Raw genomic sequence first — 72,089 nt, forward strand, 5'->3', positions numbered from 1 at the left:
AATTCCTCACTGATGACTAACTTACAGCGGAAACAGTAAAGGATCAGAAGTGCAAAGTTTCACAACAGCAGTTTTTCAGAGTGAAGAATGTGAAAACAGATTGCACAGTTAGCAGGCACGCAGAATTCAGATGAGGATTAACTGACGTGAAGAATTTGGGGTTGAGGAAATTCAGAGAAAGTCTTCAGCAAATTCTTCAAACAGTCACAGTGAAAATCAGCAACACATAATACCGGGAAAGTAAGGAGTTGAAGACAGTGAAGACAGTCATTGATGACCCAGTTCCAACTGCTGTGACAGTCGTACATCTAGTTTGGAGCGGCTTGGTATTGAAACCAAAGGACACACAGTCCCTACCGTATTCTCCTTGAGCTAAGGACACACAGTCCTCGCCCAACACTCGTGGTAAGTCTTCAGGGCAGACTTCCAAACCCTCACAAACTTGGTCACCCGGCGATCCACAATTGACTGCTGGAAAGCTCTAGGCCATGACGCCTAACCGTTTGGAGGATGCACAGTCCTCAAAGGTAAAAGGCTTCAGTCCCACACAGGAACAACTTCTTCAGTGATGCTCAATCACTAGGTTTGGTTTGTGGTTTCGGTGGATGGTGTATTTCCTCACTGATGAATTACTCTCGAAGGTTCTGAGGAATTGGGTTGCTCTTATGACAAGTGTCAGTTTCTAACGGAGCAGCCAACCAGCTAGTGGTTGTGGGGTGGCTATTTATAGCCTGGGAGCATCCCGACATTATTTGACACTAATGCCCTTAAGTAATATGACCGTTGGAGTGGATAAGACCAGTGACTTGGCGTGGCTATCGAAACGGTCGGAACCCTCAACTGTGAGAGTCCTCATGTCACTCATATTCCTCACTTGAGGCTTTTGGTAGGATTAGGCTTGGGTTGAGCATCATGAGGAAATTCATTTCATAGTGTAACTTCGACCCCCTTTAACAGTACGGTGTTCCTATTACTCGAATGCGAAGAAAGTAAAACAGAAAGTGTAAATCTTCATGCTTCAATTCTTCAGAGTGATTTTCTTCAGGAACCACCGGACTGCTCAATATCAGTATCTTCATGAGGAATATCAATTTCATCGCAGATTCCTCGCGATTCATTTCTTTAGCTTCAGACCAATTTCTTCAACTGAAGACATATATTTTTAGGGGTCGATATTCTTCAAATATCTCAAACTCCTCAATGACTTATAGATCCTGTGTAAACTCACAAACACATTAGATACTTAACCTATAAGTCTTCAAACCACCAAAATCACTAAGGGGCTCTAGATGCACTTACAATCTCCCCCTTTTTGGTGGTTGATGACAATTAGGTTAAGTCTTCAACAGGGATCAAAAATATGAAGTGTAAATGCTCATTTGAGGAATTCGAAATTAAGATTCAGAGATACTCCCCCTGAAGATGTGCATATCTTGAGGATTTTGCTTTTTACAGCAAATGCACATTGATGATTTATATCATGGAGATCTCCCCCTGATTCTTGTAAATCATGCATACATGTAACATATCATATGAAGAAAATGAAGATGCATGATGACAAATGGTATCTGACGAATTCCAGCATGCGTGCATTAAAACTTGAGGAATAAGCATGCGAAGCAAAACGTTCAAAAGCGTCAGAGTACCATCGGGCTTAAGTTACAACTCATTACATAAAAACTTCAGAAGAGCCAAGAGTTTGTAACTTAAATATAGTTCATAAGCCCCAAAAATATCCCGCTTGAAGACTAACTCTCAAGTTTCTCCCCCTTTGTCATCAAGTGACAAAAAGGGACAAACTGAGGACTAACGCCCGTGAAGACTTCACTTCTTGGCGGTTGAGGAAGAGCCGTGATGCTTCTTGGGAGTAGTCTTCTTCCTTGGACCGGTAGCAGTGTCGAGCTGGTCTTCATCAGTTTCAGCAGTGCGGAATGAAGAAAAGGAGCTGTCTTCAAGGTCTAGCACTGGAATAGGCCTGAACTTCTTCTTGGGAGGCCACGACCATTCAAAGTCTCGCTCAAAGTCCATTTCTTCAAGCTCAGTCTGAGTCTTCAGATGTGCAAGTGTAGCCCAGGTGCGATCGAAAACCTCATGCAGATAGTGATGGTTGAGCTTCACAGAGTTCTATGTTTCAGTGAGGGTTTTCACAATGGCACCAAACTGGCGTTTGACCCATTTGTGGTTGTGATCCACCTTCTGGTGAAGACTGAGGAGGAGCTCTCTGGTATTCATCACGCGAGGAGGAACGGGGCTTGTCGGACGAGTCTCAGTATCATCCCATGAAGAATAAGCTTCTGGCTCTCTGAACTCGCCATCAAGGGGCCTACTGCCTTCTTCAATCACAGATTTGCCTTTTCCTTCAATGGACCCGAAAGTCTTCTTGTTGACCTGGATAGGAGGCATATAACCCATATGGTTCTGGAAATCAGCGTGGAAGTTGATGCCTGTCCTTGTCCTGATGAATCTCATGATCCATGGAGCATATATCTTGTGATCAAAAGGACACATAGCATTGTCGGCCAAAGTCCTCAAGAAGAAATCATGGATGTTGATAGGAATACCATGAATGATGTTGAATAGGATATTCTTCATGAGGCCTACAACATCTTCTTCATCATCATGGCCTTTGATCGGCGCGAGCACATTGCATAGGATTCTGTAGACAGACCTGGGTGTGTACTTGAGCTCGTGGACGAGGAAGGTTGTTCTCGAAGATTTTCCTTCAGCCAAAGGCTTCATGAGGACTTCCATCATTCCATTTGGCAGCTCACGCTCACCATAAAGCTTCACAGCCTCATCTGAGGGAATTGGTACGAGCAGTTCTCTGAGGAGTTCAGTAGCAGGAGCCTTGTAGTGAGTGTTTTGTGACATCCAGTCAAACACCCAAGTGTTAATGTCTTCAGGGTTGCCAGATATGTGAAGAGTGGCATAGAACTGAAGAATTAACTCGTTGTTCCAGTCAGATATGTCGGAGCACATTGGGAGTAAACCTGCATCATGGAGTACACTGAGGACTGGCTCCAGGCACGGTATTGCTTCAAGTTCAACATGAGGAATATGCCTGTGCTGGAATATATTGTTTCGTCCACATAGCACAAAGGCATAGTAATTCATATGAGTCCTAGTCCAAAACTTTAGATGCCTCATTTGAGGCTTGTCATAGGGGTTCTCTCCAATGAAGTACATGCGTTCTTCAAAGAAATTTTCCTTTTGAAACTTAGGACGCTTGGAGAATGGCTGACACTGAACTAGCTTTAGATTTTGCTGAGGAACAGGAGGGGAGACAACAATGGCAGTCTCTGGGTTGAGCACGATGAATGCATTGTCTTGGTTCGGTGCATTTTCCTCAGCATTTTCCTGAGGGTGAGGAATTTCAGCAGCTGGTACTTCAAGCTGAGGAGATGGTGCTTGCTGGGCGTCAGGCTGAGGGGCTTGCTCTGGCTGTGCTTCAGGCTAAGGAATTGCTTCTTCTTGCTCAGTTGGAGGAGTTGGATCAGCCTGCTCCTCACCTTGAGGATTCTGCTCAGAGCGTTGAATTTCATCAGCTTGAGGATTTTCAGTTTGTTCTTCCTCAGCTGGCTTGGTGGCAGAGGCAGTTTCATCAGCTGGTGCAGCTGATGCTTGAACATTGTCTTTCTGAGGAATGAAAGGCTGAGGACTGTCGTCTATATGAATTTCCTCGTCAGTGTGTTCCTCAGAGGTGGCATCTTTCATTTCCTGATCTGCCTTTTTTGTTGGATCATCAATGATGACCATTTCATAGGAAGGAGCGACATTCAGGGGCACAGGGTCCAGAGGAGCAGTTTCTTCAAGTGCTTTGAGGCGCTTTGCCTTTGTTTCTTCTTCTGCTGAGGAGGCCTTTCTCTTTTGGCTTCCTTTTCAGCAGCCCTGGTTTTCTTCACGTCTGATGCATACGGAGTCATCTTCTTCACCGTTGAAGCTTTTGGTGAAGGGGTTCTCTTGACAGATTCTTCAGCTGGTATTGAGGAACCAGCTGGAACAGAGTCATCAGCCTGCTTTGGCGAAGCAGCTCGGTCAGGGACAGTCTCATCAGCGGCAGCAAATTCATCAGCTGGAGTTTCCATGATGATTTCTTCAATAGCCGGTTCATCAACACGGCGCTCTTGGTGTACTTCCTCAGCTTGAGGAGTTTCCTGATCATGAGGAGATTCATCTGTTGGCTCCTCAATCAAGGGCTGAGGAGTAGGTTCTGGGGGTGCGGCCTTCTTGTTGTAGTCATCAACAGCACTAGTGGCCAGCTTGATGAAATTGCTCTTGAGGCTTTTACGATCTAACAGCTTGGCGTACTTGTCAGTCAATTTCTTCATCTCTGCCTGTGTTGTCACCAGTGCATCAGGAGTCAATTTGAGGAGATTCTGCTTGAGGAATTTCTCCGTTTTAATCTTTGCAACTTTGGCCTGCCTGGCCTGCTGTTCTTTCCACTTGGCTTCATTGATGAATGTGGTCACCATGTGGCTTATGCCAGGCGGAAGCTTCAAATCATCAACTGGAGTGTTTGGGTCCTCATACCAGATGTTGATGTAGTCAAGGAGGACCTTGGGGTCCATGGCCAGAGGAATGGCACTGCCTGATGCTTGAGCTACTCTTTCCTGCTTGTTTCTAATGATGGCTTGCAGGGTTTCATCATCAAATTCATCACTTCCCTCTGATGCAGACGGAACGGTGATGATTTTGCTGGGGCTGGGCAGAGCTGCACTTCAGCAGTTACCAAAGTCTTCGCAGGAGTTGTTGAAGACTTTGCCTCCGAGCTGGTTGCAGCTGGGAGTGAGGAGCTGGAGCTGGCGGTCATAGGCTTCATGACTTGCTTCTGTACTAGTTTCTCTTGAGGCTTTGGAGGTGGAGCTGAGTATTTTGGAGCTGAGGAGATTGGTACTGAGGGCTTTGGCACTGATGGTTTTGGTGTTCAAGGTTTTGGTGTTGAAGGTTTTGTGACTGAAGCCTGAGCAGACTTCTCTTGAGGCTTTGGAGCCCTTGGCTTTGATGGCACAGACTGCATTTGAGGAATTTCTGAGCCAGAGGTTTCTGCGGCAGAGGAAGTAGCAGCAGCTGAGGATTCATTGAATTTCCTCACTGCAGCTTCTGCCTGCTTTTTGAGCTTAGCCAGATGCTTTTCCTTCTCATCTGGATAGTCATCAATAGTCATGAGGCTTGAGCGATGTGCTACTTGATGATCCTCAAGTGGGGCCCTTCTGCCACGGGGCTTCAGAGCGAATTTCTTCGCATATTTGGGAGTCACAAACCTGTACTCCTTCCATTCCTTCGCCCATCGGCGTTCTATCTTCTGCAGCCATATCTTTCTCTTGGCCATTGACTCATTTTCATCACGCATGCAATAGTCCAAGTAAATATCCTCAGGGATATCCACAGCTGTGTTTTGCTCAAGTTTCTTTCCTCCCTTCTCTTTTATGTCTTCCTCCATTTTCTTCAGTTGAGGATTTTGCTGATGAGATTGAACTCTTGAGGATTCTGATGAGACTTGAAGAGTTTCTTCCAGAAACGTTGCAAATGAGTTAATGTGATGAGAACCGAGAGATTCATCAGCTGACATGTGTGTACCTGTGAACAGAGTATAGTTGCGAGGAATTTGGAGAGGTCATATGCGTTCTCAGATTTTAAGAAAATGAAAAAGTTTGACAGTTTGAGGAATATAACTAGTGGTTGAGGATTTTGCCTAAGCATACTGTTCTTGGGTTCCAGAGTTGTACAGATCCGAAAATTCGCACAATTAAGGAATCTCGTGAAAATCATAGATGCTTAGCATAGTTCATCAATGATATGGTGATAGGCAGTGTTTGAGGAATCAAGTGCTTATCGTTTCTTGAGGAAAAACAGATTTCTCGTAGAAGATGTAAAATTTTAGATCTAACTTGCTATAAAAATGGGATATATTTACCCTGGAAGGTGTGTACGAAGAACACAGAAAGGTGTGTGTGGAGAAGCTCTTCGGTCGCGTGTCCAATGCACCCTAACCCGGCAACAGAGGACGTCTACGGCGGCGGCGGACGAAGATGGTCCGACTCCGGCGTGGTTCCGGCGACGGAGAAGTCGAGGCAGTGAAGCTCTTCCTCACCGACGACGAGACTACCAGCGATGGCGCTAGGGTTCGGTGGTGTGTGCTGTGGCCGGAGAGCAATGGAGCGAAGAAGAGTATGCCGAGGGGGATAAGGACATATTTATAGACAAAAGTTACTGTTGGCGCGAGAATTTCGGACCAAACAGCCCCTGCCTCTACGTCTCCGCGGGACACGTGTAGCTCCCGTACGATGCGATGGAGATAGTGGAGATCGTGGTTATCCAATCGTGGGAAGTGGGGTTCAGTTATTATGTCTTAAAGAAACAATTTTTGAAGATTTGAGGATTTTCGTTACAAAATCATCAGCTGACAAGGACGCGGTGAGGATTTTGAACAAAGTTTCAAGTAGAACGCATATGAAGAATTGAATAGACTGGATAAGTATAGCATAGAGGGAAAGTAGGGTCCGATCACGTTCACTTAGCATAAATATCAACTTGAAGAAATAGCAATAAGTGAATGTTGTTGAGGACTTGAAACCACAGTCTATCTTGTCAAAAAGAAAGTCATCAAGTGTTTTTGAGGATTTTGTAATAAATCATCACAATGAAGAACAGTTGTTCTGAAGAAAAACACATTTTGAGGAAATAGAACATTTGAAGAAAATCAACTTGAGGAATTTCACATTGGGCGGTGGCATGACCCACCATATAAGAATGTTGATTACAGACGCCGCGTACAATTGTCGTAGGGCCCTGAGAATCAATTTCTTCGTTAATTTCTTCACATTCAGAGTGACATTCTTCATTGCTTGAAGAAAATCGATTCATCATGTGTTGCACATCTAAGTCATCAACTTTGCGTAAGTGTTAGGATCTGTGCATGTTTTTACAAAACATTTGAAGATTCTAAGATATTTAGCTCACACCGCAACTTGCAAAACCCTTTCTCATCCAAGGGCTTAGTGAAGATATCTGCCAGTTGATCATCAGTCTTCACATGGTCGATGAGGATATTGCCCTTGAGGACATGGTCCTGAAGAAAATGATGACGAATCTGGATGTGCTTGGTCTTCGAGTGTTGTACTGGGTTGTATGCAATCTTGATAGCACTCTCATTGTCGCAGTAGAGAGGCACATTCTTCATATTGATGCCGTAGTCCTTGAGGGTTTCCTTCATCCATAGCAATTGATCACAGCAAGAACCAGCAGCAATGTACTCAGCTTCGGCAGTGGAGAGTGATACGCAGTTCTGCTTCTTTGAGGACCAGCAAACTAGTGATCTTCCGAGGAAATGGCATGTTCCAGACGTTGACTTGCGATCCACACGGTCACCAGCATAGTCAAAATCAGAATACCCTACCGGATGAAGATTGGAGCCCTTGGGATACCATAATCCTAGTGTTGGTGTGTGAGCTAAGTATCGAAGAATATGTTTCACAGCCTTATGGTGTGATTCCTTCGGTTTTGCTTGAAAATGTGCACACATGCAAACACTAAGCATTATATATGGCCTAGATGCACATAGATACAATAAAGAGCCAATCATAGAGCGATATACCTGCTGATCGAAGTCTTTACCATTTTCGTGAGTGCCGAGGTGGCCGTTGGAAGGCATTGGAGTCTTGGCACCTTTGCATTCATGCATGTCGAATTTCCTCAGAACATCCTTGAGGTATTTCTCCTGTGATATGAAGATTCCATCGCTTTGTTGACGAATTTGAAGACCTAAGAAGAATTTCAGCTCCCCCATCATGGACATCTGATATTCTTCACTCATCATGTAGGCAAATTCATCACTGTATCGTTTGTCAGTACAGCCAAATATGATATCATCGACATATATTTGACATACAAATAGCTCATTATCAAAGGATTTTGTGAAAAGAGTTGGATCGAGTGAACCAGGTTTGAAGCCTTTCTTCATGAGGAATTCCTTCAATGTATCGTATCATGCCCGAGGGGCTTGCTTGAGACCATAAAGAGCCTTTTTGAGTCTGAAGACTTTGTCTGGATTCTTTGGATCCTCAAAACCTAGGGGCTGAGCAACATATACTTCTTCCTCAAGCTTACCATTGAGGAATGCACTTTTCACATCCATTTGATATAAGATGATGTTATGATGATTAGCATAAGCAAGTAGTATTCGAATAGCTTCAAGTCTAGCAACAGGTGCAAAAGTTTCATCGAAATCTATTCCTTCAACCTGGGTGTAGCCTTGGCCTACAAGTCGTGCCTTGTTCCTCACCACTTGACCGTCCTCATCTTGCTTGTTCCGGAAAATCCACTTGGTGCCGATGATGTTGTGCTTGTGAGGATCTGGTCGTTTGACGAGCTCCCATACGTCATTTAGCTTGAATTGAAGAAGTTCGTCTTGCATAGCTTGGATCCACTCTGGTTCCAGAAAAGCCTCAGCAACTTTTGAGGGTTCTGTGATGGATACAAAGGAAAAATGCCCACAAAAGTTAACTAAGTGTGAAGCTTTTGAGCGAGTGAGAGGACCTCACGCGTTGATGTCGTTGAGGATTTTGTCAAGTTCTACTTCGTTTGCAATCCTTGGATGAGCTGGTTGAGGATTTTGTCTAGGCTGAGGAACTGGTGCTGGTGCAATTTCCTCAGGAACATCTTCTTGATTTTTATCAGTGATGGGGATCGTTTCTTCACCAATTTCCTCAGTTGGGACAATGTCTTCAGTAGGCTTGAGCTTTATTGCTTCCTCAGGAGACAGCTTATCTGGATCAGAAGGCAATTGCTCTCTTTGCGAGCCATTAGTTTCATCAAACCGCACATCTACAGTCTCAACAACTTTGTTGTGATAGTTGTTGAAGACTCTATAAGTGTGTGAGTCCTTTCCATAACCGAGCATAAAACCTTCATGTGCCTTAGGTGCAAATTTTGAGCTATGGTGAGGATCTCTAATCCAGCATTTTGCACTGGATACTTTGAAATAACTTACATTGGGTTTCTTGTCAGTGAGGAGTTCATATGAGGTTTTCTTAAGGAATTTGTGAATATATACCCTGTTGATGATATGGCATGCAGTGTTGATTGCTTCAGGCCAAAAGCGACGAGGAGTCTGATATTCTTCAAGCATAGTTCTTGCCATTTCAACCAGAGTCCTGTTCTTCCTTTCGACGACACCATTCTGCTGAGGAGTATAAGGAGCAGATAATTGATGAGTAATACCAAGTTCATCAAGATAATCATCAAGACCAGTGTTTTTGAACTCAGTTCCGCTATCACTCCTGATATGTTTGATCTTGATGCCAAAATTTGTCGAGGCCCTTGAAGAAAATCGTTTGAAGATTTCCTGCACTTCAGTTTTATACACTATGATATGCACCCAAGTATATCTGGAATAATCATCAACTATGACGAAGCCATATAAAGATGTTGCATTGGTTAGTGTGGCATAGTGAGTAGGTCCAAATAAATCCATATGAAGCAATTCGAATGGACGTGTAGTGGACACGATAGTCTTAGAGGGATGCTTGGATCTGGTCATTTTCCCAGATTCACAAGCAACGCAGAGATGATCCTTTAGGAATTTGACCGATTCGATGCCGATGACATGCTTCTTCTTCGCGAGCGTGTGCAAATTCCTCCTGCCTGCATGACCTAGTCTTCGGTGCCACAACCATCCTTCTGAGGTTTTTGCTAGTAAGTAAGTGGCTGGTTGAGGACCTGTAGAGAAATCAACAATGTACAAATCCCCTCTTCTTACACCTACGAAGACTTTGGATCTGTCAGATTCCATGATGACTACACATCTATATCTTCCAAAGATAACAATCATATAAAGATCACAAAGCATCGAGACTGACATAAGGTTAAAACCAAGGGATTCAACATGCATCACTTTGTCCATATGCCTATCCTTGGAAATAGCCAGTTTGCCAAGTCCCAATACCTTGCTTTTACCTTTGTCAGCATATGTGATTTGCTTCAGAGGTGATGGAGTTAGTGGCATATTCATCAGTAAGCTTTTATCACCAGTCATGTGATGTGTGCAGCCAATATCAAGAACCCACTCAGTATTCTTGGGTTTGTCATCCTGCAGACGAATTAGTACACCTTACCATCTCATATGCTTCAGATTTGAAGAATATGATAATAATTTCATCACATGAGTAATTTCATCATAACCGAAATGTAAGGACGTGTGAAATATTTCTATTTCATCAATCATTAGCTTGCGTCCTCTCAAGCATTTCCTCAGGTCTCCAGCAAATTCTTCAGATGATGATTTTCATCTGGAGACGTGACCTGCAGAAGTGATTAGTTTGATTTGTTCACCACCCACATGTGAAGGGGTGGCAAAGCATTCATCATCCTGCGAGCACCATATGAGAAAGGTGGCATTGAAGCCAATGCACTTATCTTAACAGTAGGGGGATTATAGTACTCATATGAATATGCAGAGAACTGGTTTGAGGATTTATGAACATAATGATTTGAGGAGTAACGCTCATATTCATATTCCTTGTAGTTTCCCTGCATGTTAGACGCATTAGCACGGGTACGAGCATAGTTTTGACCAGTTGAGGATTTTGATCTTCTTGAAGACTTTTGTCCTCCTGAGGAATTTGATCTGGGGTTCAGATTCTTCAGTGGTGGTGTCATGAGGACATTCACCTCAAGATTTTCAAGACAGCTTTTGGGAACCCAGATTTTCCTCAAAGGAGGGCCATTCCTGCAGTTAGTTCCAACATATCGAGCAAATACTTCACCAGATTGATTTTTGAACAGTTTATAGTTGGAGTCAAATGACTCATCTGAGGAATAGGATAATTTACATCAAAAGCCAGTTAGATTAGATGGATCAAAAGGAGGCCCAATAGCAGCAACCCATGAGGTTTTGGGATACTGCTCAGGTTTCCAACAAGATCCATCAGCATTTAATTTCCTCTCAAAGGCAATTCCTTCTTTCCTCGGGTTCCTGTTCAAAATCTGCTTTTTGAGCACATCACAAAGGGTTTGATGTCCTTTGAGGATTTTGTACATGCCTGTCACGTACAATTCCTTCAACCCTGCATTTTCATCAGTAACATTTGTGTTTTCCTCAAGTGAGGAAATAGACACAACAGGTGCAGGTGAAGAATTTGTAGCAATGGTAGCATTTGATGATTCTGGTGAGGAATTAGCAGTTTTGCGTTCAATGCATTTAAGACATGGAGGAATAAATTCAACTTGACCAACGCTGATCTATTGTGCTAGTAATGAATCATTTTCCATACGAAGATCATCATGAGACATCCTCAGCTTCTCAAGATCAAGCTTCCTTTGAAGAAATTCATAGGAAAGCTTCTCATGATCAGTGGGGAGTGTATCATAATGATCCTGAAGATTATCAAATCTAGACTGGAGATTTTTCACGTCATCGGTGAGGATTTGGGTAAGGTTCATTTCATCATTCAACATATCATCACTTTTATCTAGCAGTTTCTGAAGCTTTTCCAGAGCAGTTTGTTGTTTAGTGGCAATGATAGCAAGTTTACTGTAACTGGGTTTCTTATAATCATTAGGTTCACAGTCACTTGAATCAGAGGAGGAGGCATTATTTGGTACCTTCGAACCCTTTGCCATGAAGCAATAGGTTGGAGCGAAGTCATCAGCATAGTCATCGGTATGGATGGTGCAATCATTTTCTTCAAGATTGAAGATTGACTTGCTGACGAAAGTGGTTGCTAGTGCAAGACTAGCCTGTCCGGATTCTGAGTCTTCTTCAGAACCCTCTTCTTCATCACATTCCTCTGATTCTGCCTCGGAGTCCATTTCCTTGCCAATAAGTGCCCGAGCCTTTCTGAAACTAGTATTCTTGTGTGATGAGGGCTTTGAAGATGAAGATTTTGAAGATTACTTCTTCTTCTTCGAGTCATCAGAACTGTCATCCTTGTATTTCTTCTTCTTTGATTCCTTTCCCCAACGGGGACAATCAGCAATGTAATGACCTGATTTCTTGCACTTGTGACAGGTTCGTTTCTTGTAGTCCTCAGATGAAGATTCTGATTTCCTCATGTCTCTTCTTGAAGATTTACCGAACTGGCCACATCGTGTAAATATCTGGAATTTCCTCACGAGCATTGCAAGCTCCTCTCCAAATTCTTCAGGGTCACATATGCTGTCATCTGTGTCTTCTTCTTCGGATGAGGAAATTGCTCTAGCCTTCAGTGCACGTGGTCTGGAATAGCTTGGTCCATATAGATCTCTCTTTTCTTCTAGCTGGAATTCATGAGTATTTAGCCTTTCAAGTATATGAGCTGGATCAAGCATCTTGTAGTCTGGTCTTTCTTGAATCATTAGAACTAAAGTATCAAATGAAGAATCCAAAGATCTCAGCAGTTTCTTCACAACTTCGTGATCAGTGATGTCTCGAGCTCCCAGTGCTTGCAGTTCATTTGATATGTCAGTGAGGCGATCAAAGGTGTCTTGGCAGCTTTCATTGTCATGTCTCTTGAAGCGATTGAAGAGATTGCGAAGAATATCAACACGAGAGTCACGCTGGGTTGATACTCCTTCATTTACCTTGCACAGTCTCTCCCAGATCAGTGTTGTAGAGCCCAAAGCACTTACTCTTCCAAACTGGCCTGGGCTCAGATGGCCACAGATGATGTTCTTCGCTTGAGAATCGAGTTGCTTGAATTTTTTCACATCAGCCGCAGTGATACTGGCAGAGATGATGGGTACGCCATTTTCGACAATATACCAGAGATCATTATCAATAGCTTGTAGATGCATTTGCGTTTTGTTCTTCCAGAAGGGAAAGTTCTTTCCTTCGTAGGTAGGACATGCTGCAGTCACCTTAAACATGCTTGTAGTCGACATAACTAAACCTCCAGGTGGTTAAACCAAAATCACACAGAACAAGGGAGTACCTTGCTCTGATACCAATTGAAAGTGCGTTATATCGACTAGAGGGGGGGTGAATAGGAGATTTTAGAATTTAATCACTGAGGAAATTCCTTTTGAGGAAATTCATCACTGATGACTAACTTACAGCGGAAACAGTAAAGGATCAGAAGTGCAAAGTTTCACAACAACAGTTTTTCGGAGTGAAGAATGTGAAAACAGATTGCACAGTGAGCAGGCACGCAGAATTCAGATGAGGATTAACTGAAGTGAAGAATTTGGGGTTGATGAAATTCAGAGAAATTCTTCAGCAAATTCTTCAAACAGTCACAGTGAAAATCATCAACACATAATACCGGGAAAGTAAGGAGTTGAGGAATTAGAACCCGTTTCTCAGTGAAGACAGTCGTTGATGGCCCAGTTCAAACTGTTGTGACAGTCGTACATCTGGTTTGGAGAGGCTTGGTATTGAAACCAAAGGACACCCAGTCCCAGGACACACAGTCCCTACCGTATTCTCCTTGAGCTAAGGACACACAGTCCTCGCCCAACACTCGTGGTAAGTCTTCAGGGCAGACTTCCAAACCCTCACAAACTCGGTCACCCGGCGATCCACAATTGACTGCTGGAAAGCTCTAGACCATGACGCCTAACCGTCTGGGGGATGCGTAGTCCTCAAAGGTAAAAGGCTTCAGTCCCACACAGGAACAACTTCTTCAGTGATGCTCAATCACTAGGTTTTGTTTGTGGTTTCGGTGGATGGTGTATTTCCTCACTGATGAATTACTCTCGAAGGTTCTGAGGAATTGGGTTGCACTTATGACAAGTGTCAGTTTCTAATGGAGCAGCCAACCAGCTAGTGGTTGTGGGGGTGGCTATTTATAGCCTGGGAGCATCCCGACATTATTTGACACTAATGCCCTTAAGTAATATGACCGTTGGAGTGGATAAGACCAGTGACTTGGCGTGGCTATCGAAACGGTCGGAACCCTCAACTGTGAGAGTCCTCATGTCACTCATATTCCTCACTTGTGGCTTTTGGTAGGATTAAGCTTGGGTTGAGCATCATGAGGAAATTCATTCCATAGTGTAACTTCAACCCCCTTTAACAGTTCGGTGTTCCTATTACTCGAATGCGAAGAAAGTAAAACAGAAAGTGTAAATCGTCATGCTTCAATTCTTCAGAGTGATTTTCTTCAGGAACCACCGGACTTCTCAATATCAGTATCTTCATGAGGAATATCAATTTCATCGCAGATTCCTCGCAATTCATTTCTTCAGCTTCATACCAATTTCTTCAACTGAAGACATATATTTTTAGGGGTCGATATTCTTCAAATATCTCAAACTCCTCAATGACTTATAGATCCTGTGTACACTCACAAACACATTAGATACTTAACCTCTAAGTCTTCAAACCACCAAAATCACTAAGGGGCACTAGATGCACTTACAGTCATCGACATATATCTGGCACACAAATAGCTCATTATCATAGGATTTAGTGAAAAGAGTTGGATCGAGTGAACCAGGTTTGAAGCGTTTCTTCATGAGGAATTCCTTCAATGTATCATACCAAGCCCGAGGGGCTTTTTTGAGACCATAGAGCGCCTTTTTGAGTCTGAAGACTTTGTCTCGGTTCTTTGGATCCTCAAAACCTGGGGGCTGAGCAACTAAAAGGACGTGGATGTCGCCTAGAGGGGGGGTGAATAGGCGCTTTAAAATAATTAAGGTTTAGGCTTGAACAAATGCGGAATAAAACTAACGTTTAATATGTCAAGCACAAAACCTACAAACAACTAGGCTCACCTATGTGCACCAACAACTTATGCTAAGCAAGATAAACAACTAAGTGATAGCAAGATATATTACAATAAACAATATGTCTATCACAAAGTAAAGTGCATAAGTAAAGGGTTCGGGTAAGAGATAACCGAGGCACAGGGAGGCGATGATGTATCCCGAAGTTCACACCCTTGCGGATGCTAATCTCCGTTAGAGCGGTGTGGAGGAACAATGCTCCCCAAGATGCCACTAAGGCCACCGTAATCTCCTCACACCCTCGCACAATGCAAGATGTTGTGATTCCACTAAGGGACCCTTGAGGGCGGTCACCGAACCCGTACAAATGGCAACCCTTGGGGGCGGTCACCGAACTCGTACACGTGGCAACCCTTGGGGCGGTTACCGGTACCCGTACAAATTGCTCGGGGCAATCTCCACAACCTAATTGGAGACCCGACGCTTCCCGGAGCTTCACACCACAATGATTGAGCTCCGAGACACCACCAAGCTTCTAGGATGCCAAAGCATCCACGAAGAACAATATCAAGGGTACTAAGTTCCAAAGGTAGTAAGCTTCTCAACTTCTCACTTCCACGTATCACCATGGAGAACTCAAACCGATGCAACTAATGCAATGGCAAGAACACACGAAGTGGTCAAGTCCCTCAAACTCAAATCCCTCCACAACAACAAAAGCTATGGAGAAATATGAGAGGAAGAACAAGGAGCTCACAAAGAACTCCAAGATCAAGATCCAAGGGGTTCCCCTCACATAGAGGAGAAAGTGATTGGTGGAGATGTGGATCTAGATCTCCTCTCTCTTTTCCCTCAAGAACAAGCAAGAATCATTGGAGGGATAGAGAGTAATCAAGCTCTAAGAATGTCAACAACGGAGGTAGAACAAGAGCTCAACGGATGGATAAGACCAAGGGGGAAGAAGACCCCCTTTATATAGTGGGGGAAGGAATCAGACCGTTACCCCCACTTTCTGCCCGAGCTCTAGCGGTACTACCGCTCGCTGCAGCGGTACTACCGCTGGCACTCCAGCGGTACTACCGCCAGCTAGCGGTACTACCGCTGGCACTCCAGCTGTACTACCGCTGGCCCCAGCGGTACTACCGTTGGGCCCCTGGTAGTGCAACGGCACTACCACCGCCAAGAAAGTCTTCGCAAAAAGGTCCGTCCACGAACAACCGCTAGGCAGGTGGTACTAAGCTCCTGGAGCGGTACTACCGCTGACCAGGGGCGGTACTACCGCCAGCCAGCGGTACTACCGCCAACTCCAGCGGTACTACCACTAGGTCCAGCGGTACTACCGCTCGCCACTGAAACAGCCATAACTTTCGCATACGAGCTCCGAATCGAGCAAACCCAAGCTTGTTGGATTCAGGAAGACAAGGGCTATCCAAACAGCGATATGAATATGCCAATGATATAAAGATGCCAATGATATAAAGATGTGAGTCCTCTAAGAATGAAGAACCGACAAAAACTCCAACATCGAAAACATCATAGTAGTTGCATATGGACTCCGTTTTCGATGAACTCGAGCTTGTCATGAAGATGACCATAAGCTCTAAAACTCACAAAGAGAAACACCAAATAAGAACCAAGAAGTATGATGCAAGGATGCAAATGGTTTGAGATCTCAACGAACGATACGATCAAGCTACTCACTTGAGAGCCCCCCATTGATAGTACATCAATCTATCCTAAACAGAAAACCTATCAGGGGCAAACCTATACCTTGCACCTCGTCCTCTTGAGCTAGATGATGATGATCTTGGCTTCCTCAAGATGGACCACCTTTCTTGATTGCGTTGGCTTGACGAAGACTAGTTGATTGCTCCCCCATACTCACTATGGGTGAGCCACTCTTCAGCATATCTTCACAAGTCCATTGCCACCACAATGAACAGCAAGCTTCAAGCAAGATATCTTCGTGTTGATCCACTTGAACTTGCACACCGCCATCTTGATGACGATCACCACTTGACGTCATCCTTCATGGGTTGTATGAGATCTTCCTCTAGACGCAAGCCCATGGAAACACACCTAACCCCCACATAGAACTCTCACAAAGACCATGGGTTAGTACACAAACACGTAATGGACAATGCTTACCATACCATGGGATCACTTGATCCCTCTCGGTACATCTTGTACGCTTTGTGTGTTGATCATCTTGATTTACTCTTTGTCTGAGATCTTGATCAACCATTGATGATGATCACAACTTGACGTCATACTCCATGGGTTGTATGAGATCTTCCCTTTGACGCAAGACCATGTAAACACACCTAACCCCCACATAGAACTCTCACGAAGACCATGGGTTAGTACACAAACACGTAATGGACAATGCTTACCATACCATGGGATCACTTGATCCCTCTCGGTACATCTTGTACGCTTTGTGTGTTGATCATCTTGATTTACTCTTTGTCTGAGATCTTGATCAACCATGTGTCTCTATGACCATTCTTTGGATAATACCTTGAATACCATCTTGGTCATCATATAAACTCCTTGAACCCAACAGATGGACTTCAAGAAGTGCCTACGGACAAATCCTATAAATGTAACTTAAGGCAACCATTAGTCCATAGGAATTGTCATCAAGTACCAAAACCACATATGGAGATATATGCTCCAACAGCAACATATACTTCTTCCTCAAACTTACCATTGAGGAATGCACTTTTCACATCCATTTGATATAAGATGATGTTATGATGATTAGCATAAGCAAGTAGTATTCGAATAGATTCAAGTCTAGCAATAGGTGCAAAATTTTCATCGAAATCTATTCCTTCAACCTATGTGTAGCCTTGGGCTACAAGTCATACCTTATTCCTCACCACTTGACCATCCTCATCTTGCTTGTTTCGGAAAATCCACTTGGTTCCGATGATGTTGTGCTTGCGAGGATCTGGTCGTTTGACGAGCTCCCATACGTCATTCAGCTTGAATTGAAGAAGTTCATCTTGCATAGCTTGGATCCACTACGGTTCCAGGAAAGCCTCGGCAACTTTTGATGGTTCTGTGATAGATACAAGGGAGAAATGCCCACAAAAGTTAACTAAGTGTGAAGCTTTTGAGCGAGTGAGAGGACCTCGCGCATTGATATCATTGAGGATTTTGTCAAGTTCCACTTCATTTGCAATCCTCGGATGAGCTGGTTGAGGATTTCGTCTGGGCTGAGGAATTGGTTCTGGAGCAATTTCCTCACGAGCATCTTCTTGTTTTTCATCAGTGATGGGAATGATTTCTTCATCAATTTTCTCGGTGGGAACAATGTCTTCAGTAGCTTTGAGCTTTATTGCTTCCTCAGGAGACAACTTATTATGTTGATGATATGGCATGCAATGTTGATTGCTTCAGGCCAAAAGCGACGAGGAGTCTGATATTCTTCAAGCATGGTTCTTGCCATCTCGACCAGAGTCTTGTTCTTCCTTTCAACGACACCATTCTGTTGAGGAGTATAAGGAGCAGACAATTCGTGAGTAATACCAAGTTCATCAACATAATTATCAAGACCAGTGTTTTTGAACTCTGTTCCATTATCACTCCTGATGTGTTTGATCTTGATGCCGAAGTTCGTCGAGGCCCTTGAAGAAAATCGTTTGAAGACTTCCTGCTAGTTTTATATAAGATGATATGCACCCATGTATATCTGGAATGATCATCAACTATGACGAAGCCATATAAAGATGTTGCATTTGTTAGTGTGGCATAATGAGTAGGTCCAAAAATATCCATGTGAAGCAGTTCAAATGGACGAGTAGTGGCATGATAGTCTTCGAGGGGTGCTTGGATCTGGTCATTTTTTCCAGATTCACAAGCACTGCAGAGGTGATCCTTGAGGAATTTGACTGATTCGATGCCGATGACATGCTTCTTCTTCGCGAGCGTGTGCAAATTCCTCATGCCTGCATGACCGAGTCTTCAATGCCACAGCCACCCTTCTGAGGTTTTTGCTAGTAAGTAAGTGGCTGGTTGAGGACCTGTAGAGAAATCAACAATGTACAAATCCCCTCTTCTAACACCTTCGAAGACTTTGGATCTGTCAGATTCCATGATAACAACACATTTATATCTTCCAAAGATAACAATCATATCAAGATCACAAAGCATTGAGACTGACATGAGATTAAATCCAAGGGATTCAACAAGCATTACTTTGTCCATGTGCCTATCCTTGGAAATAGCCACTTTGCCAAGTCCCAATACCTTGCTTTTACCTTTGTGAGCATATGTGATTTGCTTCAGGGGTGATGGAGTTAGTGGCATATTCATCAGCAAGCTTTTGTCACCAGTCATGTGGTGTGTGCAGCCACTATCAAGAACCCACTCAGTACTCTTGGGTTTGTCATCCTGTAGATGAACTAGTACAGCTTACCATCTCATATGCTTCAGACTTGAAGAATATGATATAAATTTCATCAGATAGGAATTTCATCATAACAGAATTATAAGGACGTGTGAAATATTTCTATTTCATCAATATTATCTTGCGTCCCATCAAGGATTTCCTCAGGTCTCCAGGAAATTCTTCAGATGATGATTTTTATCGGAGACCTCACCTGCACAAGTGATTAGTTCAATTTATTCACCACCCACATCTGAAGGGGTGGTAAAGCATTCATCATCCTGCGAGCACCATATGAGAAAGGGGGCATTGAAGCTAATGCACTTCTCTTAACAGTAGGGGGTTAAAGTACTCATATGAATATGCACAGAACTTGTTTGAGGATTTATGAATATAATGATTTGAAGAGTAACGCTCATATTCATATTCCTTGTAATTTCCCTGCATGTTAGGAGCATTAGCACGAGTACGAGCATAGTTTTGACCAGTTGATGATTTTGATCCTCTTGTAGACTTTGGTCCTCCTGAGGAATTTGATCTGGAGTTCAAATTCTTCATAGGTGGTTTCATGAGGACATTCACCTGAAGATTTTCAAGGCAACTTTTGGGTACCCAAATTTTCCTCAAGGGAGGGCCATTCCTGCAGTTAGTTCCAACATATCAAGCAAATACTTCACCAGATTGATTTTTCAACAGTTTATAGTTGGAGTCAAATGACTCATATAAGGAATAGGATAATTCACATGAAAAGCCTGTTAGATTGGATGGATCAAAAGGAGGCCCAGTAGCAGCAACCCATGAGGTTTTGGGATACTGCTCAGGTTTCCAATAAGATTCATCAGCATTCAATTTCCTCTCAAAGGCAATTCCTTCTTTCCTCGGGTTCTTGTTCAAGATCTGCTTTTTGAGCACATCACAAAGAGTTTGATGTCCTTTGAGACTTTTTTATATGCCTATCATATACAATTCCTTCAGCCCTGCATTTTCATCAGTGACATTTGTGTTTTCCTCAAGTGAGGAATTTGACACTACAGGAGTAGTTGAAGAATTTGTAGCAATTGAAGCATTTGATGATTCTGGTGAAGAATTAGCAGTTTCATGTTCGATGCATTTAAGACATGGAGGAATGAATTCAGCTTGAGCAGCACTGATCTGTTGAGCTAGTAATGAATCATATTCCATACGAAGATCATCATGAGAAATCCTCAGTTTCTCTAGATCAAGCTTCCTTTGAAGAAATTCATAGGAAAGTTTCTCATGATCAGCGACGAGTGTAACATGACGATCCTGAAGATTATCAAATTTGGACTGAAGACTTTTCATATCTTTAGTTAGGATTTGGGTAAGATTCATTTCATCATTCAACATATCATCGCTTCTATCTAGCAGTTTCTGAAGCTTTTCCAGGGCAGTTTGTTGTTTAGTGGCAATGATAGCAAGTTTACTGTAACTGGGTTTTTTATAATCATCAGGTTCACAGTCACTTGAATCAGAGGAGGAAGCATCATTCGGTACCTTTGAACCTTTTGCCATGAATCAATAGGTTGGAGCAAAGTCATCAGCATAATCATCAGTGTGGATGGTGTTATCATTTTCTTCAAGGTTGAAGATTGACTTGCTGACGAATGTGGTTGCAAGTGCAAGACTAGCCTGTCTGTATTCTGAGTCTTCATCGGAACCCTCCTATTCATCACATTCCTCGGATTCTGCCTCGGAATCCATTTCCTTGCCAATAAGTGCCCGAGCCTTTCTGAAACTAGTCTTCTTGTGCGACGAGGACTTTGAAGATGAGGATTTTGAAGGTTTCTTCTTTTTCTTCGAGTCATCAGAACTTTCATCCTTGTATTTCTTCTTTTTTGATTCCTTTCCCCAACGAGGACAATCAGCAATGTAGTGACCTGATTTCTTGCATTTGTGGCAGGTTCTTTTCTTGTAGTCCTCAGATGAAGATTCTGATTTCCTCATATCTCTTCTTGAAGATTTACCGAACTGGCCACGTTGTGTAAACCTCTGGAATTTCTTCATGAGCATTGAAAGCTCCTGTCCAAATTCTTCAGGATCACCAATGCTGCCATCTGAGTCTTCTTCTTGAGATGAGGAAATTGCTTTGGCCTTCAGTGCACGTGGTCTAGAATAGCTTGGTCCATATAGATCTCTCTTTTCTTCTTGTTGGAATTCATGAGTATTGAGTCTTTCGAGTATATCAGCTGGATCAAGCATCTTGTAGTCTGGTCTTTCTTGAATCATCAGAACTAAAGTATCAAATGAAGAATCCAAAGATCTTAGCAGTTTCTTCACAACTTCGTGATCAATAATGTCTCGAGCTCCCAGTGCTTGCAGTTCATTTGATATGTCAGTGAGGTGATCAAAGGTATCTTGGCAGCTTTCATTGTCAAACCTCTTGAAGCGATTGAAGAGATTGCGAAGAACATCAACACGAGAATCATGCTGGGTTGATACTCCTTCATTAACTTTGGACAGCCTTTCCCAGATAAGTTTCGCTGAGCCCAAAGCACTTACTCTGCCATACTGGCCCTTGCTCAGATGGCCATAGATGATATTCTTCGCTTGAGAATCAAGTTGCTTGAATTTCTTCACATCGGCGGTAGAGATAGTAGCAGAGATGATAGGGACGCCATGTTCCACAATATACCAGAGATCGTTGTCAATAGCTTGTAGATGCATCTGCATCTTGGTCTTCCAGAAGGGAAAGTCCTTTCCTTCGAAAGTAGGACATGCTGCAGTAACCTTAATCATGCCTGCAGTCGACATAACTAAAACTCCAGGTGGTTAAACAAAAATCACACAGAACAAGGGAGTACCTTGCTCTGATACCAATTGAAAGTGCGTTATATCGACTAGCGGGGGGTGAATAGGAGATTTTTAGAATTTCTTCACTGAGGAAATTCCTTTTGAGGAAATTCCTCACTGATGACTAACTTACAGCGGAAACAACAAAGGATCAGGAGTGCAAAGTATCACTACAACAGTTTTTTAGGATGAAGAATATGAAAACAGTTTGCACAATATGCAAGCACGCACAAAACAGATGAGGATTAACTCGCTGAAGAATTTGGGGTTGAGGAATTTCAGAGAAAGTCTTCAGCAAATTCTTCAAACAGTGACAGTGAAAATCATCAACACACAATCTGAGGAATATAAAGAGTTGAGGAAATAGAATCCGTTTCACAGTGAAGACAGTGGTTGATGACCCAGTTCCAACTGTTGTGACAGTTGTACATCTGGTTTGGAGCGGCTTGGTATTGAAACCAAAGGACACACAGTCCCGGGACACACAGTCCCTACCGTATTCTCCTTGGGCTAAGAACACACAGTCCTCGCCCAACACTCGTGGTAAGTCTTCGGGGCGGACTTCCAAACCCTCACAAACTTGGTCACCTCGCGATCCACAATTGACTGCTGGATTGCTCTAGACCATGACGCCTAACCGTCTGGAGGATTCACAATCCTCAAAGGTAAAAGGCTTCAGTCCCACATAGGAACAACTTCTTCAGTGATGCTCAATCACTTGGTTTTGGTTTGTGGTTTGGTGTTTGGGGTATTTCCTCACTGATGAATTACTCTCGAAGACTCTGAGGAATTTGGGTTGCTATTATGACAAGTGTCAGTTTCTAGCAGCCAACCCGCTAATGGTTGTGGGGGCGGCTATTTATAGCCTGGGAGCATCCCGACGTGATTTGACATTAATGCCCTTAAATAATATGACCGTTGGTGTGGATAAGACCAATGATGTGGCGTGGCTATCGATAACAGTCGGGACCCTCAACTGTGAGAGTCCTCATGTCTCTCATATTCCTCACTTGAGGCTTTTGGTAGGATTAGGCTTGGGTTGAGCATCATGAGAAAATTCATTCCAATGTGTTACCTCGACCCCCTTTAACAGTATGGTGTTCCTATTACTCAAGTGTGAAGAAAATAAAACAGAAAGGATAAATCTTCATGCTTCAAAGTCTTCAGATTGATTTTCTTCAGGACACACCGAATTCCTCAATTTCAATATCTTCATGAGGAATATCAATTTCATCGCAAATTCTTCGCGATTCAGTTCTTCAGCTTCAGACCAATTTCTTCAACCGAAGATATACATTTTTAGGGGTCGATATTCATCGAATATTTGAAACTCCTCAGCGACTTATAGATCCTGTGTGCACTCATGAACACATTAGATACTTAACCTATAAGTATTCAAACCACCAAATCACTAAGGGGCACTAGATGCACTTACAGGAGTACTCGGAGTTGGACCGGAAGACCTCAAAGACCCCGAGGAATTATGTGAGCAAAGGCAAGCAGCCCTTTGACCATGTCTGAGAAAACATTTTCATGCACGCCAAGTTGAATACTTATTTCCGATGCATATAGTTAAGGTTATTCGGTGCATCCCAACATGGTGTTTCCGATAGCTCCTATGGAGCACTTGCATTGAGCATGACCCTATCATCTATGAGGGTCACGCTGATAATATGTTGACAAGTAGACAGTAGTGCTACGGATAGAAAGAGCATGTGCATGATGATAGTAACACAAAGTTGATATCAAAGGTTTTACTAATGCCCCGTCGGGTGCCACTAATGCCCGAGGGTGATGATATTGAGTTAGGTGACCACTTGTCAAACAAGTGGTGCACCGGGAGGTTTTGTGTGAGTGGTTTCGGAAATGGGATTAGATTTAGGATGTGTCAGCCGTCCCAACCTTACATGTGTGACCACGATACCCCTTTATGGGATGGGGCTTTGTTGATTAATTTGGTCGGTGCTAGCAAAGATCCACATTACTAGTGGCGGGAGTGATATGTGGTCACTCTCGTGACAGGGTCGTACCAGGTAGGTCGACTATGCCGTTTTTACGTGTTTCGGGCACACCGTTGGTCCCCGCATGGATGATACGGTCTAGAGTTAGTGCTCGTAAGACGTACATCATGTGGGATGGGTACCAATCGAGTGGACTCTTTGTCTAGTGTCGTCAAGGGAAAGGCAATGATCGGGTACTTACCTCGGGTAGTATGTTATATACTACGAGTCGTGGATGACATGGAAGTTTCCCGGATCTCGTGGGTACAGCGTACAACCTCTGCAGAGTGTAAAACTATTCGAATAGTTGTGTCCACGGTCAAGGACAGTTGGGTGGTGCTGCATAAACTACGTCCAGTCGTTTCCGCATAAACCAAGTGTGTCTGTGTGTGTTCATAAGTGTTATCTGAAAGGGGTGATAAGGTCAAGTTCGGTGAATCGGCGTATAGGGTGAACCCGAAGTGTTCAGCCCTCAGCAGATATGTTCATATCTGTAACCTGTTCTTATGATGACCATCTAGCTTATGATGCATATCCATACAAGAATTTGACCATACACATGTTTAATTAAGGCTTGCTTTCCGCAAAGGCTACATATTGTTTTATTATTGTACCAACTGCATCATCCACATCATGGGCTGTTTGCGAGTACATTCAAAGTACTCATTGGCTTGCCACTGGTTATTTCATTGACGAGGTATGAGAGAACAGGAAATGGTGAAGAGTAACTTGGTGACGTTCCTGCGAGCTAGGACGCTTCCCAGTCAGAATGCCTGTAGGTTAAGGCTGATGGGATGGGTTCACGCTTTCGACCAATATCTCCGCTATTGGTCAAGTTTGGTGTGCTGGCCTTCAAGGCCCTATACATGTAATACTTGACTGCAATGGTCATTTATTGTATCAAACAGTATGTTTGGATGTAAGACTCTTGTTATTCAATTTCTGTGTGTTCGGTGAGCATTGATCTCTGGGATCACTGAGCATGTTCATTCGGCGATCTCGACTCGTAAGTCGGGGTCCCCACACCTAGCCTTCCCCACGTCCCTGTATTTGATGAGCTTGTGGTGGGAGGAGATGTTGGTGAACTTCTTTGGATTATCTAGGTTGGACTCAGAGAATGCCTTGCCCTTCTTGTAGTAGGTAGTATGGGCCATGCCATAAAGGTCGTACAACTCTGGCACCTCCATGTTATTGTGGTGCGCCTAAAAGAGAGGAACAAAGTATTAGTAAAGGGCTCAATCTAGCCATGGCGTAGTAGTTCGCCTACCTCTCCCGCGGCCACGTCTTGTACCCTTCCCCTTCTTCCCTTCCCGACCTCCTCTCCCAGTGGGCAACGCCGCCGACGAATAAGCACCCGTGGGTGGTGTCGTCGGACTATCCGCCAAGGCTCTACAGAGAGATAGGGGTGGAATGGAAGTACCACCCCTCGTGTAGGCCGCCAACGAAGAAGTACCCGCCGAGCGATCTGGACCCGCGCCCACCATATTTCAACACCTGCCATGATAAGGAGTAAAAGAAATTAGTACAACATAAAAAAATTGAATACCTGACATGAATAATAATATGTACATATATAATTTAAGTTGGGATGCATACAAACTAATAATAGTCTGGATCAAGAAATGTATCATCATCATCACTATCATGTGTGTCTTCATGAATGACGTGCTCATCGGGTTCAACGACATCAACTTGTGGAAGGCCTTTCTATAATCGATCAAGAATTGACAGGTCATCCGCAGCAGTAACCTCTTCTAGTACCGGCTCTGCTTGTTCCGGCTCAGGGGTGAGGACGGATTCACTCTCGCTGTCTACTTCCATGTTCTCGGGGTGAAGCACACCGGTTCTTGAAACGCTTCTTGGAAAGACGTGTTTCTTGGAAGAGTTCTCTGTCATATGTGTCTGGTTTAATGTAAGGTTCATAATCCTCTTCATCTGAGGAGTTGGTCTAACATGTGGCAGAACTTCATAAACAACATGCCAACCATTCAGATTCTTATCAGTTTGGCATGCCCACGGTTGATAGAAAACTTAGGTCGCTTGTTGAGACGTAATATAGACATCGGGAACATCTAAATGGGTGCTTGGATTGATTTCGACTAGCCCTATATGTTCATGAGTCCTTCTAGTCTCCTTCGACTGGAACCAATAACATTTGAAGACTACGAGGTTCGGTGGATTTTCACCATAGAATTGAAGTTCATAAATTGCTTCAACTCTTCCATAATACTCGATACCACCTTTGCCGATAGCACAGACACAACAATTTGTAGATTTCTGGTCAGGCATAGATAGCTCTTTGCCAAAGGTACGAAAGTGATACCCGTTGATGTTGTATTTCTCAAATGAACGAACCTTATAGTCAAAACCATTAGCAGCTTGTCTCAATTCGGCGTCCATGGACTCTCAATTATCCTACAAGTTAAATACAAAACGATTGTTGCATTAGTCGCAAGTTAGACCAAGAAATGAAATGGTCCATTATTGATAATTACCGTTTGTTTGAACCAAGAGATGAAACCGGGATAGCCACCTCCATCCGATAATTTGGCAACGTATCAAGTGTATCAAATATCCGGGAATAAGAGTAGTTCAAAGAAATCAGAAGTTGCGGAAAAATGTTCTGAGAACTTACTCAATGTACGGCCACACTTCTGTTAGGTTGTTGAAGATATACAACGAAATGTTCCATCATTCTTCGACATCCAACGTTATTGGTTTCGAAGCAAAGGCTGGTGCGAGCTTCCCCTTGAATAGGCTGAGGTTGTATCCACCTTTTTTAGGGTCGGCATCAATGTACCGAGGCTTCAGATTATGCAAATGACGATTTTTGGCTTCGTTGTGTGCTGTCACAAAGTTAGCCACCTCCTCGGTATTGAATGCCTCGGCCATCGATGCTTCAATTCTACGTTTATTTTTACATTTAGCTCGAAGCGTCTTCTACATCCTCTCAGTTGCAAAGCACCAAAGATTTTAAACGGGCCCACCCAATCTTGCCTCGGTCGATAGATATAAAATCAAATGCTGCATTGGATTAAAGAAGCCCGACGGAAAGATCTTCTCTAACTCGCAGAGCAACTCCGGCGCTGATAACCCACAAGTATAGGGGATCACAACAGTTTTCGAGGGTAGAGTATTCAACCCAAATTTATTGATTCGACTCAAGGGGAGCCGAAGAATATTCTCGAGTATTAGCAGCCGAGTTGTCAATTCAACCACACCTGAAAGACTTAATATTTGCAGCAAAGTATTTAGTAGCAAAGTAGTATGGAAGTAACGGTAACGGTGGCATATGTGACAGTAGTAGTTTTGTAGTGATTGTAATAATAGCAACGGAAAAGTAACTTAGCAAAGACCAATATGTGGAAAGCTCGTAGGCAATGGATCAGTAATGGATAATTATGCTGGATGGCATTCATCATGCAACAGTCATAACATAGGGTGATACAGAACTAGCTCCAATTCATCAATGTAATGTAGGCATGTATTCCATATATAGTCATATGTGCTTATGGAAAAGGACTTGCATGACATCTTTTGTCCTACCCTCCCGTGGCAGCGGGGTCCTAATGGAAAATAAGGTATATTAAGGCCTCCTTTTAATAAAGAACCGGACCAAAGCATTAGCACTTAGTGAATACATGAACTCCTCAAACTACGGTAATCACCAGAAAGAATCACAGTTATTGTGACCCTGGGGGTGCGGATCATAACTCGTAATAGGTGTCTACAAATGCAAGATAGGATCAAGAACACACATATATTCATGAAAACATAATAGGTTCAGATCTGAAATCATGGCACTCGGGCCTAGTGACAAGCATTAAGCATAGCAAAATCATATCAACATCAATCTGAGAACATAGTGGATACTAGGGACCAAACCCTGACAAAACTAACTCGATTACATGATAGATCTCATCCAAACCATCACCGTCCAGCAAGCTTATGATGGAATTACTCACGAACGGCGGAGAGCATCATGAAATTCATGATGAAGGATGGTTGGTGATGACGACCGCGTCGATTTCCCCTCTCCGGAGCCCAAATCAAACTCCAGATCTGCCCTCCTGAGGAAGAACAGGAGGTGGCGGCGGCTCCGTATTATAAAACGCGATGAACTCTTCTCTATGATTTGTTTTCTCCCCGAATAGGAATATATAGAAGTGGAAACAAAGTCGGAGGAGCCACAGGGGCCCCACAAGCTAGGGGGTCGCACCCTATGGGGCGCCTTGCACGCTTGTTACCAGGTGGTGGTCCCTATCCGGTTGATTCTTTCTCCAATGTTTTTTATTAATTCCAGAAATATTCTCCGTAAATTTTCAGGTCAATTCGAGAACTTTTATTTCTGCACAAAAATAACACCAAGGCAATTATGCTGAAAACAGCGTTACTCCGTGTTAGTTCTATTCAAATCATGCAAATTAGAGGCCAAAACAAGGGCAAAATAGTTTGGAAAAGTAGATACGTTGAAGACGTATCAACTCCCCCAAGCTTAAGCGTTTGCTTGTCCTCAAGCAATTCAGTTGATAAACTGAAAGTGATAAATAAAAACTTTTACAAACTCTGTTTGATCTTGCTTTTGTAAATATGTCTAACTGATGTTCAGATCTTCAGCTAAGATTATAGACTAACCACATTCACAATAATATTTAGGTCTCATGTTTGCTTATATCAATGGCATAATCAACTAGCAAGCAATAATAATAAGTCTCGGATGACAACAATTTTATCAAAATAATCATAATACAATATGATAAACCGGTATCTCGCTAGCCTTTTTTGAGACCGCAAAACATAAATGCAGAGCACCTCCGAAGAACAAGGACTGACTAGACATTGTAATTCATGGTAAAAGAGATCCGGTCATACTCATATCAATATCAATTAATAACAAAGCATACGAATGACGGAGGTGCTCTCTAACTGGTGCCTTTTTATAAGAAGAGGATGACTCAGCAGTAAAGTAAACTAGATAGGCCCTTCACAGAGGGAAGCATTGATTTACAGAGGTGTGAGAGCTCGAGCTTTTAAAACAGGGATGAATCAAGATTTTGGGCGGTATGCTTTCATTATCAACAGGTGGGTCCATTGCTCGATACCAAAAACCACTAGTCTGACAGGTGGGTCCATTGCTATATTTGTCAAATATGCTACTCAACTAAATTCCATGTGGACCATTTAGAGCATCTCTAGTGGATCCTCTATATGGACGTGTATAGTAAATATACATGATCCCATCAGTTTTTTACTACCCAACGACTCCCGGCGACTCGTGTAAACGGGGGTGTAAAATATCCACGTCCAGCCACGACGGTACAAGGCGTGAAACAACCACGACAAAGCCACGCTCGTGAGCTCGCCTGCTTCGTCCCGCGGCCCTACCTCGCCCCAGACCGCCGTCGCGTTCTTCTCCGGCCGCCGCCCAAGGTAACTATTCCTCCCTGGCCGAGCTCACGAGCGGGAGGGCGGGGACGAGGGTCGCACGCCCTGCAGCCAGATCTGGCGACGCGAGGGGTAGGGCGGCGGTCTGGGCAGAGGAGGGGGCGGCGGCCTGGGCAGAGGAGGGAGAGGCAGCGACGGGAGAGGGAGGGGGATGGGCAGCGACGGGAGAGGGAGGGGGATGGGCAGCGACGGGAGGGAGAGACAGCGACGGGAGAGGGAGGGGGATGGGCAGCGACGGGAGGGAGAGGTAGCGACAGGACTGAAACTTTTGAACTTTAAGATTGCTGTCAATTTTACACGCCTTTTTTTGTCTATTGTTGTCAATTTGATTCAGATTGTGATGTAAAATAGGTGCCAATTGAACTATTGCTGTCAATTTGAAGTCAGATGGATGATGACCAAGCCTTCTTGGACACCATTGATTTTGATTACACACAAACACAACCAAATAGTCCAATTGGAGAGCAGGCAACTCCATCAACTCAGCATCGTTCTGCAATAACAGAGAAAGCAAAATCCAACAAAGGAAAAAAAATTGGTCTAGTGATGAGGACAAGGTTCTCATAGCAGCATGGGCAAATACAAGTTTGGATATTGTTGGGACAGATCAAAACCAAGATACTTATTGGGCTAGAATTTCAGAGTACTACAACACACAGAAGGAATCATCATGGCCGGAGCGAAATGATAATGCAATCAATTGTCGTTACACATTCATTAACAGAGAGACCTCTAAATTTTGTGGTTGCCTTCAGCAGATTTTAAATAGGCAAGAAAGTGGAAGGACTATAGAAGAAAAGGTATGCAATATTCTATATGTGTTGTGCAATATTCTATATGTGTTGTGCATATTTTAACCATATATTTATATGTGCAGACAAACGATGCACACATTTTGTTCAAGGAAATGGATCCTAAAAAAGGAAGCCTTTCACATTGATGCATTGCTACATAGAGTTTTCGAAGTATCCAAAGTGGCAGACAAGAGAACTTGAAACTTCTGTGAAGAAACAAAAGAAGACCATTGATGCAAGTACGGGCACAACCACCAATGATCCGGCTGATGCATCCTCGGTACGTACTGATGCTACCTCGATACGCACTGATGTCTTGAACATGAGAAAAGACCTGATGGTGTGAAGAAGGACAAGAGAGGTAAGGCTGATGACATTGCTTGCAAGCTTTCATTAGAAACGGTGTGGGCATCAAAGCAAGAGAAGGATGAGATCAAAGAGGCGGCAAGAAATGCTCGCTACGCGCAGCAACTTGAATTGCGAAAAGAGGAGATTGCACTAAAAAAGAAGGAGGATGCATGAAACGAGAGGGGGGATGCACGAAGACAGTTTGAATTAGATGAGAGGGTCATGCTCATCGACACTAGTGGTATGACTGATGCGCAAAAGCAGTTCTACCAAGCTAAGCAGAAGGAGATCCTTGCTCGCGGCCTAGAGTAATGTGAGCTATATGTTGTTGTTGTAAGAACAATTTACTGCTTTCTGCTAGTTGTTGTAAGAACAATTTACTGCTTTCTACTAGTTGTTGTAAGAACAATTTATTGCTTTCTGCTAGTTGAAGACATGGATTACATCACTCATTTTTATTGATAGCTGCATTAGAAAGACATGGATTACAAACTTATAACTAGGACATCACTCGTTTCCAAACTTTTGCCACACATGGTCAATTAGATCAAGTTTAAGGTGATCATGTTCATTGAAATTTCTAATCCGTTGAGTCATCTGAATAAACGAGCTCGGTTCTTCTGCATGAGTACGAGAGATTGTGACTCTTTCTCCCATTGTGTCAAAAGTGCATCTTTGTCAACCAGTTTGTCGCTCCTCTTCAACTATCATATTGTGCATTATGACACAAGCTCGTTCACATGGCCTCTAAACATGCCATGCCATTTTCCGGGGCAATTTTTTCACCCCCAGTGCACGCAATCTATGCTCCCTAACATACCGAGAAATCATATGTCCTCCCCTATTGCAAGTAACCTAGCAATGTCTTCTTCATTTGGAGATCTCAGGTACTTTTCCCAAAAACTTCACAAACTTTGATCACAAATTTCTTGCAAGACTCTAAATTAGTAGCCTCAGCCGACCGGATGTACTCATCAACACCATCAGTTGCTATTCCATATGTGAGGATCCGCATTGCCGCGGTCATCTTTTATAGAGGATGTAACCCAAGAGCTCCAGAAGCACTTCTTTTTTGCGTAAAATAACCATCATAGTCATGCTCAAGTATACCATCAGCTATGCGGTTGAACAAAGTACGCGACATCCTAAATCTATGCATAAAAAGTAAATGAGACGGGGAAATGAAAAAAGGACCAAAGCAGAGAAGTGTACTAATTACGAACTTTCGTCGAAACAAATGTTCGGGAAAGCGAGGAACTTCTTTGAAGTAGTGGTTCCAGAGAAGAATAAATCCGGCATCTCTTCCTCGATCGATTGACTGACGTCCATGCTTGGAACCGCCATGGCGTCGAGCGTTCTTCCTCTCTTCCTCCTCGCGCTCGGCGAATGCTGCAAGTATGAGTTCATCGTCGCCAGATGAAGATGACGAAGAACTCATGTCCCAAATGGATGTGTTCATTGTGTTAAGTGATAGACGATAGAGAAATCTAGGTGAGAAGAGAAGTTAGCCGTTTAAAAATATAGCCGTTGAAAATATAGCCGTTTGAAAATACACGTCCTAATTTACACGTTCCACTAAAAAACTAGGACATGTATAATTTAACAACGTATATATGAACGTATATATGAAGATATACTCGTTCAAATTTACACCATCCACTAGAGATGCTCTTAACCAGTCAACAAAGTGCTATACTGTGAGTTCTGAAAACAATCCAAATTCGTTGAGAGGGAAGAAACTCTTGGACATGCGAAAGTAAACTTAAATCGTCACAAAACAAACCCAGAGATGCCACGCATAACTAATACCAGGACGGTTTCCATCAACATTCCAAAGAAAGTGCTACCCAAGCAACGACAATACATGGAAAACACAAAACAAAAGATGATCTGGTGGATGCCTATCAAGTCTGGCCATTTTTTGCAATAAATTGCACAAGTTGGCAAACAAACAAAGTCTGCAGCATCATCATTCGATATTCATTGTTTCAACATAAATCCCTGATCAAGTTCTTTGCTGCCAGAGTGGCCGCCCTTCCTTAACCATAGTTCAGGCGGAACATGTCATTCTGCACGTAGAAGCTCCCTCCAGCTGGCAGCAAATGGAACATCTGCATACGGCAGTGGATCACGAGGTTAGAATGACTCCATATCCTTGTGTCAAGGACAACTGACAAAATTTCCCTTGAGATCAGAAAGACAAGGAACATAACATGTATTTCCATGCAACCTCTCAACCCATTAAAACACAGACCTGCTACCAGGATCCTAATAGGCAAATGTTCATGGACACGGTGAATTAAAAAGCTACACTCTGCTAAGGACCAGTAACAAATAACGTTGATCAAGGACCATCTAAGAGCCCCACTCTTCAATAAAAAAGGAAGCATAAGCGTGATAAAAGCATGAAAGTGTTGAACTGAGTGGCTAAGTGGTGTTGAACTGAGTGAATTAAAGAGCTACACTCTGCTAAGGACCAGTAACAAATAACGTTGATCAAGGACCATCTAAGAGCCCCACTCTTCAATAAAAAAGGAAGCATAAGCTTGATAAAAGCATGAAAGTGTTGAACTGAGTGGCTAAGTGGTGTTATGGATTACAAATTGTAATTACATGTGCATTAAAGCTAGATTTAGAAAACTATACATACTACACATAAAATGGCGGACTTGCAATTACAAGGGTAATTTCCTACAAATAGGGTTAGACAGTGGATGGCACACACAAGTTATAGGATATATCATCATCAGCGACCTACTTAAGATACAACTTCACACAGATAGCAGGTGAATTGTTTCATTAGCAAACCATAGGTTTATACTACCTCTGTCCCGATTTAATTAGACACCATTTGTATAGAAATTTGTGCTAGCTCAGCTCTCCCTCCGTGTCACTTAATTCGGGACAGAGGGAGTATTTGTTATTCTAAATGACTACCTAATTATGAATATAGCACACTATCGTCACATAAAAAGTGCATAGTGAAAGGAATTCTGAAAAAGAGCGCGATGACACTTCAACAGAAGCAGTGCTTTGGCTACACCAATCCAACATATGACTCTCGAACATACTACCTCATCCCTAGGAAAGTGATGCTCGCATTATTGGTATCACAGATTAATAAAATAAAATAGAAGCAACAGTACAGCAAATATCGTCCGGTTGCAACAGAGCAATGTGTATTATCTATTCACATCAAGAAACAACCACATCAGTATTTACTAAAATGGCAATCACTACATATGGCCAAAGCCAGCAACAAAGAGTCATAACTGAGCCCAAAAAAATTGAAGATAACACTTGGAAACACAACAGTGATAGATTTACAGAAAAATCCAACCATACTGCAAAGCATGGTCCCAGAGAATGAAATAATTTAGAGCAATCAGTAACAAAGAGCGATCAGCACCAAACTACAGGCCACTATATACTCAATAATGGTGAATTTTAGGACAGACTAAAATTCCAACATATCCTTATAGAGACTATACGCGCTGCAACTACCCCAAGAAAACAATAATACTACATCTACTTAACCTGTTACATAATCTTACATAACCTTCCCTTTAATTCTCTCCCTCCCTCCCTGATTTTCAAGGGTGTGGCCCCCCTCTCTTTCCTTCATCCAATTAGCAGTTGCCAAATCAATTGCATTACGTAAAGTGCACGTAACTTTACGTGGATGTAGCATTCCTGCCAAGAAAAAGTAAATCTGGAAACGTGCCTACGAAACAATGGAACTGCCAAAAGGAGATCCCAAGGGCGATGGGAATGACACAATTCCGGGATAAAGGTCTATAAATGTCCACACCCAGGTCCAAACAAATCTAGCATAGCCAAATTAATCAAGTACCATCAGTGATGAGAAAAGGATATAAATTAAGTTGACAGACCCCACCGATCATGATAACAAAGCATAGATCACAGAAACGAAATTGAGGGCCTTTACTTCTATGGAAGCCGTATGATTTGGGATTTTGGAACCAAACGAAGGATCGCAGTAGTGATCGCGGTAGTGAGTATCAGATCAGCACATACGAGAACCAAACAAGAGAAATATTGGATGAGGGGAAGGGCGAGAGGGGCCGAATCGTGTGGGTGCTGCAGACCTGTGAGAACTTGAGGGGGTGCTCGCCGGGGCCGGTGGTGATGGTGCCGGAGACGAAGACGAGGACGCCGCCCTGGGGCCCCGAGGGCTGGCAGTCGACGGTATCGATCTTGTGCTGGCACTGCTGGAAGGGGAGAGATCCGAGCTTGCCAGCGATGGCGGCGGGGCCGCCGAACTTCTCGCCCTCGAAGGTGAGCATGGAGCCGTCCTGGTACAGCCCCACCAGCGCGGCGCGGTTGGAGTCGAACGTCTGGTAGTAGTGCTGAACGAACGCCTTCGACACCGAATCGGGATCCATTGCCTCTCCCTCTGCGCGCCGCGCCTCGCCTCGCTTAGGGTTTGGAGCTCTGGATGCGGAGGCTTTGGGTGTTGGGAGCCGGAGTTTGGTAAGTGGGGGAGAGGGGTTCGTGAGGGGAATAATAATTGCTGGCGATTGGGATGGGGATGGCCGGGGTGGGGGCTGGGCGTGGGAAGGACGCTACGCCGTTGGGGCTGGCCCGTCGATGGGACAAATTCTTTTTCCAACCTAAAGTGTTATAAAATATAGGTCTGACCTCGGATTTAAAAATAATAATCAGATCTAACCTCTTTGGCTGATGTCAACATCCTGACGTTTGGATTGCACGGGAGACGTCACGGACCGTGGCGTTTGGGTTGGACCCGCTCCATCCTCCCCTGTTGCTGCCCTGTTGATGTGGCAAAGGGCCACACGCCAAGCACCCTCGCGCGTGGTCGTCAGGCCCAAACGCCACACACCCCGGCGTGTGGCCCAATTAAGTCAGCCAGCCGCACGGGCTCGCCCCACCCGGTGGATCTTTGTTCATCTCCAGCCAGAGCGCATCTGGCTCTCGCCACCTTTTCGCTCTCACACTTCACCTCTCCTATTCTACTCCCTCCTCCACCAAAGTGTGTGGATCCAAACCCCCCAATCATCCTTGAGGTAATCTTCCTCAATCTTTTTTTAAAAAGTTAGCATCTTATTTTCAGAGTATTTGTAAAGAACGGGTGATGTTAGATAAGTAGATTATTTCTTAGTTTTAGGGATTTCTTTGTAGTTGTTAGATTGTATAGATTTGTTCAATATGTCGGTATATTACTTTTGCCTTTGGGGCATTTTGTTGAATATGTTAGTATATGATGTGTTGTAGATTTTTTTTAATAATTTAGTGTTGATATGATGTGGGCATAATGGATTGATCTTAGGCAACCAAAATTGTCATTGATGTGCTTAATTCATTATTGTTGTTTTTAGATGGGGAGACTTGTTAATGTTCATTATATGGACAAGGAGGCATTTTTGACTAACAATGCCGATGGGGATGAGGAAGCCATTGTTTTTGTACAAACCCTAGCTATGATGAGCTTGTTGCAAAAGTGAGACATGTCTTAAAGTGGATGGACCTCAATGATTGTGTTAAGTTAATAGGAAGGTATGATGTTGGAGTTGGAGTCAAATCTCGCTTGAAAAATATGCCTATCACCTCTGACCTCATTGGAACGTGTACAAGGAACAAGTTAACAAATCAGATGACAAGTCAATTGAATTGTTTGCCACGAAGGTTGAACCACCTCGGGCTGAAATTGACTTGAACCGGCTTGTCTCTTCCCCAATGACCGAGAGGACAAGTGTGCCTTTTGTTGAGCAAAGGATTATGATTGATGCCTCCAATGCTTATAGTCAACCACCAACTAGCAAAGAAAGTGAGGTTGAATTGCATGCCCCTAATGCTTGTAGCCCACCGCCAACCAGCCAAGCAAATGAAGTTGATGTGATTGCTAGTGAGGAAGTAATTCAAAAGGATGTTGATGGTGATTTCGATGAGGTAGAGGAAGGGTTTCATGGTATTTATGTTGGTGACTTAGATGCGTACATAGCACAAAAGGAGATGAATCGTGAGTTACCTTTTAGGTGTCTATATGGGTATGACTCAGATGACGAAGGTCCTCGGAAAGAATTGGACGAGGATGGATTCACGAAGGAGGACAACCAAATTCACTTTGAGTTGACCGGCTTGGAAAAAAGAACTCATCTGTTTTGAGATCTTAGCCTTGCCCATAAAACCGTAGTTGATGGTGGCATGAGAAATACGGAGATTGAGCCAACACCTTGCCCTGATCCAGGCGAACCAGGGGATGAGGATGAGGACGAGAATGCTTATTTGAAGAAAGGAGTGAAGTTCCCAACTTTGGCTGCCATGAAGGTTTGGTTGTCCGACCATGCCATTCGGAACCACATGCCATTTTATGTTGAGCACTCCGACATAGTTTTGCGGTTCACCGTGAAGTGTGAGAAAGCAGATGAAGGATGTCCATGGAAGGTTAGTGCAAGAAAGTTAGAAGAAACCGGAGAATGGGTGTTAAGAAGTTGTGTTCCCACTCATTTTTGCAGACGACCAAAGAAACGTGATCGTAAGACACACCATCAACTCACGTTTGAGTACCTGGGATACAAATTTATGAGAGACATAGTTGTTGATCCCACTGTCAAAGTGAGGTTTCCCATGAGGACGGCGAGGAATCACAAGTGTTATAGGTCGTGGTGGTGGTCGTAGAGGAAGCACAAGTGTTAGAGGTCGTGGTGGTGGTCGTAGAGGAAGCACAAGTGTTAGAGGTCGTGGTAGTCGTAGAGGATATGTTGATAATGGATCATCATTCGGTTATTTGCTTAATCTAGATGGTTGATGGAAGAATAATGGTATATTACGTATTCATAGAAGTCATTTGATTTCTTGTTTTATTTTTTTGTATTTAAATATTTTGTTTTTGTATTTTGCTAACAAGTGTTTATTCATTTTGTAGGCATGTCTTCATCCGGTTCGGTGACGAGGCTGTCGTGCGCCGACCAAGAGGACATGCCAAAAAAGTGGATGGCGGCCGAGTTGGACAAGACCAAGGAGAAGGATGTGCCCACACCACCATGTTGGTGCGGTGATTTTTGCAAGGTGAAGGTGTCCATTGATCGTAAACAAGAATGGACAGAAGGCAGAAGATTTTTCGTATGTCCCAACTACGTACATGATAAACCGAGGCCAACTAACACATATGACTTACCACCGGTATGTTGGATGTGACATCCAAATATCTTTAATTTGTTTGAACTCATATTACTAATATAAACATGTCTTTTATGTAGTCGCCTCCGCCTCTTTGCAAGTACTTCTTTCTCTTATCTGTGCCTTTCTTCTTCTTCGTCGTCGGTTGTGACAGCTGTGACGGCTGTGGAGCATCAATATCTACCTCATGCTCCTGTGCCTGGTCCTCTTGTATTTGGTCCTCTTCTTCTGTATCATCGATGGTCAGATGACGACGTCTAGCTTTGGAGGAGCGGCTAGTACCAGCTGTAAACACGTCCATGGACTGAGCATCGTGGCAAGAAAGCATAGCTTCCCACTTGTGGAACCTTGCCTTAAACTTTTGAGACAACACAAAACACTATGTTAGACGCAAATAACTAATCCATTAAGACAAGCATTTGTAAACATGGTCATACCTCCACCGTGGTCCTAAGAGTTCTTTCAGATAATGCACCTCCTGGGGGATGACTTAGTGCTACATTGACATCATTCACGCACATAAGGAACTCTCTGTCCTACAATTCATTAACACAACAAACATTATTATTTAAAAAAGACAAGGTAATGCAAGTAGGTTCAAGTTAATTCAATTACCAATCTGTCATGCATGGGTGCATAGTCAACTTGACTCCCTACGGTCTCTCGCACAACCATGTTGAATGCATGATAACCTTCTATAGCTGATGGATCTTCCGACACCAACTCGTCCCACTCCTCCTGAGTCCAACCGGGCTTAAACTTCAACCGGTAACGCTGCCCATATCACACAAGATATTTCTGGTATGCTGAATCATTGTGGGGTCTATTCTCTGACTCCACAAACGTCTCTCTCTACTTCCACATTGCTATCCAATGATTGTAATTGTTCACCCAATCCAATATATCCTGATTGTTTCTTCGACTAAACCTACAAACGATGCATGTTTTAAAGAATTAGTAAATATAGGCTTTCACAATGCTAGAGTACAAATCTCATAGGAATTTTCGCTCACCTATGCAGATTTGTGATTGTCTCCTTGCTCTCCTTAGTTGGAATACCTTGTAGTTTTCCAAATTTCCTGGCAACACGGTCTACAAAGTGCCACTTGACAGCATAAAAGAATATCATTGGACACCTCGCCCGCCAAACAAGATTATCACGTGTGCACATCTCGTTGATGTTGAAATCACGATCATTCTCATAAGGCCGCCAGAAAACCTACAATAGGATGAGCTGAGACATTAGGTACACATTCTCATAGGGCCACAAAAAAACCTACAATAGGAGGAGCTGAAATGTTGGTACCTGCTCAGCAGTTAAGGTGTCCAGCTCGTTCACATAACACTTATATCGCACATGAGAGCTTCCGGTGTAAACAGACATCTGATCCCAACAATAGGCAATTGTGGGGCGGCGATATGGATCATGATCATGAAGCCCTTCATGCGGATTGGGGTTTGGCTTATCGGGGTTCTTGAACACGGGACTTCCAACCGGCAACCGCTCCCACATCCACACAGAGAGGCTCCACACAAACCCGCACAATGAAGATGTGCCTTTTGTCCTCGTTGACGCCTGGTCCAACTGCAATTAAACATACATATGTTAGCAATGTGTGGAGCATGGCAAATGAAAGATAAATGTCTGCAGATAACTCTTACCTAACGATACAAGTATGCTAGTGCTGCTAAACCCCAGCTATACTGAGTATCCCAGTTTGTGAGTAGCTCCAAATACATCCAGAGGGTTGAGTTCCCAGTTGCATCTGTGAAGACCACCTTGGTTAGCACATACCAAAGATAGGCCCAAGCATACTGCTACACAACCATCTCATCAACATCCGCAGGGCACGGATTGTTTGCTCCTGTGACTTCTTTTAGCCAGGAATGCTTCACTTTCGATCTATCAGCCTTGCCTGGCAGAGGGAGAGGGGGCTGAACACCAATTAAATCACCAGCCCGAGCTCGCCAGTTAACAGCGCTGACATGGCCCGTAACAGCTAAGCCGTTGATAGGAAGGCCGCTTATCATGGCCATGTCCTCAAGGGTCATCGTCATCTCCCCACAGGCAAGGTGGAAAAAGTGTGTCTCGGGCCTCCAACGATCCGTAAGTGAGGTGAGAGCTGCATGGTTCACCGGTGGTGGGTTTCACTTGAATTGCAACACAAAGGGCAGCAAACCCAATCTTGCAATGTACGGCTCGTATCGCATGTCGTATGGAAAGTCATTCGCACCATGACCCCTTATGTGCATAGCTACTACATGCTGCAAAGAATGTGAGCTTCATATCAGTACGACAAACACACATGAAAAACATGAATAGTTGACAAGTCTTCGATTAAGTCTTCTTACCTTACGATTCTCAATGGCACGAGCACGGTGCTCTCTGTCAAACTCTTCAATTAACCCGTCATACCAAGGGCCATTATCATCCACCATCCTACCAAACAATAACATACATCGAATTTCGTTATCTCTTTTGCAAAAAAATAAAATGCCAACAATATGTCCATCTATATCATCATCCAACATATTAAAAAAATGCCAACAATACGTCCATCTATATCATCATCCGACATATTAAGAAAAATTCCCATATTGAACTGTATCATCTAACATATTCAACTACACAAAATAATGCCAACAATACATACAACTATATCATCTAACATATTGAACTACACAGAAAATAAAATGACCCAAAGGCCAAAATAAAATTTGCCTAACATATTGAACTACACAAAAAAATTATCATCTAACACCTACACATATATATCATCTAACATATTGAACTACACAAAAAATAAAATGATCCAAATGCCAAAAAAAAATCTGCCTAACATATTCAACTACATAAAAAAGTATCATATATGAACTACACAACTATACCATCTAACAACTACAAAACGATCCCTAACACTAAGACAAAATCATTTAATCTAACATAACCTAATATTCAAAAATAATCTCAAAATAAGATGTTGAAACAAAAAAATGGAGGGATTGGGGGAGATTACCACAAGGAAGCTTGGGGGATCGGATCTATGGATTTTGGTGAAGGATGGAGTTGATCGTGAGAGGGAAGAGGGGGCGAGAGAGATGTGTTTCTGTTAGGAGGAGGAAGAAGATGGGTGAGTGGGTCGGGCCCGTGCGCTGGCTAAGTCACCCGAGCCAGACGGCAGGGTGCGTGGCATTTGGTGTTTGAGGACCAGGCGGCGGGGTCCCTGGCGTCTGCCCCCTTTGCCACATCAGTTGGTCAACGAAGCCGGGTATCGAGCGGGCCCCGAGCCAAATGCCACGATCCTTGGCGTCTCGAGTGCAACCCAGACGCCAGGGATGTTGGCGTCATGTAAAAAGGTTAGATTGCAAACTTTTTTGAATCTGAGGTCAGATCTGTACTTTCTTAGTCTTTTATGTTAGAACAAAAAAATTGTCCTCGAGGAATGCAACTTTGGGCTAGTTTCGCCTTTGTGTGAGATGCGACCTTGAGCTAGTCTCTTTTTTCTTTGCAAGTCTCCTTTTCCTTGGGCTAGTCGTCTTGTTCAACTAATGAAGAAGCATTTCTTTGCGAGCCTCTCAAAGATAATTTGAAGTGGACTCAAATCACATCACAACTTAATTGAAGACCTATTCTTAAAAAATATAGAAAAGTGAAGATGCTGACGTTTGTCCAAAGTTTTACATCATAATTACCAACCATATAGGATGCCGAAATGCCTAAGAGGCACAAACTCTAGGGTGCCCAAACACCCGGAGTAATAAAATTTTCAACTTTCACTTTCACATATCACTATGAAGAACTCGAACCGATACAACTAATGCAATGAAAAAAACACATGAAGTGGTAAAGTCTCTCACTCGCAAATCCCCACCACAACAACAAAAATTATGAAGAAATATGAGAGGAAGTAACAAGGAGAACACAAAAGAACTCCAAGATCTAGATCCAAAGGGTTGCCCTAATTAAAGGAGAGATGGACTGGTGGAAATTTAGATCTAAATCTCCTCTCTCTTTTTCCTCAAAAAGATGCAAGAATCATATGCGGAATGAAGAGAATGCACAATTTTTGGAGGTCAACACTGGAGGGAAAAGTTTGCCCAAAGTCACTGGGAGCAATGGGGAAATACCCTTTTCCTATAGCACGGGCACAAATCCAACCATTATGCACTCTACGCGTGCTCGAGCGGTACTACCGCTCAAGGGAACAGTAATATCGCTTAGCATGGTCAAGTTGAATGCAAATGCATAATTGATTAGGATCATTGGTCACTCTTCCATGTCACATACATCTTGGCGGTGCTCATAAATGATATAAATGAATAGAAATGCACATAATACCAAACAATTGAGTGAATGGTCAACATGTAGATAGTTCGAAGGTATGACATAGTAGAATCAACTATCAAAGCCTATGATCAAACACGTTGAAGTTTAAGACATCCAAAAGAGCAAATGTTTTGAATAACCAAAGAGAGCAATAAAAAGCAACTCTCTCTCTCTCTGCCCTAATGATCTATATGCTTATCCCCTTTGGCAACAAGTTACCAAAAAGTTCTAAGGTCTAGAACTAAGCATCTCTCTGGTCTCTATCTCCTTCGGTAGTAGTTGATGGAGTCGATAGGAGAGTGTTGGTGAAGGCTTCAGCAGATATCTTCCGAGATGGAGGTGTAGGCACTGGAGGTGCAGGAGCTGGTGGAGCTGATACGTGGGCTGATGAATATGGTCTGGCTTCCGGAACTGACACGGTAGCTAATCTGGCTTGAGTATTGAACTCAGTGGTAGTAGGAAGAGACATATCATCCTCATCATCACTGCTGGAGTGAGGTGTGTGCATTGCATCAACTTCATGCTTCAATTGACCAACATTTTTAGTTAACTCCGTCACCTTGATATCAAGGTCATGGAATTTGGTCTCCACGGTCCTCTCAAGACTCTTTTGGTTCATCAAGATGTCAGTGATATTATTCTCCATCCCTTGGATGGTGCTGATAAGATAAATCATTTGTTCCTCTCTGGTCCTCAACTATGGAGCTGGAGTTGCTCTGGCTGTCTCTGCCTCTTCCTAAACATGAGCTCTAGTTGAACTAGGATGGCTCGGGTCCATCACTACTTCATTGTCTACAAACGCATATGCATGGAGGCGTGGACGATCAAGAAGATATGCATGCTTCCCAATCTTGGAATTGATCAACATTTGAATGTACGAAGGTGTGACAGCCCGAGACCGACGCTCGAGAAGATTCCCGCCTTATTCCATTACCGCCGTGCGCTTAGACTGTCTGTCGCATTCATCATCGCATCATGCGCATCATCTGCATTGCATAGGCACTCTGTTGCCACCAGTTTTCAAAACTCGCTTTTGTTATTAGTTGCCGGTTCTCTCTGTTTTCGTTGTTGACCGTTTTGAGACCAACCACACACGCCCGCGCCCACGGCATCGATAATATATTTATTTTTCAAAGTGGGTATAAAACTTTCTCGGATTGGCTTGAAACTTGGCGTGTGGTCTTAATATAATACTAGCAAAAGAGCCCGTGCGTTGCAACGGGAGCAAACCGTACAAACATGTCATAACCTAATAATCATGATTTAAGACCTTTATTTAAACTTACTGCATAAATAAAATTTAAAAATTGTTAAATAAGTAAAATAACATCATATGTAGATTGTACGCATCACTATAGATTCAAATTACATTATAAATAGAAATTTAAAAATTAAATAGGTAAGAAACATTATATTTCGATTCAACACATCTTTTGAATGAAAGTTCATATGTAATAATTTAAAATTAGAGTTACAGTTTAAAAGATATAATTTTTTAAAGTATTTGTTAATTATAATTGAACCGCGGATTAATAAACAACATGGACCGGCCTCGTTATGAAAAAATGGATTGTACCCTATTGATTAAAATTGCAGCATAAATATAATTTTAAAATTGTTAAATAGATAAAATAACATTATATTTAGATTGTGCGCATCACTATTGATTAAAATTATATTATAAACACAATTTAAAAAAATTAAATAGATAAACTAACATTATATTCAGATTCTACATATTTTTCTAATAAAATTTCATATATAATAATGTAAAATTGGAGTTATCGTTTAAAATATATGATTTTTTAAAGTATTTTGCACTTATAATTAAACTACAGATTAATTAATTAAAAACTGTAGGGTTGTTTTCAAAAACATACGGAAGATGATTGTTTTTTTTACTCAAATACGTACTGCGGGTTTATTTTGTGAAAACTGAAGGAGCTTTTTACAAAAACTCCAAAAAACGTTTCGTTCTCTCAGCTAATTATGTACCGCGGGTTGATTTCGGGAACTTATAGGGGGTTATCTGTAAACAATACAAAAACAATTGGTTATTCACTTAAATAGGGACTGCGGGTTTATTTCGGAAAACTTCACGGGGTTTTGTGCAAAACAACCACGACGGTCGACAGAAGCACACGGTTCTTTATTATTAGGGGAGATAGGTAGGCCGCCTACCAAATTTTATCTCAATCGAAGTCCGTTTGATACCCGAGCGGTCGACCGTAGCGGAACCATCATCGGTTTAACGTCGGACGTTTTTTGGTGTTTAAAAATCTTGTTGCCAGACTGCAAAACCCCCGTAACCTAGCCCCCTTTGCTATTTAAACAACCCCCTTGTTAATTTTGGACAACCCTAGCTCCCCCACCTCGAAAACAATGCGAGCCGCCACCTGGTCGCCTCCCACCTCCCAACGCCGCCAAGGCCTGGCGGACCCAGATCTGGCCCGCCCCGGGCCCGATCTGGGCCGAGGCAACCGCGCCGCCGCTCCTAGTCGAGCTCGCAGAGCCCCTCCCATGGTCGCGTACTCGCAGCCACGAGCCTTCGCATGCCCGAGCTGCCCCAAGCCAGCCCTCGTCGGAACTCACCCCCTCCGCACGGCGAGCCGCCCAACCCCATGTGCCGCCTACGTGACGCCGGCAACCTCGCCTTGCCTCGCGTTGCCGGCAGCCATGGCTGAACCACGCCAAGTTCCTCCCCAAGCTGCCGTGCATTGTTGCTGCCTCCGGCCGCCGCTGCCGCCGGAGCTAGCCCTCCGTGCCGAATCCGGGTCGTCCGCCACCGGTCGTCGCCGGAGGGCCTCGCTGCCGTTGTTGCCAGCCCTGGTCCGATTGGATCGGGAGAAGCTTCGTGCCTACGCTCGCCCTTGCCTCGCCTGCGTGGGCCTCGTCAATGCTCCTAGGCCGCACCGCGAACACCAAGGCCCAGCCAGTGCCTCTGCCCCGGCGTGCCTCCTCTTCGCTTGGGCCAGAGCCCATGGGTGAGATCTTCCCCCTTGCCCCAGTTATACTTCGCCTTATGTGTCAATAGTTATATTATGTCCATAGTTTCAGCCTGTAGCGTTTTTTATATACGTGTGAATTTTTTTAGGAAAAACTTGCGTATATTAAAATGCCCATAACTTTTAAACCGTGCGTCCGATCGAAATAAGTTTTATATGTAAATCGTGTAGAATTTCGCGTAGAATAATATTTCCCAACTCTCATGCATATTTAAAACTTTTTTAAAGTGTTGTTTGCATTGGTTTGTGTGTCAATATGATAGAAACGGTTTAATTCGTAGCTAGTTAACCGTAGCTCCGTTGGAGATGAGCTATATATATATAAACCGACTAGAAGGACGTGTAGAGTCACGTGCTCCACTTTATTTTGTCGTTGAACAAACATAAAATATGTTTAGGTCAGATCTGGTCAGTTTACAAAGCTAACGTGTGGGGTCAGTTTGGAGATGCTATAAGTTGTTTCTGACCTCATTTAATATGCCTAGATAGGTAGTTTAATTACGCTTCACCTCTTGCCATGTTTAACAAAATTTATTATTGCCATGTACCTAAACAAGAGTTAACCAAGTAATTCAAATGTGGAGTTTCATCAATATGCAATTTGTTGCATATTGAGATTCACTTAATGTGTAGTGTTTGATTGTTCTAAATTGACATGCCATGCCTTGCATAATTGAAATGGTCATGCATCATATTTGGTTGTGCATCATATTGTGCATGTGATGTGGTGTTATCGTGTGTTGATTGTTGTTTTGGTTGCTTCTTATCGATAGAGTTTCGATCCGCTTCGGAGTGTGAGGATCCGTTCGACTATGTCAGTTCGTCTGCTTCATGGATTCGTTCTTATTCGAAGCGGGATCTCAGGCAAGATGATCATTTCCCTAGATACCATTACTATCGTTGCCATGCTAGTTGTCACATTTCTTTCACTATGTCTCGCTGCCTACCACGTGTAAAATACCAGCCTCCCAACATTGCCATGAAAACCTCTAATCTTTCCACTACCCAGCAAACCTTGATTGGCTATGTTACCGCTTGCTCAGCCTTCTTATATTGTAGCTAGTTGCAGGTGCAGTTGCTACCATGTGAAAACATGGGTTCCTTGTTATATCACCATATTATTGCTAACTAATTTAATGCACCTATATACTTGGTAAAAGGTGGAAGGCTTGGCCTTCTAGCCTGGTGTTTTGTTCCACCTTTGTCGCCTTAGTTTCGGTTACTGGTGTTATGTTCCATAAATGAGCGCTCCTAACATGCTTGGGGTTGTTATGGGGACCCCCTAAATTCTTGTTTTGGGATAAAACTCGTTTGGCAAGGCCCAACATTGGTACTATATTTTCCCAACATAATAATTTTGTTAATACTGAAAACATAGGGTGTCTTGAACCCGAAGAGTAATTCTACATAATATAGGGGGCCAATGCTGATGGTGTTGTTCCCAAACTAGAGCACCGTGCGGGCTATCTGGGGCAACCCAGGACTTCAGTTACTCTATGCTTAGTTCATCCGTCGTGTCCTCAGAACGAGATACTCGGCTCCTATCAGAATCATCGACACGTCGGGCGGCCTTGCTGGACTTGTTCTACCCTTCTCGAGCATCTTGTGCGAGGGATTCCGAGGATCCATTGAGCTATCTCGAGGTTGAGGTTTTCCAATAGGAACCCAAGGAGATCACGGGTTTCCCTGATTAAGGTCATTCCATCGCAGCGTGTGATAGTTTGTGATGGACTAGTTGGAGCACCCCTGCAGGGTTAAATCTTTCGGAAAGCCATGCCCGCGGTTATGCAATAAATTTGGAAACTTTGTTTAACATCCGGTTATAGATAACTTGAAGTAAACTTAATTAAAACTTGCCAACTGAGTGCCTAACCGTGACTGTCTCTTTCGTGAGCTCCTTCTCCGATCGAGGACACGGTGGGGTTGCGTCTGATGTAAGTAGGTGTTTAGGATCATTCATTTGATCATCATTAGTTCACTTCTGTTATGCGTAGATCATCCCTCGCTTTTATTCTTGTACTTGTAAGTTAGCCACCTCAAATAAATGCTTAGTCGCTTGTTGCAACCTCACCACTTAACCATACCTCACTCATTAAGCTTTGCTAGTCATCATACCTTTGGAAATGAGATTGGTGAGTCCCTGTGGATCATAGATTACTATAACACCAGTTGCAGGTATAGGTAAAGAGTTAGTTTGACATGAGCGCGCTCATTGTGCTATTTGGAGTTTCTTCTTCTTCTTCATCATCGATCTAGGATGGGTTCGAGGCCGGCAGCCTGGGATAGGAAGGATGGACGTCGTTATTTTATCGTTCGTTTTCATCCGTAGACGAACCCTTATCTTCTTCATGGTGACTAGATATTGATGTATTGATGTGATCTTGATGTAGATTGTGGTGAGTGTAAGCCAACTCCTTATACTCATCTTTTCAGTACATGTACTTGTAATAATATCCATTCTTGCAAAAAGAGAAGATGTATGTCTATCCCTATCGAGGCCCTCTCGCCAAAATAAGGATAGGACTGCATCTTGGGCGTTATAAGTTGGTATCAGAGCAGTACCAACCTAGGAGCCCCCTTGATTGATTGAACTTGGCGGAGTCGTGTCTAGTGAAAAACTGCTTTGAGTCTAGTTATATATTGAAGAGTACGATTATTTTTTCGCCTCTTCTATGTTGTGGTGAGGAATCTTGACGTAATAATTTTAATTCTACTCCTCTTCTCACTCAAAATTTTTAGAATCACGCATATATTTTTGGAATCTACATGATGTTGATGTGATGGAGTTCTGTCTTGGTGCCTCCTGTCTGACTTGATTGCTTCCGAGGATTTGAGCTCCACGGGATTCTTAAGCAGATCGCTATCATTCAGATTTCTTAGTATGTCAGGACAGAGTATGTTCGAAATTGCTTCAATACTAGTAGTGGTGAGAGGAATCCAGCATCCCCACTACTCGTGGAGAGAGTTTGGATGTACTACCATACTTGGTATCGTTGTGATTACGAGGGTCTGAGATAGATGAGGTTCCGAGATTTTGGTTATGTGTTGACGTATGTGGTACACTGGACGGGTTAGATGCTAGGAGTTCAGTGATGAATTTCTCCTTGTATCCGTGGACCCAATTGCATGACCATAAATTTTGGAAGTTCTTAGGTGGGAATTCAAGTAGTTACTTATAGGACAATCTTCCAACAAATGCATGATTTGAGGTTGGGGTTCGACATCTAGTGGATTCATTTGTTCATGGTCGTTTTTACAAAGGACAGTCTCGATATATGTCATCAGTATGCTTCGACGAGCCTTGTAGTTCACTACGCATAGGGAGCATTGTGACATCCTCGGATTAAGCTAGAGTAGTTAATGTAGTTAGGCTACAGTAATCACACGCTAAAGGGTGCCATGTCATCAAGATTAACTAAGCCAAATTTCTAATTGAAAAACCAAAACTAAATTAAATTAAAATTAAGTCAGATAAATTATTTTTTCAAACTGTAAAATAAAAATCATGTTTGGGTTACAAATATTCTCCTAGTATTTATAAAATTGAAACCAACATTTTTGTGAGTGTCTAAGCGCCTCAAAATAATTAAACGAGAGGCCTAAACAATATTTTAAAGTGCTTATAAGTTATATCAATTCCAAACCGCATCAATTAAATCACAAACCTTTTTGTGACAGTGCCTATTATTGCATTATAATTACTAGTGCAAGTTACATATTTTATAAGACTAAAATACTCTTGTTTAAAAAAACAAAAACAAAAGACCCCGACCCAACTCAACCAACCGCCGAGCCGGCCAACCCCACAACCCACCTATACCCAGGGGTATATAACCCGTGGAACCCTAGACTAAATCGCCCCCAATCCCCACTCCTCCCCCCACCGCCAAGAGAACCCACGAGGGGGCTAAATCCCTCGCTCAGACCCACCTCCCTTGCCCCCTCGTTCCTTGTCCCAATCCCTAGAAACCACGTGGGGATCCCTCCCTCGTGCGGTCGTGCTCCCACCCCCGCGAGCGATTTCCTCCATCTACGGCAACCCCCATCGAAGCCGCCCATATCCCCTCGTCAGCTCGCTCTACTCTCCAGGAGCCACCGGCCGAAGCCCCGCGCCGTCGAGCCCCTCCCTCGTCGGCCTCCACCGGCCTCCTCGTCGGCCTCCCTCGACCCCGAAGCCTGTCGCGCCGCCCCGTCGCAGGATCCACCGCGTCGCCTCGCGCTGCCCCGACGGTCGCCGCCTCCACGTCGTCTCCATCCCGACGAACACCATCGCCCCTACAACACCACCACCACCACCTCGGCCTCCTTCTCGTCGGTCCACCTCGTCGCCCTCCACACCGAATCCGACGGTTAACAACTGATTGTTTCATTCTTGGTGTGTTGGGTGTTGACTCATCATTTTAGCATTGGTTGTGCTACTCAGTCCGTATTTCCGAGTGCACCATTGGACCAGTGTCTAATTGTTGTTGTTCCCTCGAGCATACGACATTATACCATTTGACTTGACAAATGATGTCTCCTTGATATTATAAATTTTTGGAAATTTATCCCTGTCAAATCTTGAGGGATTGTTGTTGAGCCCATCAGCCACACTGTCAACTTTCTCCTTGTTCAATAATGAAACTCTTGAAAACATTATCTTTGTTCCTAGCTCACGAAGAATATGTTTGATAGCATCAATGATTTCCCAAAGTTCAGATACATTCTTACCGCCATGAATACGAGGAAGTTTTGTTTCACTTCCTCTCTGGCCATCCAAAATCATTCATGCATGTGCAAAGTGTTATATGTTTTGAAGATTTGCTATATTCACTTCATATAACTTCTCTTAGCACCCCAAGTCACCGATTGATTTGATCAAGGAAATTCAGTTCCTTCATAAGAGCTAGTTGTGACAGCCCGAGACCGACGCTCCAGAAGATTCCCCTTTTATTCCCTTGTCTCCATGTGTCTTATTTTGTTTGTTGCATTCATCATGTCATCATGCCATCACGTCGTTTTTTTTGCAACCCAAATGCATAAATGGTACGGATCCTTGGTCCATTTAAATCAAGGGAATTCACATGGTGAATTCTCTATATAACATATCCTCCCAATATCATTAGGGGGCTATAATGAAATCTTATAATCATAACACACTTGCAATTTAACTCCATTCTTTTCTATTTTAATTCTTGCCTTCAACTTTGCCCATAATTCTTTTGCTTAAGGTCGAGCCACCCTCTTAAATTCCCCCATCCATAGTTCATTTAAAAGGGAGTTTGAATTCAAGCATAACGAATTTAATTCTTTATGTTTGGTATTTTTTTACTTCCTTCAGAAATGCTCATCTTGTTCCCATAAATCATATTTATTATGTAGGGTGACCCTCCTAAATTTCTTCCCTTTTGACATTGGTTTGGTCAGGTTTTAAATTCACGCAAGCATGAGTTAATTCAAACTTGTGTAAATTTATTTCCTGTAAAAATATCCAAACCGATTTTATAAAATAGAGTATATTTTTATGGGTCCTAAAAAATATTTCTCCAACTCTATTTCTCTCTCTACCTCTCGTTTTCTTTTCTCCAAATCTGTTCATTGAATTAATGGCTAGGAATGTATAACACAGCAGGCCCACTCTTACCTGGTTGACCCCAACCCATTAAGCCCACCACCCCTTCTTCTTCCTACGTCACCTCCTTGTACGAACCCATGGAGAACCGTCTAATCTCCTTGGCTCCGTTCCGATTGTTGCCGTACCACCCCTTCCTCCTCTTAGCCACCCCTAGGGCGCCCGTGCAACCCTAGCTTCCTCCCTTTCCCCCTCTCCGCCGCCATCTCCCTCTCCCCTCCATTTTCCCCCTTCTCCTCGATCTTCTTCTTCATCAGGTAGGTAGGCGTGAGGTTCAGAGAAGAGTCGGAGGTTCAGAGCCTCCCCCCCTCGCGTCGTGGTGGGGACTGGTCATGATGGTCGGGCCAGGTGCTCGAGGGCGTCTGCGCCGTTCCATTCCCGCCCTAGGGTGGCCAGAGCACCTTCAACGCCTCGGCCTCTACCTCGTCTCCGCCCACGCCGGCAGCCGCTCCCTGCGACTCGAGCTCGCGTAGATCGGCCTCCTCGCCCGATCTCCTCTCCGATCCCTTCGGTGAGCCCTCCGCTTCCCCGTGCGTGTATGCCTGTGCGTAGTCCTTGCCGGTAGTCAGAGTAGATGCCTCGCATCACAGGTTAGGAGCGAGCCCTGCTCGAGCTCGACGCCTTCGCCGTGCCCAGCTCCTTAGAGCCTCGTATCCCCGGGAATGGAACCCCCTAGGGTTCCCGCACCCCCGTCGGTAGTACCTCGCCGCCGTTGTTGCCTCACCGCTCGCCGGCGTCGAACCCTCTTCTCCTCTGTACTTCCAGTCTGGAGGTAGAAGAAGGGTGCCCGTGTTGTTAGCTTATTCCAAGCCGATCCTGTTTCAGTTCAGAATCCCCCACCTAGTCCGACTGGTTTGAGCGCCGCGCAAAGACTGCGAGGTCTCGGGTTCGAGACCCGAGCGCCCCATTTTTATCTCTGCGATTTTTGTTCTCCTGTGCTAGCTGCATACCTGCATTTCTTTCCCTGTTCTAGCAGTAGCAGTTCGCCATCGTAGTGGCAACCGAGCCACTGCAGCGCCAGTAGGTCGAGGGTTCGAGCCCTCGCGCGCCCCTTTTTATTGGGTTTTATTTTAACCTCTTGCACTGCCTGCATAGATAGCTTAGGTAGTTTACTCCCCCTGTCAGGGCAGTGAACCGAGCCTAGCTCAGTGGTGTTTGCCCTGATGTGTTGCAAATAGGTAGTGGGTTCGAGTCCCCTACTCCCAGGTTATTTTTTCACCTTGTGTTTTTTTAGTTGCTTGCTGTAGTGTGCCACTGTCAGTGGGACCAGAGCCCACATGCCATACTAGGGGCCCTGGTGTGTATGACCAGTGGGACCCCCTGAGGATTAAATTAATTTTGTTTGTTTAGTTTTGAGTTGTATATCCAAATCTGGAATATTCCAGAAGAGGAATATGCCAAATCTGGCATATCAAGAACATCCTCTCTTCTTGTTATTAATGAAGTTTGATCATGTGTAGTTTTTCCTTTGTTGTTTCTGGTGTTTTCCGTATGCATATATAGCAGTATAATATATGGATTTGGGGTAGAAGAACCGAGTAAATCCAATGGAGGTAGTAGTTTCCAATTTTGGGCAGTCTTGCTGAAGTGTCAACTCATGATGAGGTGGCACTTGTTTATCGATGTAGGATGGTTTAAGTGCATCATTAGGTGTTGGGCATCCATGCATCATATTGGGTAGTGCATCCGATTGTGCATGTGTTGTGGTGTATATTGTGTGTTGATTCTTGTTTCCATTTGCTTCGTCTCGTTAGAGTTCCGCAAGCGTGTCGGAAAAGTGAGGATCCGTTCGACTACGTCGGTTCGTCTGCTTCACGGAGGCATTCTTCTTCTAATCGGGATCTCAGGCAAGATGACCATTTCCCCAGATACCATTACTATCATTGCCATGCTAGTTTACCGCTTCTATCGTTATGTCTCATTGCCTACCACATGTTAAATTACAACCTCTCAATCATGCCATGATAACCTTCAACCCGTTCGACCTAGCAAACCACTGATTGGCTATGTTACCGCTTGCTTAACCCTGTTGTTAGCGTTGCTAGTTGCAGATGCAGATACTTCCATGTGAAAACATGGGTTCTTTGTTATATCACCATATATAAATTCTATTTAATTTAATGCACCTATATACTTGGTAAAAGGTGGAAGGCTCGGCCTTTCTAGCCTGGTGTTTTGTTCCACTTTTGCCCCCTTAGTTTCGGCTACCGGTGTTATGTTCCATAAACGAGCGCTCCTAACACGATCGGGGTTGTTATGGGGACCCCCTTGATAATTCGTTTTAGATTAAAGCCGGTCTGGCAAGGCCCAATATTAGTACTACATTTGCCCAACATAATAACTTTGTTAATACTGAAAGCATAGGGCGTCATGAACCCGAGGAGTAACTTCACATAATACAGGGAGGGCCAGTGCTGATGGTGCTGGTCCAAAACAGAGCACTGTGCGGGGCCACCGCGAGGAAACTCGAGGTTTGGCACTCGTACGCGTCGCTTATCCGTCGTGTCCTGAGAACGAGATACGTGGCTCCTATCGGGATCGTCGACACGCCGGGCGGCCTTGCTGGATTAGTTTTGCCTTTGACGAGATATCTTGTGCATCGGAATTCTGGTGATGCTTTGGGTAATCTCAGAGTTGAGGTTTTCCACTAGGGAATCCGATGAGGTCGCGAGCTTCGTGATTGAGGATTTCTATGCGGCTTGTGGTAATTTGTGATGGACTAGTTGGAGCACCCCTGCAGGGTTAAATCTTTTCGGAAAGTCATGCCCGCGGTTATGTGGCAACGTGGAAACTTTGTTTAACACTAGTTCTAGATAACTTGAAGTTAACTTAATTAAAACTTGCCAACTGTGTGCGTAACCGTGACTGTCTCTTTCGTGAGTTCTTTCTCCGATCGAGGACACGTGGGGTTATGTCTGCCGTAGGTAGGTGTTCAGGATCATTCTTTTGATCATCAGTAGTTCACGTCCGTTATGCGTAGATCTTCCCCCTATTAATTCTTGTACTCGTAAGTTAGCTACCATATATATATGCTTAGCCGCTGCTGCAACCTCACCACTTAAGCATGCCTCACCCATTAAGCCTTGCTAGTCTTGATACCTTTGGAAATGAGATTGCTGAGTCCCTGTGGCTCACAAATTACTACAACACCAGTTGCAGGTACAGGTAAAGGTTACTTGACGCGAGCGCGTTCATTGTTCATTTGGAGTTGCTTCTTCTTCTTCTTCTTCATCGATCCAGGATGGGTTCCAGGCCGGCAGCCTCGGATAGCAAGGATGGACGTCGTTCTTATTTTCTCGTTTGTTTCCGTCCGTAGTCGGACCCTGCTCTTACTCTTGATGATTATGTAATGTACTGATGTGACTCTAATGTAGCTTGTGGCGAGTGTAAGCCAACTCTATATAAATCTCTTCTTTTCAGTACATGTACTTGTAACGATATCCATTCTTGCGACACGACGAGATGTGCTTCTATCCCTGACGAGGCCCTTGTGCCAAATTGAGGATAGGGTCGCATCTTGGGCGTGACAAGTTGGTATCAGAGCAGTGCCGACCTAGGAGCCCCCTTGATTGATCGAACTTGGCCGAGTCGAGTCTAGTGAAAAACTACTTTGAGTCTAGTTATATATCGGAGAGTAGGATTATTTTTTCTCCTCTTCTATGCTCTGGTGAGGAATCTTGACGTAATAATTTACTCTACTTCTCTTCCCGCTCAAATTTTTTTAGGATCACGCGGATATTCTTGGAATCTATATGATGCCGATGTGACGGAGTTCTGTCTTGGTGCCTCCTATCTGCTCTAAGTCTCAGGGGAGTTGAGCTCCAGGGGATTCTTGAGCACATCATTATCATTCAGATTTCCTAATATCTCAGAACGAAGGATCTTCGTAATTGCTTCAATACTAGTAGTGGCGAGATAACCCCGATGTCCCCAGTACTGGTGCAGATTGTTCGGGAGTACTGCCATACTTTGCAACGTTGTGATCACGAGGATCTGTTGTAGATGAAGGTCTGAGGTTCTGGTTGTGTGTTGACGGATGTGATACAGGTGACGGGTTAGTATAGGAGTTGTGTGATATTACTCCTTGTATCCGTGTACCAGATTGCATGACCAGATATTTCGAGAATTCATAGGTGGGAATTCTAGTAGTCGCTTACATGACAATCTTCCAACAAATTCTTGATGTTAGGTTGGGGTTCGACATCTAGTGGATTCGTTTGTTCACGGTCGACTTACAACGGTACACGTTGTGTCTTAAAGAGTCCTTGTAGCTTGCTACAACTCGGGGACGCTTCATATGTCGGGTGCACTGCCTTGCACTTGATGTCTACTGTAAGGTTTGAGCCCGTGCGATCCTGTCCACGAAAATATCGGACGAAATCTTTCTCATGAGTTTGTTCTAGCTTGTTTCATAAGCCACACCTTTTGTTTTTGTTGAATATGGTAATTCGTGTTGCTTCGATGTCAAGTGTCGATTTCAGATCTTTCCTAATCTGTGTTCTCATATTTTTATGTGAGAGTGCTAATCCTTTTGCTCAATCAATTGTCTCATCAATTTTGTCAATCGGAGTCGTCATGTTAGTTCTTTTCCAACCGGTGTGCTTCTTTGCAACTGAATTCAATCTTCTCTAGTTGTTGCAGATCGTTCTCTCATTTCATACGGAGTTCATCTCATCTGTCCCAAGTCGTCTTTGTTTTTCCCCGCCCTCCCACCCTTTTCTTCAGTGATTGGATGTCATCCAAGTGCATTTCATTTCATTGTTGCTTCCGCTATCTCTTCTTCCTTTCGTAACTGGTGATTCATGGTGAACATTCTCACGAGCTTCATGTTCATCTTTATTCATTCTTGTCATCTTTTCTGGTGATTTTAATTTAGTTGTCCGTGTCATCTTATCCATTCATCCGTGTAATTCTTTCCTATGTTGGGAATTCTTATGAGCCTATCTTGTTATTTATTCCTCTCTTTTCAATCCGGAGCGTTGAAGCTATCTTAGAAGTTTTTGTTTCCAATCTTTTCAATTATTTAGAGGTGCTAACCTCATCTAGTTCTCTTCATACCGGTGCATTATCTCTCTTCTAAGCAATATTTTCTAACGATGGTTTCTTTGAGTGGGCCCATAACCCACTGGTTTTTCCCAGGATCTGTTATAGCTCTTGTAATCTTCCGGAGATGTTTAATTCTTTTCAACTATGATGTAAGTATGAATTTCATCAGTCATATCCCGTGTTCAAGATCTATTTGAGTTAATTCTCATATTGGCTCAACATTTCATTCTTCTTTATTCCGGAGTGTCTCAGGTATTCTTGGTGAGGTTCTTCTCGTCATTTTCTCCACTGAAGATTCGAAGGAGTGTTTCTTTCAAATTTTGGTTCATTATCTAGTAGATTCATCATTTCAGCTTTGTGCCATCATCTTATTTGTTGTCAATCATGAGTAATCCCTTTCTTCCTATCTGGTGCACTTCTGAGTTGTTTTCATTCTCGATCCTCCGAAGGCCATCACTTCAGAAGAATCTTCGTTCTCAGCTTTCAGCTTTCATGCGCAAATCTTCTCAATTGTTGCCTCTTCGTTCGTATCTCGATTATCCGGTGCCTTGTTCTAGTTTCTCTCAGGTGGCTCATGATCTCTTCATTCACATGTATCTCCATTAATTCATGGTGTTCCCATTCAATTGTGAATTCTTACCGGTGCTTCCTTCAATTATGCTTCAAGTGGTGTTTTTCTCTCTGTCTCTCGAAGATTCATTTCTAGAAGAATAAGTTGTATGCTAATTCCGTGCTTGTCATCAATTAAACTTGATGAAGGATAAGCATAACATAATTCTTATTCTTGTTCATAGTGATTTCAATTCTTCTTTCGGAGTGGCTCATGATATCAATTCTTTTCTCAAGCACTTATCTTTCTTGTCCGGAGTTCCAAGTTCTTTTAGTATCTCTTTGTGAGGCTTCATCTAAATCTTTGTAAGGTCATAATCTTATTCTTTTCTACCTTCATGTCTTTGCATCATTCAATTGTTTACGGAGGCTCGTCATGGTGGTTCTTCAAGATTCCTGTTGGAGTACCTCAAGCATTCTTTCCCTTGCATTTTAGTGCATATGTTCTTCCTTCATCCTTTGAGGTGGTATTATAGCATTCTTGTTAGTGTAGGAGCCTCGAAGAGATTTCCTTTCAAGAACGAGATAATTAAATCCACCAATTCTTTGATCATGAGATATTTCAACCCATGATTTCTTCATTGAGCTATCTTGGGTTGAACTTCACCTAAAGCTTGTCTAAGGATGTTGCTATTATGGTGCTTGTCATTAATCCCAGTTCTCAATGTACCCTCTTGATGTATGAAGTTTTCTTATCTTTGCTTTCAACTATCCTTGTTTCTTTTAGTGGTTGGTTGTCACCTCATATTTATTGAGATGATTTTCATAAGCCCACTACTATCTTGTTCTTTTCATTGTTGGTTTTCCAACTACCATGTCAATTTCTGTTCGGAGGCTCTTCAATTCTATTGTGATGATAGTTGGCATTCTTTCTTCATTCTCTTCTTCCGCTTGAGCTAGTTCATATTCTCTTGTTCCGGAGGCATTGTGATGTTGCTCTTTTGGGTCTATTATGTTGTTCTATCAAGATCATGACGTTCCCTTGTTCTATTTACTTGTTTGTTGTGAATATTGTCTAATTCTCTCTTCGTATCGAATTTTTTGTCCGATTTTCCTACCAAAGTGCTGCCGAAATTTTCTGTGGATTCTTGCTTGTTTCACATTTTATTACTCATCTCTTTGCAACTTTCAAGGATTGTTGGTTTCACTCGTTTGTCAAAGAAGCGACTAAGTTTTACCTCGTGTCTTTCTCATCCCCTCCCCCTTTCATTCTTGGATCTCGGGGCGAGATCCTCTTGTAGTGTAGGAGAGTTGTGACAGCCCGAGACCGACGCTCCAGAAGATTCCCCTTTTATTCCCTTGTCACCATGTGTCTTATTTTGTTTGTTGCATTCATCATGTCATCATGCCATCACGTCGTTTTTTTTGCAACCCAAATGCATAAATGGTACGGATCCTTGGTCCATTTAAATCAAGGGAATTCACATGGTGAATTCTCTATATAACATATCCTCCCAATATCATTAGGGGGCTATAATGAAATCTTATAATCATAACACACTTGCAATTTAACTCCATTCTTTTCTATTTTAATTCTTGCCTTCAACTTTGCCCATAATTCTTTTGCTTAAGGTCGAGCCACCCTCTTAAATTCCCCCATCCATAGTTCATTTAAAAGGGAGTTTGAATTCAAGCATAACGAATTTAATTCTTTATGTTTGGTATTTTTTTACTTCCTTCAGAAATGCTCATCTTGTTCCCATAAATCATATTTATTATGTAGGGTGACCCTCCTAAATTTCTTCCCTTTTGACATTGGTTTGGTCAGGTTTTAAATTCACGCAAGCATGAGTTAATTCAAACTTGTGTAAATTTATTTCCTGTAAAAATATCCAAACCGATTTTATAAAATAGAGTATATTTTTATGGGTCCTAAAAAATATTTCTCCAACTCTATTTCTCTCTCTACCTCTCGTTTTCTTTTCTCCAAATCTGTTCATTGAATTAATGGCTAGGAATGTATAACACAGCAGGCCCACTCTTACCTGGTTGACCCCAGCCCATTAAGCCCACCACCCCTTCTTCTTCCTACGTCACCTCCTTGTACGAACCCATGGAGAACCGTCTAATCTCCTTGGCTCCGTTCCGATTGTTGCCGTACCACCCCTTCCTCCTCTTAGCCACCCCTAGGGCGCCCGTGCAACCCTAGCTTCCTCCCTTTCCCCCTCTCCGCCGCCATCTCCCTCTCCCCTCCATTTTCCCCCTTCTCCTCGATCTTCTTCTTCGTCAGGTAGGTAGGCGTGAGGTTCAGAGAAGAGTCGGAGGTTCAGAGCCTCCCCCCCTCGCGTCGTGGTGGGGACTGGTCATGATGGTCGGGCCAGGTGCTCGAGGGCGTCTGCGCCGTTCCATTCCCGCCCTAGGGTGGCCAGAGCACCTTCAACGCCTCGGCCTCTACCTCGTCTCCGCCCACGCCGGCAGCCGCTCCCTGCGACTCGAGCTCGCGTAGATCGGCCTCCTCGCCCGATCTCCTCTCCGATCCCTTCGGTGAGCCCTCCGCTTCCCCGTGCGTGTATGCCTGTGCGTAGTCCTTGCCGGTAGTCAGAGTAGATGCCTCGCATCACAGGTTAGGAGCGAGCCCTGCTCGAGCTCGACGCCTTCGCCGTGCCCAGCTCCTTAGAGCCTCGTATCCCCGGGAATGGAACCCCCTAGGGTTCCCGCACCCCCGTCGGTAGTACCTCGCCGCCGTTGTTGCCTCACCGCTCGCCGGCGTCGAACCCTCTTCTCCTCTGTACTTCCAGTCTGGAGGTAGAAGAAGGGTGCCCGTGTTGTTAGCTTATTCCAAGCCGATCCTGTTTCAGTTCAGAATCCCCCACCTAGTCCGACTGGTTTGAGCGCCGCGCAAAGACTGCGAGGTCTCGGGTTCGAGACCCGAGCGCCCCATTTTTATCTCTGCGATTTTTGTTCTCCTGTGCTAGCTGCATACCTGCATTTCTTTCCCTGTTCTAGCAGTAGCAGTTCGCCATCGTAGTGGCAACCGAGCCACTGCAGCGCCAGTAGGTCGAGGGTTCGAGCCCTCGCGCGCCCCTTTTTATTGGGTTTTATTTTAACCTCTTGCACTGCCTGCATAGATAGCTTAGGTAGTTTACTCCCCCTGTCAGGGCAGTGAACCGAGCCTAGCTCAGTGGTGTTTGCCCTGATGTGTTGCAAATAGGTAGTGGGTTCGAGTCCCCTACTCCCAGGTTATTTTTTCACCTTGTGTTTTTTTAGTTGCTTGCTGTAGTGTGCCACTGTCAGTGGGACCAGAGCCCACATGCCATACTAGGGGCCCTGGTGTGTATGACCAGTGGGACCCCCTGAGGATTAAATTAATTTTGTTTGTTTAGTTTTGAGTTGTATATCCAAATCTGGAATATTCCAGAAGAGGAATATGCCAAATCTGGCATATCAAGAACATCCTCTCTTCTTGTTATTAATGAAGTTTGATCGTGTGTAGTTTTTCCTTTGTTGTTTCTGGTGTTTTCCGTATGCATATATAGCAGTATAATATATGGATTTGGGGTAGAAGAACCGAGTAAATCCAATGGAGGTAGTAGTTTCCAATTTTGGGCAGTCTTGCTGAAGTGTCAACTCATGATGAGGTGGCACTTGTTTATCGATGTAGGATGGTTTAAGTGCATCATTAGGTGTTGGGCATCCATGCATCATATTGGGTAGTGCATCCGATTGTGCATGTGTTGTGGTGTATATTGTGTGTTGATTCTTGTTTCCATTTGCTTCGTCTCGTTAGAGTTCCGCAAGCGTGTCGGAAAAGTGAGGATCCGTTCGACTACGTCGGTTCGTCTGCTTCACGGAGGCATTCTTCTTCTAATCGGGATCTCAGGCAAGATGACCATTTCCCCAGATACCATTACTATCATTGCCATGCTAGTTTACCGCTTCTATCGTTATGTCTCATTGCCTACCACATGTTAAATTACAGCCTCTCAATCATGCCATGATAACCTTCAACCCGTTCGACCTAGCAAACCACTGATTGGCTATGTTACCGCTTGCTTAACCCTGTTGTTAGCGTTGCTAGTTGCAGATGCAGATACTTCCATGTGAAAACATGGGTTCTTTGTTATATCACCATATATAAATTCTATTTAATTTAATGCACCTATATACTTGGTAAAAGGTGGAAGGCTCGGCCTTTCTAGCCTGGTGTTTTGTTCCACCTTTGCCCCCTTAGTTTCGGCTACCGGTGTTATGTTCCATAAACGAGCGCTCCTAACACGATCGGGGTTGTTATGGGGACCCCCTTGATAATTCGTTTTAGATTAAAGCCGGTCTGGCAAGGCCCAACATTGGTACTACATTTGCCCAACATAATAACTTTGTTAATACTGAAAGCATAGGGCGTCATGAACCCGAGGAGTAATTTCACATAATACACGGAGGGCCAGTGCTGATGGTGCTGGTCCAAAACAGAGCATTGTGCGGGGCCATCGCGAGGAAACTCGAGGTTTGGCACTCGTACGCGTCGCTTATCCGTCGTGTCCTGAGAACGAGATACGCGGCTCCTATCGGGATCGTTGACACGCCGGGCGGCCTTGCTGGATTAGTTTTGCCTTTGACGAGATATCTTGTGCATCGGAATTCCGGTGATGCTTTGGGTAATCTCACAGTTGAGGTTTTCCACTAGGGAATCCGACGAGGTCGCGAGCTTCGTGATTGAGGATTTCTATGCGGCTTGTGGTAATTTGTGATGGACTAGTTGGAGCACCCCTGCAGGGTTCAATCTTTTCGGAAAGCCGTGCCCGCGGTTATGTGGCAACGTGGAAACTTTGTTTAACACTGGTTCTAGATAACTTGAAGTTAACTTAATTAAAACTTGCCAACTGTGTGCGTAACCGTGACTGTCTCTTTCGTGAGTTCTTTCTCCGATCGAGGACACGGTGGGGTTATGTCTGCCGTAGGTAGGTGTTCATGATCATTCTTTTGATCATCAGTAGTTCACGTCCGTTATGCGTAGATCTTCCCCCTCTTAATTCTTGTACTCGTAAGTTAGCCACCATATATACATGCTTAGCCGCTGCTGCAACCTCACCACTTAACCATGCCTCACCCATTAAGCCTTGCTAGTCTTGATACCTTTGGAAATGAGATTGCTGAGTCCCGTGTGGCTCACAGATTACTACAACACCAGTTGCAGGTACAGGTAAAGGTTACTTGACGCGAGCGCGTTGATTGTTCATTTGGAGTTGCTTCTTCTTCTTCTTCTTCTTCATCGATCTAGGATGGGTTCCAGGCCGGCAGCCTGGGATAGCAAGGATGGACGTCGTTCTTATTTTCTCGTTTGTTTCCGTCCGTAGTCGGACCCTGCTCTTACTCTTGATGATTATGTAATGTACTGATGTGACTCTGATGTAGCTTGTGGCGAGTGTAAGCCAACTCTATATAAATCTCTTATTTTTAGTACATGTACTTGTAACGATATCCATTCTTGCGACACGACGAGATGCGCTTCTATCCCTGACGAGGCCCTCGTGCCAAATTGAGGATAGGGTCGCATCTTGGGCGTGACACTAATCGAGGCTTGCACAAGGGCCTTGATATCCTTGATGATGGTTCTCAAATCAGATCTCACATACATTTTGTTGTAAGAATTCCATGTGGGCCCGAATGTCTTGACATGGTGTTCATGTGTCTCAAAATCCAACTCGTGATCCAAGGATTGCTTGTGTAGTTCATATCCTGAGAATCCTGCATCATCATCTTTTCTTCTCAGGTATCTTGAGCCTGAGGTGTCCTGACACCAATCAGATCTAAATCTTGGGCAGATATGATGGTTGGAACATTTTCCAATAATTATAACTTTGGTCTTATGTAATCTGGTACGGTGATGTCTTGTGTGGCACACCGGGCCGAAGGACCTATTGTTATAAATTCTTCCATATGTAAGATTCGCCATCTTCCATGCGGAAACTATATGACTTATTTCATAAGTTGTTCCTCATGGATCATCTTTGTATACCCATAAGTCCAACCTTTATCTGATGACCATGTCGATGCTACCCCGAAGCACGGATGTGGTACTTCAAATTTCAACAGGAACATTGGAAGCGCAATGCTAAATTGTTCCTGATCAATTATCCAAACTGCATGGTAGGGGTAACCATCACAATTTTCTTGCCTCTTTATCAAGATGGTTATGTACTGGATGACCTATCATGTATACCATACTCTACGTTTTCCTCGAGAATGGTATACTCTAATACTTGTGTGTGTGAACACATTTTTATTTCCCATTGGTCTATTTGACCTTTCTTGTGGCATAACTTATCTAAACAGTGTTAGTTCCCTGCTTAGGTAAAATTCTCGGTATACAACTCTGTCGGTAAGACCCTATTACTATTGTGGATAACATTCCGGTAGCCGCGGGTGGACGAGAACTTTGCCTACCGGTCTGCCTCATTCCAACAAGAAGGAAAATGGTTCTATTTGTTCCCTGCCCTTGGTACTGACGTTGTTGCCAACATAACCGAGAGGCTATCCTCTGACATGTCTTGCTACCAAGACCGTATAATATGTCACCCCTCCACCTACTCTCGGCCCACATGGTGGACCCATAACCCAAAGTTCCACATGATCAAAACCTGACTCTCCTGGACATCCTTGACTCCAAAGTATCCTTTACATTAGGCTTCGTACGAAATTCCAGAGCCACCGTTCAATGGACCGATCACTCTTCGGTCCGGATATTATCCAACATGCTAAAGATCAAGTCCGCTTTATTCATGAGAATCTGAAGGCTGCTCATTCTCGTCAGAAAAGTCAGTATGACCGTCATCATCAAGATATGGTCTGTTTGTTGGAATTATGCCCTAGAGGCAATAATAAATATAGTTATTATTATAATTCCTGTATCAAGATAATCGTTTATTGTCCATGCTATAATTGTATTGAATGAAGACTCATTTACATGTGTGGATACATAGACAAAACACCGTCCCTAGCAAGCCTCTAGTTGGCTAGCCAGTTGATCAAAGATAGTCAGTGTCTTCTGATTATGAACAAGGTGTTGTTGCTTGATAACTGGATCACGTCATTAGGAGAATCATGTGATGGACTAGACCCAAACTAATAGACGTAGCATGTTGATCGTGTCATTTTGTTGCTACTGTTTTCTGCGTGTCAAGTATTTATTCCTATGACCATGAGATCATATAACTCACTGACACCGGAGGAATGCTTTGTGTGTATCAAACGTCGCAACGTAACTGGGTGACTATAAAGATGCTCTACAGGTATCTCCGAAGGTGTTAGTTGAGTTAGTATGGATCGAGACTGGGATTTGTCACTCCGTGTGACGGAGAGGTATCTCGGGGCCCACTCGGTAATACAACATCACACACAAGCCTTGCAAGCAATGTAACTTAGTGTAAGTTGCGGGATCTTGTATTACAGAACGAGTAAAGAGACTTGCCGGTAAACGAGATTGAAATAGGTATACGGATACTGACGATCGAATCTCGGGCAAGTAACATACCGAAGGACAAAGGGAATGACATACGGGATTATATGAATCCTTGGCACTGAGGTTCAAACGATAAGATCTTCGTAGAATATGTAGGATCCAATATGGGCATCCAGGTCCCGCTATTGGATATTGACCGAGGAGTCTCTCGGGTCATGTCTACATAGTTCTCGAACCCGCAGGGTCTGCACACTTAAGGTTCGACGTTGTTTTATGCGTATTTGAGTTATATGGTTGGTTACCGAATGTTGTTCGGAGTCCCGGATGAGATCACGGACGTCACGAGGGTTTCCGGAATAGTCCGGAAACGAAGATTGATATTTAGGATGACCTCATTTGATTACCGGAAGGTTTTCGGAGTTACCGGGAATGTACCGGGAATGACGAATGGGTTCCGGGAGTTCACCGGGGGGGGGGGGGGCAACCCACCCCGGGGAAGCCCATAGGCCTTGAGGGTGGCACACCAGCCCTTAGTGGGCTGGTGGGACAGCCCAAAAGGGCTCTATGCGCCAAGAAGAGAAAATCAAGAGAAAAGAAAAAAAAAGGGAGGAGGTGGGAAGGAAGGGGGACTCCCTCCCACCAAACCAAGTCCAACTCGGTTTGGGGGGGGAGTCCTCCCCCCTTGGACTCGGCCGACCCCCTTGGGGCTCCTTGAGCCCCAAGGCAAGGTTCCCTCCCTCCCACCTATATATACGGAGGTTTTAGGGCTGATTTGAGACGACTTTTCCACGGCAGCCCGACCACATACCTCCACGGTTTTTCCTCTAGATCGCGTTTCTGCGGAGCTCGGGTGGAGCCCTGCTGAGACAAGGTCATCACCAACCTCCGGAGCGCCGTCACGCTGTCGGAGAACTCTTCTACCTCTCCGTCTCTCTTGCTGGATCAAGAAGGCCGAGATCATCGTCGAGCTGTACGTGTGCTGAACGCGGAGGTGCCGTCCGTTCGGTACTAGATCGTGGGACTGATCGCGGGATTGTTCGCGGGGCGGATCGAGGGACGTGAGGACGTTCCACTACATCAACCGCGTTCACTAACACTTCTGCTGTACGATCTACAAGGGTACGTAGATCACTCATCCCCTCTCGTAGATGGACATCACCATGATAGGTCTTCGTGCGCGTAGGAAATTTTTTGTTTCCCATGCGACGTTCCCCAACAGTGGCATCATGAGCTAGGTTCATGCGTAGATGTCTTCTCGAGTAGAACATAAAAGTTTTTTGTGGGCGGTGATGTGCGTTTTGCTGCCCTCCTTAGTCTTTTCTTGATTCCGCGGTATTGTTGGATTGAAGCGGCTTGGACCGACATTACTCGTACGCTTACGAGAGAGTGGTTTCATCGTTACGAGTAACTCCGTTGTTCAAAGATGACTGGCAAGTGTCGGTTTCTCCAACTTTAGTTGAATCGGATTTGACCGAGGAGGTCCTTGGATGAGGTTAAATAGCAACTCATATATCTCCGTTGTGGTGTTTGCGTAAGTAAGATGCGATCCTACTAGGTACCCATGGTCACCACGTAAAACATGCAACAACAAAATTAGAGGACGTCTAACTTGTTTTTGCAGGGTATGCTTGTGATGTGATATGGCCAATGATGTGATGTGATATATTGGATGTATGAGATGATCATGTTGTAATAGAAATATCGACTTGCACGTCGATGGTACGGCAACCGGCAGGAGCCATAGGGTTGTCTTTATACTAACGTGTGTGCTTGCAGATGCGTTTACTATTTTGCTAGGATGTAGCTTTAGTAGTAATAGCATGAGTAGCAGGACAACCCCGATGGCAACACGTTGATGGAGATCATGGTGTGGCGCCGGTGACAAGAAGATCGTGCCGGTGCTTTGGTGATGGAGATCAAGAAGCACGTGATGATGGCCATATCATGTCACTTATGAATTGCATGTGATGTTAATCCTTTTATGCACCTTATTTTGCTTAGAACGACGGTAGCATTATGAGGTGATCTCTCACTAAAATTTGAAGACGAAATTGTGTTCTCCCCGACTGTGCACCGTTGCTACAGTTCGTCGTTTCGAGACACCACGTGATGATCGGGTGTGATAGACTCAACGTTCACATACAACGGGTGCAAAACAGTTGCGCACGCGGAACACTCGGGTTAAGCTTGACGAGCCTAGCATGTGCAGACATGGCCTCGGAACACATGAGACCGAAAGGTCGATCATGAATCATATAGATGATATGATTAGCATAGGGATGCTTACCACTGAAACTATACTCAACTCACGTGATGATCGGACTTGAGCTAGTGTAAGTGGATCATGAACCACTCAAATGACTAGAGAGATGTACTTTTTGAGTGGGAGTTTAGCGAATAATTTGATTAAGTTAAACTCTAATTATCTTGAACATAGTCTAAGTCCACTTTGAATATATTTGTGTTGTAGATCATGGCTCACGCGACAGTCATCCTGAATTTTAATACGTTCCTAGAGAAAGCTAAGTTGAAAGATGATGGAAGCAACTTTGTAGACTGGGCTCGTAATCTTAAGCTAATCTTACAAGCTGGGAAGAAGGATTATGTCCTTAATGCTGCGTTAGGAGATGAAGCACCCGCTACGGCTGATCAGGATGTTAAGAACGCTTGGTTAGCACGTAAGGAGGACTACTCAATAGTTCAATGTGCAGTCTTGTATGGCTTAGAACCGAGACTTCAACATCGCTTTGAGCGTCATGGAGCATTTGAGATGTTCCAGGAGTTGGAGTTTATCTTTTAGAAGAACGCCCGGATCGAGAGGTATGAGACCTCCGATAAATTCTATGCTTGCAAGATGGAGGAAAACTCATCTGTCAGTGAACATGTGCTCAAAATGTCTGGGTACTCAAACGGTCTAGCTGAGCTGGGGATTGAACTCCCGCAAGAAGCTATCACTGACAGAATCCTTCAATCACTGCCGCCAAGCTATAAAGGCTTTGTGTTGAACTACAACACGCAAGGGATGAACAAGTCTCCCGGCGAGTTGTTTGCGATGCTGAAAGTCGCAGAGTCTGAACTCCGTAAAGAGCATCAAGTGTTGATGGTGAATAAGACCACTAGTTTCAAGAGAAACGACAAAGGCAAGAAGGGCAATTCGAAGAAGAGCGGCAAGCCTGTTGCCAATCCGACGATGAAACCCAAAGCTGGACCTAAGCCGGAAACGGAGTGTTACTATTGCAAGGTATGGGTCACTGGAAGCGCAATTGCCCCAAGTATCTGGCAGATAAGAAGGCGGCCAAAGAAAAATCAGGTATATTTGATATACATGTTATTGATGTGTACTTAACCGGCTCTCGTAGTAGTGCCTGGGTATTCGATACCGGTTCTGTTGCTCATATTTGCAACTCGAAACAGGAACTGCGGAATAGACGAAGGTTGGCGAAAGATGAAGTGACGATGCGCGTAGGAAATGGTTCCAAGGTTGATGCAATCGCCGTTGGCACAGTGTCACTTCAGTTACCGTCAGGATTAGTGATGAACTTAAATCATTGTTATTTAGTGCCTGCGTTGAGCATGAACATTATATCTGGATCTTGTTTATTGCGAGACGGTTACTCTTTTAAGTCAGAGAATAATGGTTGTTCTATTTCTATGAGTAACATCTTTTATGGTCATACACCAAATGTGAGAGGATTGTTCATATTGAATCTTGATAGTGATACGCATATACATAACATTGAGACCAAAAGAGTTAGAGTTAACAATGATAGCGCCATATTTTTGTGGCACTGCCATTTAGGTCATATTGGTGTAAAGCGCATGAAGAAATTCCATGCTGATGGACTTTTGGAGTCACTTGACTTTGATTCACTTGACACGTGCGAACCATGCCTCATGGGCAAGATGACTAAGACTCCGTTCTCAGGAACAATGGAGCGTGCAAGTGACTTGTTGGAAATCATACATACCGATGTGTGTGGTCCGATGAGCGTGGAGGCACGCGGCGGATATCGTTATTTTCTCACCTTCACTGACGATTTAAGTAGATATGGTTATGTCTACTTGATGAAGCACAAGTCTGAAACATTTGAAAAGTTCAAGCAATTTCAGAGTGAAGTGGAAAATCATCATAACAAGAAGATCAAGTTCCTACGGTCTGATCGTGGGGGTGAATATCTGAGTTTCGAGTTTGGTGCTCACTTAAGACAATGCGGAATTGTTTCACAGTTAACACCGCCTGGAACACCATAGCGTAATGGTGTGTCCGAACGTCATAATCGTACTCTATTAGAGATGATGCGATCTATGATGTCTCTTACTGATTTGCCGTTATCATTTTGGGGCTATGCATTAGAAACAGCTGCATTCACTTTAAATAGGGCACCATCAAAATCCGTTGAGACGACACCATACGAACTGTGGTATGGCAAAAGGCCAAAGTTGTCGTTTCTTAAAGTTTGGGGATGTGATGCTTATGTCAAAAAGCTTCAGCCTGAAAAGCTGGAACCCAAAGCGGAAAAGTGTGTCTTCATAGGTTACCCAAAAGAGACAGTTGGGTACACCTTCTATCTCAAATCCGAGGGCAAAGTGTTTGTTGCTAAAAACGGAGCTTCTCTCGAGAAGGAGTTTCTCTCGAGAGAATTGAGTGGGAGGAAGATAGAACTTGACGAGGTTGTCGAACCTCTCATCCCTATGGATGGTGGCGCAGGGCAAGGGGAAACCTCTGTCGTTGCGACGCCGGTTGAGGAGGAAGTTAATGATGATGATCATGAAACTCCCATTCAAGTTTCTGTCAAACCACGCAGGTCGACGAGACCACGTGCTGCTCCAGAGTGGTACGGTAATCCCGTCTTATCAATCATGTTGTTGGACAACAATGAACCTGCAAATTATGAAGAAGCAATGATGGGCCCAGATTCCAAAAAATGGCTAGAGGCCATGAAATCCGAGATAGGATCCATGTATGAGAACAAAGTGTGGACTTTGGAGGTACTACCTGAGGGCCGCAAGGCCATTCAGAACAAATGGATCTTTAAGAGGAAGACGAACGCTGACGGCAATGTGACCATTTATAAAGCTCGACTTGTGGCAAAGGGTTTTTCACAAGTTCAAGGAGTTGACTACGATGAGACTTTCTCACCCGTAGCGATGCTTAAGTCCGTCAGAATCATGTTAGCAATAGCTGCATTTTTCGATTATGAAATCTGGCAGATGGATGTCAAAACGGCGTTCCTTAACAGTTTCCTTAAGGAAGAGTTGTATATGATACAACCCGAAGGTTTTGTCGATCCTAAGAATGCTAACAAGGTGTGCAAGCTCAAGCGATCCATTTATGGACTGGTGCAAGCATCTCGGAGTTGGAACAAATGCTTTGATGAGGTGATCAAAGAATTTGGGTTTATACAAGTGGTTGGAGAATCTTGTATTTACAAGAAAGTGAGTGGGAGCTCTGTGGCATTTCTAATATTATATGTGGATGACATATTACTGATTGGAAACAACGTAGAGTTTTTAGAGAGCATAAAGGATTACTTGAATAAATGTTTCTCTATGAAGGACCTAGGAGAAGCTGCTTACATTCTAGGCATTAAGATCTATAGGGATAGATCAAAACGCCTGATAGGACTTTCACAAAGCACATACCTTGATAAAGTTTTGAAGAGGTTCAAAATGGAACAGTCCAAGAAAGGGTTCTTGCCAGTTCTACAAGGTACGAGATTGAGTAAGACTCAGTGCCCAGCAACTGATGAAGATAGAGAGCATATGCGCTCCATTCCCTATGCTTCAGCCATAGGTTCTATCATGTATGCAATGCTGTGCACTAGACCGGATGTTAGCGTGGCCATAAGTATGGCAGGTAGGTTCCAGAGTAATCCAGGAGTGGATCACTGGACAGCGGTCAAGAATATCCTGAAGTACCTGAAAAGGACTAAGGAGATGTTTCTCATGTATGGAGGTGACGAAGAGCTCGCCGTAAAAGGTTACGTCGATGCAAGCTTTGACACAGATCCGGACGACTCTAAGTCGCAAACCGGATACGTATTTATTCTTAATGGGGGTGCAGTAAGCTGGTGCAGTTCCAAGGAAAGCGTCGTAGCAGATTCTACATGTGAAGCGGAGTACATGGCTGCCTCGGAGGCGGCTAAGGAGGGTGTCTGGATGAAGCAGTTCATGTCGGATCTTGGAGTGGTGCCAAGCGCACTGAATCCAATAACCTTGTTCTGTGACAACACTGGTGCCATTGCCTTAGCAAAGGAACCACGATTTCACAAGAAGACCAGACACATCAAACGACGCTTCAACCTCATCCGCGACTACGTCGAGGGAGAGGACGTGAATATATGCAAAGTCCACACGGATCTGAATGTAGCGGACCCGCTGACTAAACCTCTTCCACGGCCAAAGCATGATCAACACCAGAACTGTATGGGTGTTAGATTTATTACAATGTAATTCACATGGTGATGCGAGGGCTAGATTATTGACTCTAGTGCAAGTGGGAGACTGTTGGAATTATGCCCTAGAGGCAATAATAAATATAGTTATTATTATAATTCCTGTATCAAGATAATTGTTTATTGTCCATGCTATAATTGTATTGAATGAAGACTCATTTACATGTGTGATACATAGACAAAACACCGTCCCTAGCAAGCCTCTAGTTGGCTAGCCAGTTGATCAAAGATAGTCAGTGTCTTCTGATTATGAACAAGGTGTTGTTGCTTGATAACTGGATCACGTCATTAGGAGAATCACGTGATGGACTAGACCCAAACTAATAGACGTAGCATGTTGATCGTGTCATTTTGTTGCTACTGTTTTCTGCGTGTCAAGTATTTATTCCTATGACCATGAGATCATATAACTCACTGACACCGGAGGAATGCTTTGTGTGTATCAAACGTCGCAACGTAACTGGGTGACTATAAAGATGCTCTACAGGTATCTCCGAAGGTGTTAGTTGAGTTAGTATGGATCGAGACTGGGATTTGTCACTCCGTGTGACGGAGAGGTATCTCGGGGCCCACTCGGTAATACAACATCACACACAAGCCTTGCAAGCAATGTAACTTAGTGTAAGTTGCGGGATCTTGTATTACAGAACGAGTAAAGAGACTTGCCGGTAAACGAGATTGAAATAGGTATACGGATACTGACGATCGAATCTCGGGCAAGTAACATACCGAAGGACAAAGGGAATGACATACGGGATTATATGAATCCTTGGCACTGAGGTTCAAACGATAAGATCTTCGTAGAATATGTAGGATCCAATATGGGCATCCAGGTCCCGCTATTGGATATTGACCGAGGAGTCTCTCGGGTCATGTCTACATAGTTCTCGAACCCGCAGGGTCTGCACACTTAAGGTTCGACGTTGTTTTATGCGTATTTGAGTTATATGGTTGGTTACCGAATGTTGTTCGGAGTCCCGGATGAGATCACGGACGTAACGAGGGTTTCCGGAATAGTCCGGAAACGAAGATTGATATATAGGATGACCTCATTTGATTACCGGAAGGTTTTCGGAGTTACCGGGAATGTACCGGGAATGACGAATGGGTTCCGGGAGTTCACCGGGGGGGGGGGGGGCAACCCACCCCGGGGAAGCCCATAGGCCTTGAGGGGGGCACACCAGCCCTTAGTGGGCTGGTGGGACAGCCCAAAAGGGCTCTATGCGCCAAGAAGAGAAAATCAAGAGAAAAGAAAAAAAAGGGAGGAGGTGGGAAGGAAGGGGGACTCCCTCCCACCAAACCAAGCCCAACTCGGTTTGGGGGGGGGGAGTCCTCCCCCCTTGGACTCGGCCGACCCCCTTGGGGCTCCTTGAGCCCCAAGGCAAGGTCCCCTCCCTCCCACCTATATATACGGAGGTTTTAGGGCTGATTTGAGACGACTTTTCCACGGCAGCCCGACCACATACCTCCACGGTTTTTCCTCTAGATCGCGTTTCTGCGGAACTCGGGCGGAGCCCCGCTGAGACAAGGTCATCACCAACCTCCGGAGCGCCGTCACGCTCCCGGAGAACTCTTCTACCTCTCCGTCTCTCTTGCTGGATCAAGAAGGCCGAGATCATCGTCGAGCTGTACGTGTGCTGAACGCGGAGGTGCCGTCCGTTCGGTACTAGATCGTGGGACTGATCGCGGGATTGTCCGCGGGGCGGATCGAGGGACGTGAGGACGTTCCACTACATCAACCGCGTTCACTAACGCTTCTTGTGTACAATCTACAAGGGTACGTAGATCACTCATCCCCTCTCGTAGATGGACATCACCATGATAGGTCTTCGTGCGCGTAGGAAATTTTTTGTTTCCCATGCGACGTTCCCCAACACTGTCAACCTGGCAAAATGGCTTATCTTGGTGCGCACACCATTTTGGGATCAAGGGCAAGTTAGCTCCTCACTATATTGGTCCTTTCACTGTTCTCGAAAGGCGTGGAAAAGTGGCTTATCAATTGGAACTACCGGTGAACCTTTCTCAGGTTCACGATGTCT

At 43.9% G+C, this 72,089-nt stretch overlaps 1 protein-coding gene and 1 pseudogene across 1 annotated transcript; one reads left to right on the forward strand and one right to left on the reverse strand.

Annotated features, from left to right (window-relative positions):
* Nucleotides 1-29,446: 29,446 nt before the first annotated feature.
* Nucleotides 29,447-30,785, forward strand: LOC123408623 (annotated as a pseudogene).
* A 1,442-nt stretch (nucleotides 30,786-32,227) lies between these two features.
* LOC123407598 (nuclear transport factor 2-like) lies at nucleotides 32,228-34,968 on the reverse strand. Its single transcript, XM_045100762.1, has 2 exons — nucleotides 34,547-34,968; nucleotides 32,228-32,548 (listed from the first exon to the last, which is right to left on the reverse strand). The coding sequence occupies exons 1-2, from the start codon at nucleotides 34,841-34,843 to the stop codon at nucleotides 32,477-32,479; spliced, it is 369 nt and encodes a 122-aa protein (XP_044956697.1). The 5' UTR covers nucleotides 34,844-34,968; the 3' UTR covers nucleotides 32,228-32,476.
* Between the last annotated feature and the right edge of the window lie 37,121 nt (nucleotides 34,969-72,089).

Source organism: Hordeum vulgare, chromosome 7H (assembly GCF_904849725.1).
Source record: "Hordeum vulgare subsp. vulgare chromosome 7H, MorexV3_pseudomolecules_assembly, whole genome shotgun sequence".
NCBI lineage: Eukaryota > Viridiplantae > Streptophyta > Magnoliopsida > Poales > Poaceae > Hordeum > Hordeum vulgare.

What these genes read in the sequence shown, in the direction of transcription:
- LOC123407598 (XM_045100762.1), bottom strand. Translation starts at nt 34,843, where the DNA reads ATGGATCCCGATTCGGTGTCGAAGGCGTTCGTTCAGCACTACTACCAG. An exon ending in ACCCCCTCAAGTTCTCACAG is followed by an intron (nt 32,549 to 34,546) that starts GTCTGCAGCACC and finishes TGCCGTATGCAG; the next exon opens with ATGTTCCATTTGCTGCCAGC.